This window comes from Dicentrarchus labrax, unplaced genomic scaffold (assembly GCF_905237075.1).
Source record: "Dicentrarchus labrax unplaced genomic scaffold, dlabrax2021, whole genome shotgun sequence".
Taxonomy (NCBI): domain Eukaryota; kingdom Metazoa; phylum Chordata; class Actinopteri; family Moronidae; genus Dicentrarchus; species Dicentrarchus labrax.
Genome location: NW_026136701.1, coordinates 3,621,446 through 3,682,393, shown reverse-complemented (window position 1 = coordinate 3,682,393; position 60,948 = coordinate 3,621,446). Strand labels below are relative to the sequence as shown.

At 39.9% G+C, this 60,948-nt stretch overlaps 1 protein-coding gene across 2 annotated transcripts; it reads right to left on the bottom strand.

The window, feature by feature from the left end:
- Positions 1–929: 929 nt before the first annotated feature.
- On the bottom strand, positions 930–50,910 carry tox (thymocyte selection-associated high mobility group box). Of its 2 annotated transcripts, XM_051396164.1 has the most exons (11): positions 50,261–50,910; positions 34,930–34,995; positions 30,065–30,175; positions 21,961–22,245; positions 13,885–14,130; positions 10,414–10,650; positions 8,726–8,806; positions 8,431–8,539; positions 7,937–8,370; positions 3,443–3,603; positions 930–2,458 (listed from the first exon to the last, which is right to left on the bottom strand). In XM_051396164.1, exons 1-11 carry the CDS (start codon positions 50,363–50,365, stop codon positions 2,422–2,424), a joined length of 1,872 nt encoding a protein of 623 aa, XP_051252124.1. In that variant the 5' UTR covers positions 50,366–50,910; the 3' UTR covers positions 930–2,421. The 2 variants fall into 2 exon arrangements, with proteins under 2 accessions (XP_051252124.1, XP_051252114.1); XM_051396154.1 differs by having other exon boundaries at positions 7,937–8,539.
- Positions 50,911–60,948: the final 10,038 nt, after the last annotated feature.

The window sequence follows — 60,948 nt, the reverse complement described above, 5'->3', positions numbered from 1 at the left end:
ACAGCTGTCTGGGTTTACATTTGGGATTGACCTTTCAGTAAAATAAATGCTTAGCTCTATGACTCAAATGTAATGCTATTAGCATGGACACAGCAATGTTTTCAGCTAAATGCTAACCGCTGCACGCTAACATGCAGATATTTTACAGGTATAAGTGTTAATCATCTTCTCCATCCTGCTTTAGCGAGTTAGCACTAACACAAAGTAAAGGTGGTTTGAAAGGACCAGTGTGTAAGATTTATTGATATCTAGCGGTGAAGTTGCTGAAGCAAATAAGTGAACACCGCTCAAGTATGAATTTATGACCTGGGAATGAGAATGTTTGGTTTGGTCTTATATTCAGTTGATACACTAAACACACACATATAGTATAAATACTATTTTCCATTTCTGATCCTCCTAAATGTTACACACTGGACCTTTAAGTGTATTTGGTCATAGTTTAAAAGTATTGGAATAATTTTGACCTGATGATGGCGCTAGATCACAAACGTTATAACAATTAACCACATGGAGCATATTAATGTCTACCAAATTGCAATGGTCACCAAAGTCAGTTGGATTAGAGTTCATAAATACTGGTCCAAAATCTGATAAATCCAAGTGTTTCAGTCTGGACCAACCAACAGACATCTCTAGTACAGCAACATAGCTCATGTGGCTAAGAACCACTTTAATGAAATTACTGTTAAAACTATTTTGTCTAGATCCGATCTGAGCTAACAGAGGTTAAAAATACATATTTTCCGAGACTTCAAAGACATCTGTTTTGCAATTAAAGCTTAGCTACTTTGCATAAATGCAAAGGCCAGGATACAAACACAAAGTGTGCAGTGTCGCAGGAGTGGTAAAGGTGTACATTATTATGTGCAGTTCATTAAAGCAACTGTCAAAAACTGTTCAGAAATAAACAGCATAAAGGAGGCAGGTTTTGGAGTAATGACTGCACATCAATGCAGCACTGACTTTATTCTCAAACACATTATTAGAATCTAAAAATAAGAAAATCTTCATGGTTGTTGTTGCCCAGAGTCCTTTCATCTGCCAAAAAACACATTAATACAAAGAGATACAGAGCGAGAGAGACGTGTCTCTCATCATCATCATCATTAACACTAAAACAAAACTTGATTTGATTAAAAAAAACAACATTAAAACACAGCCAACCCAGCAACAGTTATAGTTTCTTAAATAGCCTCTGTACACAGAGAAATAGAGATGACAAAAGAGACCATGCAACCCAATCAGCCACTCTGCCTTCTCATTAACACTTCACACGCTCACACACACGCACGCACAGTTTGGATCCAAATCAATATTATCAACAGACATATGCCAGGAGGAGGAGCTGTCATCGTACAAAGGAGTATTTTTGTTTCTTTTTTTTTTTCTCCAACAAAGAATTGTTTGACATTTCATTATTTCAAGGACTAAAATACATTGAATTTCTACCCTGCAGATCTGAGCCTCACTGCCAGAGAACAATGAAAGTTCTTTAATCGTACACAATTATTCACAGTCAGCGCCTGGTTAAAAAGGCAACACTGCTCCACCTCTTTTCTCTTATTTGTCTTTAGCTGAATAAAGCAGTGTGAATTCAGCCATTATCGCTGCGTTCAACACCGCTTCTGTTCAGAATCACAATACGTTTTCTGTCTCTGCAGACAGTGTGTGGGACTTCAGTCCACACTGCATCAAACTCAAGGCTTATATTCATATAATTAAAGAACCAGTGGGGAAACACAGTTTGTGTACTATTTGGTTATCAACCTTTTGTTTGTGTGCTGCATTCAACTGACTTTGGCCGTAGAGGGATACAGCAACTACAAGGTTAAAAAAAAAGTAATCAACAGCTCAAACCATTATGTTACAGCAATGTACACTTGCTCATCAGAGCCTTTTGGAACTGACGGTAAACACCATCTTTACAAAATGAGGAACTACATATGAACTTTTTAGGGCAGACAGGAAACTAGACAGAATATCCCTTCTTTCTGAGGGAGTTTGGAGTATATACACCTATCATCATGGTTTACATTGTAGGACCTGCTGCTATACACATTTTCAATTCAAATCATAGCAAGTCTCATGCTGCAAAGGATCAGTACAAAACAATACAGCCAATAGCAGATGTCAGACCAGCCAAGGGACATGCAGGAGCCCTGTTCTTAACACTGTCCTGTTGCCCCTTATTAGAGACATTAGTAATAGACAGAAATGTCCCATTATTCTACTGCTTGGGCTTTAGTTTGAAGTGCTGAACTCGAGTTTAATCAAATGAAAGGTGGTCTGTTGGTTGGGTTCTCAGGGGGGTTGAGGTTGGAGTAGGGTGGCCTGGGTCCATGTAGAGATGAGGCTAGAGGTTCCGTGGTGTGGCAGTAGAAGGGCTTGGTTGAAGTTTGGTGTCACTTTGTCCTGAGATTAGCTCAGATAGAGGTGTTTGTCTCTCTGAAGACCTCTGCAGGAGGACAGGAGAAACAAAAAGTGAGGCCACAGTCACCAGTGCAACAGTATCTGACATCTGTTGCGTTGTTTAAGCACATGGGGCTGATACTAAACATTATATATATATATATATATATATATATATATATATATATATATATATATATATATATATATATACGAGCTTTGGAACCCTAGTACAAACAACTATTATCTATGTAAAGATATAGTGGAGTTATGGTGTCACCCTCTGCCTGTGTTGCTATCGCAGCCTCACTGTGGTTTGTTTCCATAGCCAGTCTGCTCCGTGTGCAGCTGAGTACAGAAACTGTTTTTATCATCAACGTCTGTGAATTAAGGATTTATTTCAACCAAAGCAGAGCTGGTGATTGTTGGAACAGTGGGAAGACTAACAAAGACAGTTTCGGTGAGTTTTATTTTGTTTCTGTCCACTTTAGAATTAAGTTATGATGTTACAATGATATGCAAGGTAAATTTAGCATTTTTGTCTATGGAGTCTGGTGGTGAGTGATACCAATATTACGGGCTGTTTCTGGTCAAACAAAAGGTATATCTCTGTAGAGATCCTTAGACACTTAGAATAACAATCCGAGCACTTTTAGTGCACGTACTTTGATGGCCGCAAAGATTAACATTAGCTTATGTTGCAGCCGTTGCTGCCTTTTTCATCAATATATTCACATGTAACGGTCTATTAAGGGTTTATTTTGACCAAACCAGCCTTGGTGATTGTTCAAAACACTAGCAAAATCGGTTTTGGAAAGTTCTATCTTGTTTCTGTCCCATTGTTTTGGTCTGAAATGCTGATGCTCTAGTGCGACATCCAGTGGCAAGTCAACCTTTAACCACACCCAACAGTGAAGTCACAGTGTCCTGGAGTACACCTGTACATCACTGCAGTAAGATGAGAAGGAGGTCAGCAAAAACAAGACTTTCAAGGCGAGTTCCTCTTTAAGAACAGTCGCAGTCTACCTACCCGTTTCCATGGTAATCATTGCTCCAATCCAGAGAGGGATGGTGGTTCGGCGTGTGTCGACCCAGCTGGTGGTAGTCCATTGATGATGTCATCACTGCTCCACTATTAAGCATACCTCCTCCTATTGGCTGGTAGTCAGACTGGAGGGAGGGGGCGTAGCCCTGGAATAAAAAAATGTGGTTAATAAAGAGTGTGCATGTTGGCATTTTAAAAACAATGTCAAGTTAATTATTGACTTGTTTACCAACAGAGTCAACAGTCGGAGCTGCAGCAGTAGCTCAGTGATGCAATTTGCATCAAAAATCTTTTTAGTTTTAGACACTTTCAGAGGACATCATTTCATATTATTTCCCTTACAAATAAACTTCCATAATCCCCTAAGAAATCAGAGACAGAAAGATGCTCCTTATAACATCAGAACTTGCCTGAGAATAATCAGTTTTCAAGTTTTCTTAATTATCAAAGCGATCTCAGAAGGCTTTACGGTGTAGCCAGGGGATACCTCGAAACTGATATCAGGGCTAGACTACCACTGCAGTCCGATTAGCAATTACAATGATGAAAGAGACATTTTGGCTAATCTAAACTGATATCGGCGTATGAATGCAAATGCTAATAAAAAAGCTAAATATTCGTTAGATAACAGACGATGGATAACAAGATTGCATTTTGGTCAATGTGTTCCGCCTGCTCTCCACACTGACTGTAGCATGCAACCAAAGCCTGATCAAACATGTCGGTCAACACTACTCGGACTACAAATGGAAACCAGAATGCTTCTTTGTTCTTCATCCACAGATTAATTCAGAAGCACTCATACCTATTTCAGAATACTTTTAAATTTGCAAAATGTACACTGACTTTGAAAGGCCTTGTTTTAGTTTATAAGCTTTGTCTCAATGGAGTTCCTTTGTCCATGTTTTCAACATGGTCCAGGTCATATTTCTTGGCAAAGAAAGTAAAATCCTTTACATTCATCACTGTGTTATTGTGCAGGTTTGAATGTGAGATGCCAGCGCAGTAATGGTGGCTTGTTTACGTCCTCCTTCAACCTGAATGAGTCCATAGACTCAGCTAATGGTTTTAGCAAACCAACCTTTAGCACTTGTTGGTAAAATGGTTTCTGATTAACAGGGACGTGAATGAATGAACTCAAGTGAAAAGGAGACAGATCACTCACAGGTTCATCAGCAGTAATTACAGTTTAGAGTGCTGATTTTATCATCTGCCAGGAGGGACGAGTGAAGAGGAGATGAAAAGGTAGGAGGAGAGGAGAAAGCAGGGGAAGGAGGAGGAGGAGGAGGAGAAGGAAAAGGAGGCAAGCATGTCTCTAACCAGAAGATACTTGAGGGAGGAGAGAGAGATGGAAAGAGGGAAAATGAGCGAGTGCAGTGACAAAGTGCAGGAGTGTGTGTGTGTGTGTATGTGTGTGTGAGAGAGAGGCTGAAAGGGAAGTTAATCTGAGTGTTGTGAGTGAAAGAAGAGAAAGAGGAGGACAGCAGGTGGTTTGGTTCTCCCCCCTCTCCTCCCCCTCTCCTCCCCCTCTCCTCCTCTACCTCACCTATTCATCCATTGTTGAGCAAATTCTTCTCCTTCACTCCTTCACAAAGACCCCATCTGCCTCTTTTGTCTCTCTCTCTCTCCCCTCTCTTTCCCCCTCTCTCTTTCTCCCTTCCCCCATCATTTCTCACTCTTCTCGCTCAGAGAAAAAAAAAGTTTAGAGCTCTGTCACTGTGTCCTCTCTTCTTTCCTTCACTTTTTCTTTTTGTTTGCTCTCTTTTTTTTTGCTAAAAATATGCAAAATGAGGGAGAGAGAAAGGGGGATTATGGGAGTCTGGGATTTAAAAGTGCACTATAAAAAGGGGGATAAAATTGGAAGTGAGACTCAGTGGCAGTCCATCCCCCCCATTTTTTTACTTGTTGGAGGAGACACTCGCATCATGTCGCAGCTACTCGTCTTCCTCTTCCTTCTGTTTTGATAGAGACGATCAACAGAGCAACTGAGAGATGAAGAGGCAGAAGGGCTGACTGACTGATTGACTGACTGGATTACATTACAGAAGTCCGACCAAAATTCACTCAAAAACTGATTGAAAATGTTTTTTCCATAAGAACTAACTTGACTATTATAATTGTTGATTGTCTGTATGTTATCACATCTATTCATCTATTTCTACAAACAGGTCAACTAACAGCAAAGTTTAAGACAACTGGATAATGTTTGATTAATGCAATTAGGAGAGGCGGGATTTATTTCAAAACACATTTTTTCAATTCATTACAGGTCTCGTCTATTTAATACTGAGGTCCACAAGGAAATGCTGCTGCCCTCCCTCCGGCTCTAGCACCCATCTCATTTCTACTGTGTGTTTGTGTTGACATATTCATCTGTCTCCATCCAACTCTGTGCAGATTTTAAATCAGCTAGCTGACCTCCAGGAAATGGGAAGACTGTGTGTGTGTGTGTGTGTGTGTGTGTGTGTGTGTGTGTGTGTGTGTGTGTGTGTGTGTGTGTGTGTGTGTGTGTGTGTGTGTGTGTGTGTGTGTGTAGGAAATGGTTTGATGACCCATGAGGGGCACAAATTGAAGACTACTGAGGAAACAATAGCTGCGTCCCAATTCTAAAAACTAAAGACTTCACACTACAGGAGTGGCAAACAAAGTATACACACAAAAAGATGGTTGGTCTTTGAGTGGACACTATGAGACAGAGGAAATAGAGACACTATAGCAAACAATTAAAACAGAAAATAGGAATGAGATTGCTCAGCAACATCTTGGAAAGCAAAAGGAAGTTTTAAATCTTTAGAAAAACACGTTGTCTCTTTGTTTGATGTTTGACGGCACATTTCATCATGTTCTCTTAGTATACACAAGAATAAAGTATGTGGCCTTCTTGTATGCTAACTGCAAAAACACTGTTATAACACTGCACCAAACTCTTCAAAGTAGGGATGGGACGATATACAACATTATTGCATATCACGATAAAAATGCTCAATACATTTATTGTGGATAATTTCCATTATCTGAATAATCATCAATATCCTCACATGGTTTGACCAGCATACAGTCCTATATTGATGTTCTGATTTATTTTGAACAAGCGGACAAGGTATAGACTACATCGTTTCAGTCATTCCAAAATCCTAATCCTGTCACCATGGCTGAAGGCTCGGCTGGCCCGTTGTATAGCCACGAAAAAAGAGGTCTGGAAATAGTATTTCCAAAATAAAGAACAAGAAACCCATCTGTGATGCAATAAATATGTGTTTCTTAACAAAATGCAAGGTGATTCCAGTATAGTTTAGTGCCATTTTGAAAGTATGAAGCATATTTTCATGATTATCGTGATAATGTGTGTCGCAATTATTTTGGCCAAGATAACCATGACATGAAATTTTCATCCCATGCCTACTTCAAAGTGTAAAACAAAACCCTAAAGACTAATTGCGTTACTATTTAATTCCTCTTTTCTTTTTGTTTTTGACAAAATAATTATGTAAAATGATAAGATGATGTGATCTCATAATCACAGTTTATTTGTATTGAAAATCAATAAATAGTAGGGGTGTGAGAAAATACTAGTGCACTTGAGTATTGTGATATGCTGGATGTTACAGGGATTATGATAGATATATCCCACTGTTCTGGTTGCATAAAAAAACTTTTATTCAGATTTTATTCATGTGTATTCTTTATACTGACAGCTTTCCTAAAATAAAATATTGAATTGTAATCCCTGTATCCTGATACACATAAACCAGATTCTTGCCAATATGCAGCTATAATCAATAGTTACAATGAATTATTGCCAAGCCCTTCAGAGACAAACATGTCTGTCATGTAAAAACACAAAACACATAACACATTTTATTAAGTCATTTGCATCCCCTTCGTTTGGCATGAGTAAATCTTTTGAAATCAATCAGTTTCACCCGGGGGAGTAAACCCAGACACTCTTTAAAATAACCACAATATTTTTTATGATCCTGTATTTTATTGCTGCAGTCTGTGCTTTAAAGCATTAGTCTGCTTGGATAAATAGCAGCTTTGAATATTTACTTTCTCTGTGCTCTGCCTGAAAATTCCTTTTTGCTATTGGACTGAAAATGTCAGTAGAAAAATTAATAATGGTGGAAAATTCAATATGACACAGTTTGATGGTCTTGACAGTTTGCAGAGAATGGATGGCTTGACATACTCAAAACATTTCATGTCACTTCAACAACTATAGTGGTAAATATGAAGTTTTTTTTATTCCACATTTCATATTGTCCTCAAATCCCATGAAAAGACCCAAACCAACAATGAAATGATCCTCCTAACAAGTATTGTGTATTTCAAAGCCTGATATATCTTTTTCCTCTGTGCCATAGAACTCCACTGTCTGACTTACTGAAAACTATCAATTAACAAACAGACGGAGACCAATGCACAGTCCCAGTCAACCAATCGTTAAGTCAGAAGATGTACACTCAGGGTGTGACTCACCTGTGTGATGGCAGGTGAGTGCGTCATTCCCAGTGCATGTCCACTGAGCTGCTGGTGCTGATGGTGTGGACTGTGCAGCCCCCCCAGGTGGGCCTGGCTGTGGAGGGGGGGGCTGACCTGGAGAGGAGGAGTGGATGCCGCCGTCATGTTGCAGAGGGACAGAGCTCCCTGGTGCGGGACGCTTGGCCGCGGCACCGTCCCTCTGGAGGACAGAGCCTGGAGCTGGGGGTGGATCTGGGTGTGAGGAGGGGGCAGGTGCTGGCTAAGGCCGGGGCTCGAGGCATGGGAGGGGTGTGAGGGGTGGGGGTACGTCATGTACATGCCTGGGTGCTGATGGGGAGGGAGGGAGTGAGGGTGGGCGAGTGAGTTGGAGGAAGGGTGTTGGCCTGGGTGCTGGCCTGGGTGCTGGCCTGGGTGCTGGCCTGGGTGCTGGCCTGCGTGCTGGCCTGGGTGCTGGCCTGGGTGCTGGCCTGGGTGCTGGCCTGGGTGCTGGCCTGGGTGACCAGGGTAGACTGAAGGTTTGGGTGTAAACATTGAGGTAGAAGAGGAGGAAGACGTGGAGGAAGAGTGGGGCGGCTTCATTTCAGATGGATCATTGTAGCTCTGGAGAACAGGAAAAGGTAAAACAGAAAGTCAGTTTACAGGTTTCACACTAAACTGTTCACTCCTTTAAAGCATCAGTTAAATACGTGTGTGTGTGTGTGTGTGTGTGTGTGTGTGTGTGTGTGTGTGTGTGTGTGTGTGTGTGTGTGTGTGTGTGTGAGAGAGAGAGAGAGAGAGAGAGAGCACCTGTGAGACGAGGCTGGCCCTGTAGGCAGCCAGTTGTTTCAGATACTCCTTCTTAGCCGTCTCTGTCCTCTTCTTGTACAACTGAAACACAAACATTTTACTTCTCTTTACTACTGACTATCAACTTTTATTACTGTTTACAGTGTAGGAAAATACAATTGTTACAAATCCATTTAATCAGCAGTACCTAATTAGTAACCGTTTTTATTAAAGCTGAGAATTATCAACAAAGTGCTGTGAGACATGAGTCAGATTTTGGCTGCATTAAATCATACTCAGGTGTAACCATCACAGGGCTTTCCCTCAGCTGACACAGTTAACTAATAGCACATAACAACAATAATGAATTCCCAAGGCGGCTATTAAAAACTCTGAATGTGAACTTTGTTAAATTCAGTTGACATGCCACTTGTAGCAACTTTGTGAGCTCAGTAATGATTTGTGGTCTCAGTGGTATTGTTAGAGCTGATTTTTCCCTGCAAAACTGTTGATTCCTGTCAGACGATGGAGCTACTCACTGTCCCTCTCATGCTTCTGAGTTTTACTGACGAAGATAGGCATGATATTTCTATCCACTGGGCTTTCTTTTACCATCTGCCATTGCCAAAACTCAGAAACAAGATGAAGAGTCTACAGCCATGCTAGCTTCTCTGTGAGGCTGTACTAAGGCACAGGGAGCTTTGAGCTAAATGCTAAGCTCAGAATGCTGATGTGGCCTCAATGACAATGATAACATGCTGATGTTTAGCAGGTATAATGTTTACCATCTTAGTTTAGCTGGTTAGCATTAAGTGTTGAAATGTTCAGAAAATTGCAATATTTTGTTTTGTGATATTGTATAAATTCTCAAAAACACTGTATCGATACCTATACCAGGTGAGCTACCAGGGAGTCCCACAGACACTTCGCTGCTACACAAACAAATATATTTACCATTTTAATGTTTCCAGATGTTTGATATCAGGACGTTGACCTGAGAACTGACAAGTTGAATGTTGTCCAATTAAAACGGACCTACCGCGGTGACGTTTGTGGTGGAGCTGTTAGTTTAATAGTCGACTTGGAAGGCAACGTTTGACAATAAGCTACATCAACACAACAGTATGTGGAGTAAACGACAGCCCCAAAACCGGATAGTTCACTGTTGTTAAATTGCAATGTGAGCGGCAGCCAACGGGGTGCATTATGCGGCAGGATCATTTAAAAGGCAACGACTACATTGTCGCTGCCCCATTTCGAACCGTGGCGGCAGAAATTTAACAGCTGCGGGCCGCCGCTCCAAAATCAGCATACAGGAAACACTGTGCATATAACACCTTGCTTACAGTACTGCAATATATCGCAATATACTATATCGTAACCCTCTTTCGTGATGCATAGTGTATTGCCAAATTCTTGCAAATGCACAACCCTGGTGAGCATGCTAACATGAGATACTTTTAACTGGACACAAAGTACAGCTGAGGCTGATGGGAATACAATTACAGGTTAAGGAATTTAGTCACAAATCGCTAAAAAAGTAGCACAAAGTAAGAAAATTTGACGTAATGGTGCTGCTAGATGAATTCAATTCATGAGATCTCCAAAGCGATTCCAATTCTCATTGTGGGGGACATGAATACATATACCAAATTTCATTGCAATCCATCCAATATTTGCTGAGATATTTACAAAAATGGAGGATGTACCTGTTTCTGTTCCTCTCCCAGACCGTCCCACATGGAGGCCACGATCTTTGACACTTCCCCGAAGGTAGCATTGGGGTTCTGGGCTTTGATGTTGGCTTGGGTGTCCCTGAAGAACAAGGCATAGGCAGACACTGGCTTCACTGGCTCATTAGGGTCCTTTCGCTTCTTCTTCTTTGGTGTTTTGGGTTTCTTGGAGATATCCACTGTTGCTGGCCTCTTCTCTCCTCCACTGCCCAGCTGAGAGGAGAAGAAGGAGGTTGAGTAGGACACAGTGAGGCAAATGGAAGGATGGACAGGGGGATGGAGGGACTTTATTTCAGTAGCAAAAATTGAGCAAAAACTAAAACAGTGGTATGAAAACAGCATATTTGGCAGTGTGAATTTTGTGTAGTAAATTGACTTCATCATGTCAAATCAAATGTCAAATATTACTGTTAACCTGGTATCTTAACAATTCACACCTCACACCTCTGTCTCTTACATGACATTTGACTTCAACCGTTCTGTCAAGCTATAAATCAACCACAGGGAACAAATATGGGAAACTCCCCACCAGTCAGTAGAACAGTTAGAGCCTCTCAGATGAGTGCTTAAGAATCATCAAGACTACACGCGCACACACACGCACCTTAATAATTTCACAGGATGTTTTCCTGAACGAACCATGTCATTTGGCACTAATTACTAATAAAATAGAGACAGGGTTCAACTGGTGCACCTAATTAGCAGTTAATAAATTCCAATTAAATGCTGGCTTTTAGTCAGTGCACAGCAGTTTAGCTGACCAAGCAGAAATGTGAAATTTGTTAAGAGACAAGCATATGGATCAATAAATATGAAGAATAAAGTTTCCAATAACAATAAATGATAAATACATAGCCCCTAAAAGTTGAGATAAGCCTACCAGAGGTAGAACAAAGCACACACACGTTTTTCATAACTTTACCATGTGTAGTTTTTGAAATGGATGGTTGTACAAAATGATTTTGCTGCAAACTAACAAACTACGCCCCTTACTTCAAGGACACGCCTCCCAACATTACCTTCAAAAGTGATAGAAAATAACTTTGTAACACAAAGAGAGCTAGAACATTGAAAATTGATGTATTGAGCCAAGAGAGATTATTTGATTCCATATTATCCATATCCATAACGTCGCAAAAGGGTATGACTACTCCCATATACCGCTTTGGGTAACATAACTACAAACAATTTTGTCTGCAAAACGCAACAAACATCAACAAACTTTGTTTTCTTCAATGACTGCAACAAAGCCATCTTATAATGCACATGTAGCTGGTATGATTGTGTTTACAGGCACACAACTTCTGCATGTCACCCCCATGTCATTTCCCTATAGTGGCCACCCTAAAGACGTTGGAATGGTTCTGCAATGAAGATTTTTTTTTTTTACCTTCCAAATTGTTGCCACCCGGTTTCAGCAACAAAAGCCGGGAGACTGTTCAGAGACTGACTGAGTCTGCAGCCTTTCCCCACAGGACTCCAAAGCACTGTTCTTTTTGTGACGGCTTCCAGATTGGTACACTGATCCCCTTTCTAGTTCTTCTTCTGACCATACACAATGAGTGTGTGATGTCTGGCTACAAGCAACAAATCCTCAAGATTTGTTGTTAAGTGACTTAGGCCTATCAGCTCCTCCAAGTGCTTCTGGCGTTTTGTGAAAGCAATTGTTTTTCCTATTTGGCGAAAACTGCTCGTCATATTACAGCCCGCAAGTGCATGGCAAGCAGCAAGGCACAAGGCTTTCCACTTGCCTCTCTGTCTGTATGGACTTTGTGTATTCGGATGAAAACTAAGACAAACATGCTTCGACTTGCATAATACAAGAGCAACACAAGTGTCATCACACTCATTGCTATCGGGTGAAGAAAATATAAGTTGTGTTGGCTTCGTTTTTACAGGAGGTACTTGATAAGCAGTATCAACAAGGCTGGGCTTTCCGCTTTGTTTGCAATTACACAACCAGCTCAGGTACACGTAGACTCACTGAGGAACAGACGATCATCTCAGCCAGAGGTTTTGAAGATACAGAAGAAACCAAAATCATCCAAAAGGATGCTGTGGAGAACCTAGCTGATGAGATGGGGGATCAAGAAGAGGCTGAAACCAAGAGAGTGCTACATGGCATCCATTTCACCAAGACATCATCATCATCACATGCTTGTATTGTGCAAGTTGCTGCATGTTTGGCCTAATGCACAAATGCCACACAGGCAAAGAGGTCTGTGCCAATCAAGTGAGTCACTGAACCAGTGATGTATGAAAAGGCAGAAGAAGTGCAAGATCTAACACATCTCTACTGCAAGGACAAACAATGCAGTCAACAAAAGAAACATCCTTGTTTTGTTTTTTTTTGTTCAAGAGGCAGAAATACAACATCCAGAATGCAATCTGATGCTAAAATTTTTATACAACCAACCATTTGAAAAACTAGACATATTAAAGTTATGAAAAAACTTTGTCTCCATTTTCCCTGCATTGCTCCTAATAGGAAACTTTAAAAAGGAAATAGTAGATCTTTAAAACAAAGAGTTAATTAAATGTATTTCAATATGTAATTAATGGTAACACAATATTTTCTGAGCTTGTATTTGTATATCTTAAATACATAAAGTAGATTATGTCATTTTATTCTCGAAACACATTTTTATAGCCAGGTTTAAATTGTAGAAAAAAGCTGTCCAACTAAGTGCATATCATATTATATAAAATAATATGTTCATTCATTTCATTTTATAATTTATATTATATAAGATTTACATCATTGTGTTCTTAAATGTTGCTCTTTGTTCATTTGTAAAAATTGCCTATGTTTGAAAGGTGCTATTCAAATAAACCTGCCTTGCTGAATGAGAATTTCCCTGTAATTAATAAAAGCTATAAGTGGGTACAGCTAATATTAAATGTTGTATTACTTCGCAAAAGCAGCCAATATTTACATGTGTACAACTGTATTATAAAAGTGAAAGCATGGTCTATTTTGTAGCAAGCATTAGCTGTATACTCGCTTATAATATTTCCTATCCACATCTCATTCTTCTATGCATAACCAATGAGAATAATGAAGTTGGTAAATATTATTCAGCAGTACAGTAATGGTTTCATTTCTGCAGAATATGAACAGTCAGTTTGGTGCAGAGTGCTTGTTTCAGTGTGAGACACCTAACAGTGAGGGAGCTGATTTCCATCTAGTTGATATGCAGGGAGAATGGGTCTATTATGACACATAACATTAACATAACAACTCTCCACTGTCTGCACATACACACCAATCACACAGGTATACACACACAAACACACAGCAAAACACAAATGGTTGCTACAGCCCATCGAGATATGACTCAGTGACTCATAGATAGAAACATGAGATACTGTGTGTGTGTGTGTGTGTGTGTGTGTGTGTGTGTGTGTGTGTGTGTGTGTGTGTGTGTGTTTTCATTTTTTTTTTACCTTGAGTCCATCATCATTGTCGTCCTCATGTGCTGAACTGGAGGGAGATGGTGTGGCAGATTTACTTCCAGGAGGTGAGGGAGAATTATGGGTAACAGAGTTCCCACTTAGCCCCAGCTGGGATTGGTTGATGGTGGACAACTGACTCGGCTGGCTCATGCCTGATTGGCTCCTGGGTCCAAGCGCTGCTTCGATTGGCTGTTGGCTGCTGGTGAACCGGGAATCAGAGTTGACCATCTGCTGCATCTGTGCAAAGACAGGAAGTGATTGTGACTGTTAGCAAATAAAGGAGAATATCAGGTTTCATTGGGAGTTTGATGACTTGCAGTGCTGAGACTCTCATTTTGACAACCTTGTCTGATTCATTATTTAGCTTCATCGCTCTTTATCTTCTGCTTTCTGCTATTGTTATTAATGCCTTGGCTTTTGATAGCCATGACCAAACACTGTAAAGTCCTGCACCTATAGGATGTCAGCCGGGCTACCCGAGTGTAATTTTCAGCCTTTAAAAAGGCGTAAAATATTTACCTCCGTCTTTCTCAGTGTGGGTTGTTTTCTACATGATTTGGCAGGTGATTGGCTATTTTCCACCATGCTCTGATGAAGGCCACTAGGTCGAAACTTTAGCATGTTTGCTGACTTGGCCAGTACAAATTGGTGAAATTGAGATTAGTCAAGTTTGTCCTGCTCTATTGGAACAAATGCCAACTGCTGTTCATTGAACATTACACCTTGAAAATGATCTGCTGTATTATATTTCTGTACCTGGACATACTATATGTGCTTTAGTGGCATTGTAGCCACTGAAAAAATTAGAATTTGTATAGAAAAGAGCTTTGCAGCAGTACTTAAAGAGATAGACATTTATCTCAGGGGTTGGTAGAGGCAAAACAGAGCTAAAATGACATAGAAATATGAATGCTTACAGTAAGTTACTGGATGTGTAAACAGGCAACTGTTTGCTAACACATTCACCACAACAACTTTAAGGCGACTAGCCAGTGGACATAGGGGAGCATTTAGCATCTAAAGATCCAGATATTTCTTTTGGGAGTTGGTGCAGACTGTATTTTAGTCAGGTCGTTGGAAACACAACTAAAAAAATCATGTGTTTAAGCAACTGTTTGCCAACACGTGTGTTGTATTTACAGCTTTTTCCACTACCCCCAAATGGAAAACAGACAGCTCGTACTTTGCCCTCAAATCAGGTTTGTATCTTGGATTCCGTAATGGACTGAACAGAAGGTGTGCCGAGACACTATCTGAGCTACATAACATGTTCACGTAACAGACCTCGTTGGGCTCTGAAACAGAGTGTGCCTTGCTTGACAGGGTCTGTACAGTGTGCCGCAGTCCAGGATTCACTAATAATGAAATCTGATAGTAACCGTGGCAACAGGCAATACAGGTCAGAAAGAAGATGGGATCAGAAGTCACACTGATGTGTAAATACACCCATAGAGACTCTAAACTGCATTTGCTTTGCTCCGGAGAAGTGGTTACATAACTTTATCTTGAGGAGACGTGGTGTCCACAGGTGCAGACTGAATAGATACAAGCTCTGGTTTATTCCCTTGTGCATCCACGTCCTCGATAATTTGTCAGAAAGCTGATGTATTGCCAGATATTAAGTGACCAGACAGTCCAGTTTTACTGGCACACCTGTGTCATGAATGCATAATGTTTCATTGTGCATCTTTCAAAGCAAACGTTTCCCAAGAGACAGTGAGAGGCATCTTGAATAAATCTCATATAAAGTGGAAGAAAATGTCAACATGCTTGAGTCAATATATATACAATCAAATAAAGTGAAGGGCATCTTATATATAATAGTTAGTTAATGTTAACTAGGGCTGCACAGTTGATCGAAATCAAATATGGCCAAGTGCAATATCCAAATTGCAGAAGCTGCAGTTGTTCGAAGGTGAACAGCATTATAATGAAGTACAGTAGTGCTGCAGATTCCCTGGTCAACAAATCTGGTTATACAGATGTAAAAAAAACATATTTGTTTGGTACAGAGCCCAATAAATGTCACATCATCATGATTTAAATTTTTTTTTTTAAATTCAAAATAATCTCAATATGTTTCTAAAATATTGTGCAGTCCTAATCTTAACGCATTTTAATATCACATTAAAATGTATGTTCATATAACTGCAACTTCTCCGCCATGAAACTAGAAGCCTCAAAGCACTTATTTGACTTTAAAGTTTAAAGCAGTAGTAGTATAGTTTGCTGTGTGAGCCCACTGTGTCGTGTCTTTACTGGCATTGCCAAAATGTGTGCAGTCTTGTAATGAGTCAGTCAGTCATCAGTCTTATTTTGTCCATTTCTGAGGAAAACAAAAGTTATCATTGCTGACACCCTCAGCGCGGGACCTTTGACACCTATCATCACAACTATGAAGACGGGACTCGGGTTGATGATTTGTATTTAGAGTTTCCTCTTAGTAAGCATCGAATAATAGCGGATGTGGTCTGTTGCGCTGTGCCCCTCTTGGGAACACATTACCTGAACTTGGTTACCGGCAGCAGCCTCTGAATGCTGCTGTGGTATTCAGATGGAACACAGAGTGACATTTCTCTAACATAGGAATCGGCTTTCAGATTGGCGTACGTGCTGGGAGAAATGTTGAAAAATAGTAGCTGTGGTTTGGCATTGGTTGGGTTGGGACTTCAATAAATGTCATATTAATAAACAGTCAAAACATCTTGCTTTCATAATCCTCTACAAAGCTTTTACTCTTTGTCAAATGTATTTGAAGGCTCGCCTCATTTACACAAATAGTAAACTGTTTGAAGACCTGATGAAAATACATTGATTTAAATCAATGTACCTTTTTACTGAAAAACATTACATTTTTGGAAATATGTCTTTGCAGATTAAATTTAATGACTGAAAATTCTTATATATAATTCCATTATATGTGACATTATCATATTATTATATAAATAACTGTGTGTGTTATATGCTTACACTGCCTGGCTGAGGATGACAGATTGGTACTGGCTTAACAAAAATGCACCACAGGAAAATGCAGAGTAAGATATTTAAAGAATGGAAAGAAAGTATTTACATCACTAGCAGTGTCTGTTGACAGGAACAGAAGGGTCACAAGGTCACAAACTTAAAAACTAGATGCATTACTAATGGAAAAAATATTAATCGGATTTTCCTTTGGGGGGCGGGGTCAGAAAAGCATTTGTGATGGTGGCCTAAGAGAATAACAGAGGGGGAACCCCAGCTGAAATCAGTGCGAGTAATGACTGACTCATGCCACGATAAGGGAAAAAGCCCTGGCACAGCACATCTTCACATAGGTGTGGTTAATGACGGGATTTCAATATAAAAAGTGCAGTTTTTCACCTAATGCTGTTTTTCCACGCCGTGGTGCGACTTGACTCTAGTTGCTCTCTTTTTGGTTTTCCATTGTCTAAAGTTAGGGATAGTACCTGGTACTTCTTTCGGTATCACCTCAGTCGAGGTTCCAAGCGAGCTGAGCAGATACTTTATGGTGGAGTGAAAACAACATGTGGTGGTCAATTGATGGAGTGCAGATGTTCCTCTGTTTGGTTGCTGATGAAAGGACCTCAAAAGGAAAGGATATCCAACTTAGTTCCTGTTTATTTAGGTCACGTTAATGATGTCGCAGCAGTTTCACATGGCGTTGCTACAACAATCAACTAAGAATCCTGACTACATACTCGAGCCAAGCCGAGCCGTACAATGCAGTGGAAACACGGCATAAATGTAAAAAAAAAAACAAGAAAGCCAAAGACTACTGATAACTAGTAATTGTTTATTTATAAAATTAATAACATTTAGTAATTCAATACTGCAAGTATTAGTTCATATTAAATTAAGAATTTGTAAAGCAGAACACTAAAGACAAAATCAAGCTTTAAAACAGTAACATGAAACACATGAATATGCAGTATCTCTATGTACAGTATTATTATTTTCCTGTGATCAATTGGTTTTCATTTTTATCTCCCCATTGTTGATTGATTTTAATTTTAAACATTTGTATCTGCCCTGTGATTCCCAATTAGGCAAATATCGGCTGATACCGATGTTTGGTCAAAATAATGTGCATCCCTATTTCAAAAGTTGTTTGTTTTTTTAAATTGATTAAACAATATCACCACATTGTATGTAGTCACTGTTCTGGTGCTTTGGATCATATCACATGATCTTTATCGGAGGATGGAGTTTGCCCAGTTGTCAGGGAATTGTAGGTGTTACAATTTCCATTTGTATGTTTATATCTTTCCATAAAAATGATGCTGATAATAACTAGGATGCCAGTGAGGTTACTTGTGATTACTATCTCTTAGACTGCAAACTTTTATCCAGAGCAACAGTGCAAACACCAAAATATTCTATTTACTAAAGCAACAAATTCTCACATGTGGAGTCACCATATATTTATATAAATCGACTAATCATTGCAGCTTTTTTGTGGTTGACTGATCCAACAGATATTTGATTTTAGAATGAGAAATGAACACTGTGTCCAGAACTATTATGCAAGGGTGGGAAATATAGATAAAATCTGGTGTCACGTTGTATGAAATTCTATGCTGCAATATTGGTAAAATGAAATACCTGTAATATCAAGGTACTTCATCAAATTGACAAAAGTGCTATAAATCCAATATCTCCATGAAACTTGGTACGAAATGCATAGTAAAATGCTCAAATTTGTGATGTATTTGTGCTTGGATTTTCTATCACTGAATGTTACATTTTTGTAGGGTGGTGTTCTTTTCTTTGTTCATCCACATCACTGCTCATGCAAACTACTCAGACATGGTGGGTTTAGAGCAAATGTTTTGTGAAAATGACTATAGGTTGAATCACTTTTTGTGTTAGTCAGTACACAACAGACAAAAGAAAAGAGAGTCTGGATGTTACTGGATGTAAGTGTTAAAATAGATTATGACTTTGAACCAGATAGAACAAAATCACTAGTGGAAAAGCACCAAATTAAGTTCCCTACGCCAATAATTTTAGATGTTAACCTTCAATCAGACAGCAGCCAAAACTAAAAAAGAGCAGTCCTGATCTCAATATTAACTGAGTAGTCTTGCCTCCTCTAGGAATAATACACACACACACACATTGACTTGAATCTTCCCCCTACCCACCCCGATTAGGTTGAGCCAGACATGGTTGCCAGGCAACCATCATTCATGGACTGGCAGTAAATGAATGTTAGTATGAGAATATAAAAGCGAGGTAGAGAGAAGGAGAGAGAGAGAGAGAAAGAAAGAGAAAGAGAGAGAGAGAGAGAGAGAGAGAGAGAGAGAGAAAGAAAAGGTAGGGCTGAGAGATGGAAAATAAGACCCTTCAGGCCTCTAAAATAATTATCTTCAGTTAACAGACAAGTTGGTCACAATCAAAAGGAACAAAAATGAATTATGTAATTAAAAAGCAGTCTGTGTTATGGTGTTTTATAGTCATTCTAGTTCAACTACATTCAAGGTTGAGAGCTTATCATGAGGTTTTCAAACTGACACTTAATATTACAGCAGGTAGATTTAATATGGAGGAGACAGCAGACAGAAAGATCAAGAGTGGGAGGTGAGAAAGTTTCATTCTTAATAAAATGAGAAATCTTTATTACAGATACTGACACATATATACCTGTTACCCCACTGAATACTCAGTTTCTATGGCAGTTGAAGTAGCTCAGTCTGAGGTGAACCTTTCATTTCTTTAATGTATTACACAGTCAGCCACATCTGAATGTCACAGCTAAAAGCAAGACTTTCACTTTACTGTGAAATGAAGACTTAAAATATGAGGAAAATGTCACATCGACCAGCAGCCGCGATTCAAATAACACTGCCTCGGGCGATATCCTATTTCACTTAGTTAAACTGAATAAAATATAAAAGAATATAGTTAATAAACATCAGCTGGCAGTCAGATATTCAGACTTACTGAGATCAGTTTTCTCAGTTAAATATCTTTGAGCAGGACACTCTTAAATATGTCTTTTGAGTATCAACAAAATCCAAGGTGACAAGCAAAGTGGAGCAGCAGTTGGTCTGCTTGAATTTACCTCAGTTTTAATGACTTCACTGGTGAAAGGTTTTTGCAGTGATAAAAGTATACATCGCTTCATAGAAATCACTCCTACAACATCACGTACTAACTTATAGAATATTTCCAAATATTGCTTAACACAGTCTCTGGCAGCACTTTTGAACTACGAGGAAGGAGACGGCACAACAGAAGTGGATTATGCAGCAGCACTAGTTTAAGGGGTTTTTTATGCACATTTTGATACTCTGGAGTATCATCCTTGAGCTGATCTTTGACATTAGATGGTAGGGCTGTTGTGCCAGTTAAAGTGTGAAATAGGGTGTTATTGGAAAACAAGAAGTTTCCAAGGATAAATAAATATGGTAAATCCATGAAGGAGTGCTCCCTTTGGAGTGACACCAGAAAAACATACTGAACAATTTCTTTTCTGCTATGGCACTTGAGTCATTTCTCAAGCACTTTAATTTTATTCCTTAAATCTGCAGTCTGTAACCTGTCCTCTGCACTGCATCTGTATTTCTTGCCTTCTATTTTTTGCCTTTTTCAATTTATTTTACTCTTTATTTTAACAGTTCTAATGTATTTCTTTACTTTACATACTGTAAAGCACTTTGCTTCTGTATCTGAATGGTGATATACAGATGAACCTGCATTGCCTCCCGACTTGTTCTCACTGTTCCTCCTTTAATAAAAACACTTAAGTTAAGTTAACTTTAGAGAACATGAACCTATTATTCCCCTGTCAAAGTATAGTCTCATCAACTTTCTGAGCAAAGAGTTAAACATTTTGGGACTGGAAGAAGTTTAGAGTTTTTAATAAATTATAAAAAGACATAAATTAATGAAGGACAGATTTGCAAAGTAGAGCGAGAGGAATGGAAAATGTATTTCATTTTCAAAAGTTTTGTGCTTTTAAACTTTTGTTTTACATTCAAAATGGTTAAATTAAGATAAAAAATATTTATTTTTGCAGATATATCAATTTGTACTACAAGATTGTGAAGGAGTGGTGTTTTCTACTATGTAGAATCTTGAAGCTAAAACACAGCCTTAGTTTATCAACACAGGTGTCACTTATTATGTCAGACTGGACTTCTCCTAAGTAATGGGTGGGCATGTACAGACTCTGTTCGAGGCTGAAGACAACTTTCCTGTCTGCCATTATTTAAAAGTCCCCTTCACTCAGCAGTATACCAATACCATGGTGTGAAAATGGAAGGTTATCATACTGTGTACATTTGCTTATCTATGGTATAGAATTCCACTGTATCAGTGTTATGAAAAAATTTGGGGCATAATATTTTTGTGAAATTATAATAATTCAACCAAAAAGAGTAATTGTAACTGATGATAATAATAATAATTGTGTCATACTGTGAAACTGTCATATTTTCTGAGATGGTTATTGCAAAACTGTCACTGTTGTAACCCTAGTTCCCTCACTGAGTTGTTTGTAGGGATGTGTATTGTCGAGAGTCTGGCAATATGATACGTGTCACAATACAGGGGTTACGATTTAATATATTGCGATATTGTGAGCAAGACAATATATTGGGATTTTTTAGGAAATCTGCCCACAGTATGCAAACAATCTGAGCAAAAAGTCCCTGTAACATCCAACATCATAGCTCTCAGTTTACATTCACAACACTGCTGTATAGCAGTCGATCTGAACTAAATATTGCGATACATTTTTCTGTATTTTCTTCCTCCCCTCGATATTTGAGCTTTACTGTGCAGAATGATGTCTGTGCTGAAGGGGGAAAGTTTCAAATGGTATTAAAGGCCTGTCCCATATAGAAGCCTGTTCCAGTTAAAGGCAGGTTGAGTTCAGAGATTGAAGCAAATAAAAGCCTGGGCTATTAACTGAAGTTTTATGGTACTTCTGAAAATGTGTGTGTGGGTGTGCAGGGCATTGTGTAGTGGTTTAACAGACTAAAGGTCAGGTTTTCCAATGTTATGTCACTCATTACTAAAGCAAAAACGGCATTAATGTGTGATTTATTGGTGACCACTTACCACAGACAGAGTGCTGGTCATTGGGCCGCCATTCGGGCTGAATGTGCCGCCATCTTGGTTCAACATAGCAGTTCCATCTTGGTTACCAGACATGCGAGGGAGATCCATGCCCTGGAGCTGGTAGGGGTGGTGCGGAGCTGAGCTGGAGGGTGGGTCCAGAGGGTGGTATGGTCCAGAGGGGGAATCATGGGGGAGATGTGGGGGCAGCATGTGGTCTGGCAGGGTGGGGGGAGTGATGGGCGGGATGTTGAAGTCCTCGTCGCCCAAACCACCCACTGAGTATGACTAAAGAGAGACAGAGAGAAAATATAACTAAAGACACTCGTAAAACTATACTTTTTAAAGTCCATTAGAGTGTTTTTAATATTTTTCATCACACCGTTTGTTTTCTTACTGACTCCTCCCTAATGTGGGACAAAGTCAAGTTTGGGGAAACTGACATATCGCGATAGAGCTTGGCTGGATGGGCAATGTTGCCTTTAGTTGAGTGACAACTTGAAGAAAATCAATAAGAATTACATAGGGGACTATAAGAGACCCAAGTGTCATGAAACATTACTGTCAGAGATAATAGATGGAAGAGATGGAAAAAGTGCCCATCACCATTAGCCCAGAACACTGAATCCAGTCTGAGCTACATGTAGTCATTCTTCCTCAGCCAGAGCTCCTATCACAGACTAATTATCACTAATGATATTCCCAGCCTTGAACAAAAGCCTTGTGAGCAAATACTCACTCATTCAGCAACACAACAACACAGTCATTTATGTGTACAAGCCCTCCTTTGCCGGAGAGAATACACACAGGCGGTTCGCTGTGTGTAAAAATATATCAATGCTAATCTGACATGCAAAAAGAAAACCAGAAGCAGTTCCGTATATGATAATGAATTATTCTGAGAGCAGAGACAAATGAGAATGAGACATGAAGAAGGAAATGGAGTGAGAGAATCGTGAAAGAGAAGAGTGAGAGACATTAGGGTGAAAAGAGAGAAAGAGAGTGTGTGTGTGTGTGTGTGTGTGTGTGTGTGTGTGTGTGTGTGTGTGTGTGTGTGTGTGTGTGTGTGTGTGTGTGTGTGTTAGAGAAGCTCTCTCATACTAATCTGACAGAGGAGATCTTTTATAGAGACTGACAGCCTTTTCTGCTTGGCTAGCCACACCAGTCTCTCCCTCTCGTGCTCTTTTGCTCTTCATCTCTCACCGTCCTTCTCCTCCTACCACTCTTTCGTTCTTTTAATCTCATCCTCGATTTGTCTTTCATCTCTCTCTCTCTCTCCCTCCATCTCTATCCACTCTTTCGTTCTCTCTCATTCTTTTCTACTCTATCTCAAGCCCACATGCTGTGTTGAGTTATTATGAGTTCCATGACCTGCGAGCTGAGTGATAAGTAAGTTAGGGGTCGAGTTATGTGGCGTATATGCTCACTATGTAATTAACAGCTACTGTGGTAAACCACAGTTTGAGGTGATAGTTCCACTCATTTAAATTAAATTGTCGGAAACAGAAAAAATAAGTGTGCTATATGGAATATGGAAAATACAATTTTTTTTTTACAAAATACAAACAATTTAAGCCTAAAGAAACATCCTGTTATTTCCCTTTCCATCGCTAATTCACAAGGATCTCATTTTAAATCAGGAAAATATTAAATATTGTGCAGATACCTGATAAACTGATGTTTATCTCTATGAATCACAACCATAAAAATTTTTTGATCAACTTTTAAAAACATATTAAAGGGACAGTTCAGCCATTTAGTACTGCCCTCCCAAAAGTAAAAAAAAACCAAAAACTATGAACCCTACACTTCCCATAATGCAGCTCAATAGCATCTTCTGTATTCTCTGTGACTAGTACATTGACTTGACATGTAAAATCGGTGGCTTTGCCCTCTAATTACAGTTAAGGAGATCTACAATAGACCTAGTAAGACTGTATCTTAAGCCTCTAATTTAAGGATTGTATACTGCATTTTCACTGTAAGTATTTCTGCTACTAGAACCAGGTTCTTGCAACTTATTTATAGTGCTACACAGCTTCTACATACTCTAGTAAATTTCAATCGAGGATGCTTTTGATGTAAAGTTCTTTTCTCAGGCATGACCAGCTCCAGTCACTGTGGCCAGTGGAGTCAAATTCCAATCACAGACTGTATGATTAAAAAGGGACGTAGTCTCCATTACGTTAGTCATAGTTTTCTGAAGAGTTGTTGTGAAGCTCAGTGTGGCCGGCTCTGGTCATTGCCATCTTGGCAGTCCTGAATCCGCCGACTAATACACAAATTGGCAAAGAGGTGGCGCATGGGTGGAGCTGAGCCTGATTATTGTTAACGGCCACCTTTGATGGAACCCACCTGTCCCTCAAAGTGGCCATTCCCTTAGGTATGCATAACTTGAGCGTTAATATAATTTAAATGGTTGAGTAATATGAAAATGTATACCCTTACCCATGTCATGAGCAGGGAAATTAACTATAGAGAACTGTACCAGGCTATAAACATGTTTATTGCTGCTGCAAAGTTGGGCATTTTAATATGGGGCCTGATGGAGATAGATTTTAGTGGCCATTGGAGGAACTGCAGTTTTTGGCACTTCCTTTGCTTCATTTGTCAGCCCCAGAAGTTGCCGCTTCATTCCAATCAGTCCCAAATGGGTCTGAATCTTATAATCTTATAAGTTACTGAAAACATAACTATATAAAGCAATAGAATATTAGACTTCAACTATCAATTCAAATATATTTCTGAATTCCTCTCTTTTAAATGTTTAATATTCAAATGTTGCGCAATTTCAAAAATGTTTCCCCTATATATATATATATATATATATATATATATATATATATATATATATATATATATATATATATATATATATATTCAGATAGATAATTTCAGTCAGACTGAGTCCATCTCAGTATTCTACTACTAGATTCAAATTGCTGAAATTCAGTGAGCTCAATTCGGATCTAAAGGTCTGGGTTGGTCAGAGTCAGATCCTAAAATTCAATTCAAGATTATAGATGAGTTGCCTATGTTTATGCAGTGCTTCCAGCTATTGCCTGAGCACTGAAGGGTAATGAGTGTATGACTACATATCACATGGAGCCGTTTCTTGGCTTGCATTCCTGTTCAGTCACCCACCAAGTTCTCTAGTTCCGTTCTGCAATCAAGTAATTCCCTTTCTTTCTAGAGCCTTTCATCAAGTCAGCTACAGTTGAGAGAACACGTATTTGATACACTGCCGATTTTGCAGGTTTTATTGTTATTTTATTGTTATTTGATCACCTACCAGCCAGTAAGAATTCCGGCTCTCACAGACCTGTCAGTTTTTCTATAAGAAGCCTTCCTGTTATCCACTCATTACCTGTATTAACTGCACCTGTTTGAACTTGTTACCTGTATAAAAGACACCTGTCCACACACTCAATCAAACAAACAGACTCCAACCTCTCCACAATGGCCAAGACCACTGAGCTGTGTAAGGACATCAGGGACAAAATTGTAGACCTGTAGATTTGACCATCTGGATGATCCAGATGAGGAATGGGAGAAAGTCATGTGGTCTGATGAGACAAAAATAGAGCTTTTTGGTCTAAACTTCCCTCGCCGTGTTTGGAGGAAGAAGAAGGATGAGTAGAACCCCAAGAACACCATCCCAACCGTGAAGCATGGAGGTGGAAACATCATTCTTTGGGGATGCTTTTCTGCAAAGGGGACAGGACGACTGCACTATTGAGGGGAGAATGGATGGGGCCATGTATCGCAAGATCTTGGCCAACAACCTCCTTCCCTCAGTAAGAGCATTGAAGATGGGTCGTGGCTGGGTCTTCCAGCATGACAACGACCCGAAACACACAGCCAGGGCAACTAAGGAGTGGCTCCGTAAGAAGCATCTCAAGGTCCTGGAGTGGCCTAGCCAGTCTCCAGACCTGAACCCAATAGAAAATCTTTGGAGGGAGCTGAAAGTCCGTATTGCCCAGCGACAGCCCCGAAACCTGAAGGATCTGGAGAAGATCTGTATGGAGGAGTGGGCCAAAATCCCTGCTGCAGTGTGTGCAAACCTGGTCAAGAATTACAGGAAACGTCTGATCTCTAATTGCAAACAAAGGTTTCTGTACCAAATATTAAGTTCTGATTTTCTGATGTGTCAAATACTTATGTCATGCAATAAAATGCAAATTAATTAAAAAATACAATGTGATTTTCTGGATTTTTGTTTTAGATTCCGTCTCTCACAGTCGGCAGTGTATCAAACACTTGTTCTCCCCACTGTAGTTTCAAAAAGTTAAAGGGACATTGTGTAGTGTTTTAAGTATTTTATTAGCTAAAATCAATGTCTTCATTCATAAATGTGTCCTCATTGATGTAAAATTACCTCTGCCAATGATCTGACTTATCCTTGTAAGCAAAGAATTTCTTATCTGTATGTACATTGGACGAGCAAGTCCATGGAGGCTTCCATGTCGTTCCGCCATTTTGAAAAACTATAATCACCGAGAGGGACATAAAGCACTAGCCTACCTGTCTAGCTAACAACGCGTTTTCGTTCAGAGCCAGCGTCACGTGACTGAAACCAGCTATAACGGAGAAGGAGATCAGTGAGAGGCGCTTGTCACTGCCACGGCACATTTGAAAGTCTGCACTGCACTTTAGTTAATAATGGAGGATCATACTTATGCCGAGCCACAGGAGAAGGAATCCTTGTCACCAAAAAAGCCAAAAAGGGAATTAAAAAGGCAACGTGACTTGCAAATTCAAAAAACGAGGGTAAACATCGGGGTAGCTTTTCCCAGGTGGAAAGACTTTCAAAAGGGACGCTGAAGTTGCCTGCTTTCTCCTCGACAGGTAGGCTTCTTGGTACATAACGGCTACCGTAGTTGCAATACGCATGTGAAAACGCGAGGCACTAGAGAGCACTATTCGTTTGAATGCAAAATACAATTTCACCCCAAATGGGAGAAATTCCTACACAATGTCCCTTTAACCCTGAGGTGTTTGACCATTTTCTCCAACTACATGTAGGTCCAACATCTTACTTACTACACTGTGTTTATCAGGTCCTGAAAAACCAACAAGTAAGTTTCATGGTTTTACTCAGCTCACAGTGTCCTGTTGGAGCTCGGAGCTCTGCATAAATTACATTGCTTGTCTGTTGTCTGTCTGCCTCTCTCTCCCTCTCCCTCATCTACTCTATCATTTCTCCAAGTTCTGCATAAATTACTGCTCTCTCTCTCTCTCTCTCTCTCTCTCTCTCTCTCTCTCTCTCTCTGCTCCTCCATTCATGTCAGTACAATAGGCTGTTCCCTGTGCACTGGGAGCTTCTAGAAAGACTAATGTAGTCAGGATTAAGTCCTTTACAACTCCATGTTCATGACTGTTTCATATAATATGAAAAGGCACATCCACTGTATGTTGGCGTAAATAATGTGACGTGACCATCAACATCAGTTTCTATCTATGAGGGGTAGATAACTGATTTATGAAGGTATTTAATAGTTATTCAATTATTATTTTTATTAGATCAGAACTGTACTCATTTCATTTTCATCATGTGAATCCTAGCTGGTATGTCTATATGTTCTTGACACATTAATATATTTAATACCTGCATGTGCAATTTTATTTTTGGTATTTAACAAAGTAATTTGAGAATTATGGGCAAATTTCTCCACATGCTGTATGCTCTTCCACCAGGTTTTGTTATACTGTGTTACCGCACATTACTACATGATATCTACATACAGTAGATGTAGATCATGTACATATGCTATATATATATCATATCATGTGTGTGTGTATATATATATATATATATATATATATATATATATATATATATATATATATTACAGTATGTATGTATGCACACTTTGCACAGGCTGAATATATGACACATGTTTACATTATATCAATATTAATGTAGAATATCTATGTGTATACATGTATATCTGTTCAGTCATCATATTATATATACATATTATATTATTATAAATATTATTAATATTATGTTGTGTAAGTTATTATTATATACTGTTATTAACAATAACACTACCATCATGTCATCAGTACTATTACCACCATCTTGCAACTACAACTCTTTGCACCTTACCTACCTATTTATTGTTTTTTATCTTTTCCATCTAAGTATTTTATTCTATTGTTGTATTTTATTCTATTGTATTTTATTGTATTTTAATGTACCTGGGTGCTATGATGACCTAATTTCCCTACGGGGATTAATAAAGTCTATCTATCTATCTATCTATCTATCTATCTATCTATCTATCTATCTATCTATCTATCTATCTATCTATCTATCTATCTATCTATCTATCTATCTATCTATGTAGTCAACTGCTGCTGCAATAATGACACTCTTTGGTCCCTCTTCTAGGACAGACAGTTTAAATATACTGTAAATGCTGAGTAGCCTAAGAGGCAGACAGATACAAATTATTATAAAAGTGTCCACACAGAAGTTACAGCATGTGACGAATTACTGATTGACATCACTGTAATTCTATTTCCTCTGTGATCAAGTGTGTGTGTGTATTTGAGAGAAAGATAGACAGCAGTCAGCAAGCGTTTTTTATGTATGAAAGCACAGGAAAATTAAAAATATATAATTTTTTTTCAGCATAATCATATGAAAACTGTGTTTGTGTTTGTGTATGTATGTATGTATGTATGTATGTATGTATGTATGTATGTATGTATGTTGTGTGTGTGTGTGTGTGTGTGTGTGTGTGTGTGTGTGTGTGTGTGTGTGTGTGTGTGTGTGTGTGTGTGTGTGTGTGTGTGTGTGTGTGTGTGTGTGTGCGTGCGTGCGTGCGTATGTATATAGTGTGGGTGAGAGTTGGGAGATTCCCTTCAACCATTTTGATGGCCCCGTGCATCACCCACTCACACAGTTGATATTTAATCCACTGATATGTCGGAATTTTCCGAACTGTGTAAGACTGATCAATCTTCACTTGAGTGTGGTGAAAAGATAAATAATTTGAAATCCTGAAATAAAATGTCTGGGCTCCAGGTTCATGTTGGGCTTTTGTGTGTATGGTGTATGCAGTGCTTATATAGGATTATAGTGGCTTATTCTATTGTCAGCAGTACATAGAAAATAAAATAAATGTTAATGTCATTATGTTATTTTTTTCAATTACTGAACAGCATAGTAAGAACAGAATTTAAGGAAAAAAACAGACGTGCAAACAACTATACAACATACATATCAGCACCAGGTGGACGTGAACAGGAGACCCAATCTTAGGTGAAGCTCAAAGCTTCGTATATACGCACATATGTGCATTGTGATGCCTTGAACTAGTGGAATGTATTCATACGAGATATTCAGAGGTTTTCTGCTGTACTGTGTGCTATATATGCATGTGTTTGGTGGATATAATGATCGAGCAGCATAGTGCCTATTTCATGTGAATGATAACTGTGATCTTGGTTTGTGTTTTGTCACACAAACACCTAGTGTGAAACCACACCTGTAGCTCAACGGACGCTGATTGGTCTACACCACTGTGGTTTGGACCCAAGAACATAGACTGAAGCCTGGCACGATTGATTCTTGCATGATCTTGTGGTTTTGTGATCTCACGAGTTAAAAAATATTGAACTTGCATTACTAATTTTATTCTATTATTTCTCTTTTGGGTTCTGCATGCCTTGCCTTTCTTTCCTTTGGACAAATCCAGTGTTTTAAGGACTGCCCTCCTTACCTCTTCAAAGTAACTAGTAGCTATAAAAAAAATCTGCAGTTCTAACACTGATTGCAAGCAGGTGACACAAGTGGCAGAGTTGCAGAAGTTTTTACTTTCATTGTCTATAGATGGTGCACATCAGCTTGTTTACATCTGCAGGTCTGTACTGCTGCTACTGTTACTTTCCTTCCCTATAGCACAGATGGTGCAGGTCAGACTAGACCTGCAAATCCTGCAGTTAGACAATTTTTATGAAAACTAAACTGTTGGTGTATTTACTACAGTGTTGATGTGTAAGGTTTAATGTTATCTGAAAATTTTAAAAATTAGCAGAAAGACTGGAGTGGTGCCTCTGCAATGTTGTGTGTGTCTGTAAGTGTGTGTTTATTCACCCAAGGCAGACGGTGTGTGTCGGCCATGTGTGTGTCCCTCCTCCAGTGCTGCGAGGGTGGGTTGGGTGGCGTCATCTTGCTGAGAGGGTGAGGGGGCTGTGGCACACGAAACTGTGGGAAGAATCACAAAGACAAACAAAGGTTCAAATGGATGCAGTGGCTAGGAAAAGGTCAGAGGTCACATGAGAAGGTCATGAAGAGGAGCAAAGACAAAGCGGGGGGGGCACAGAGAAGGGGAGATTCTACACAAGCTCTAGCTCACACACAGACACACATACAAACTCCCACACGCAGGTCAAAATAATATTTTAATCTTTATGGTTGGGTTATATCCCTTTTACTTTCATACCGACTGCTACAACTGAATTGAGTTGACACAAAAAAAGAGAAAGAAAACTTGAGTCAATGAGCTATTTAGAGAAAAAGGAGAGAGGGGGAGAGAGAGATAGAGTCTGTAAATAAATTGCTAGTTTATTCCCTCCACAGCTAATCCCTGATAAGGAAAGGTTACACCGAGTGCTGTACAGCTGCAATGAAGGGAGAAAGACAAACACATAAAAACATCACACACAGATAACGCTGGCACAAACAGACCAGTTAGGCTGAGTAGTTCATGTTGTATTTTGGTATATTTCTTCAGGAAGGGGTGTGGTGATCACCAAGTTTTTTTTATCACCAGCACCATCCTGCACTTTCATTCATTTCTATACACCTGGTAGCCTCTCTGTGAAATCACAACCACCGAGCAGCTCCGTAAACTAATCATTTTGTCTATAATGATATAGATAATGATAAAGAAATGTTTGACAATTGTGCTTGAATAACGACTAAAACAATCAATGAACAAAATATTGGGACTTCGTTTTCTTTCGATCGACTAATGCATGCTGAGTAACGCTGCCTTTGTCTTTATGTCTGCATTTTGGAGGACGGGGCTGCTTGTTAAAATAAACCTTTACTGCAATTGTTAAAGGGCAAAACTGCTCAGGAGTTCCATGTTTACATTCAGAGTCAGCACCCATGTTGTGGCTGGTCTTTTGAACTGTGCAGTGTTGTATGAAGTTGGCTGTGCGTGTAGTGGGGCTGCAACTAAGGTATATTTACATTATTGATTAATCTGTCGATTATTTTCTTGACTAACTGATAACTTGTTTCGTCCATAATATATAAGAAAGCGGATGATCACTGTTTCCCGAAGCCAAGCCAAGATGACTTCCTCAAAGTTTTAGTTTTGTCCATGACCTACAGATATTAAGTTCAGTGACGAATAGGACTGAAGGAGCCAGAAACTATTCACATTTGAGAAGCTGAAATCAGTTCCTCCATTAGGAAAAAAAACCCCAATGACTTAACACATGAACACACAGTATGATGTGGCTGTGCGAAACCATGTTTTCAGGCTTTTAAACACATGCAATACATGTGTTGTTTCACTGGGTCTCCTTCACAAAGTATAGCAGCTCCCTGTTTTAGCTTCAACTCAGCAACATCACACTGCTGCTCCATTAACAACTCAAAAAGGACATGGACTGGGTCAGACTGGACTCAAATTGGTCACATTCATCACAACAACATCTGACTTTGCAATGGTACTTCAATAATAAAGCCATAAATTCTTATTCCACACACCACTCCCCATCTTCTTATGGCACAACACTATGAATAAAACATCAAATCATAGATTCCTATAGCGCACAATATTCTCTATAGCGTACTCTATGAATAATGCATCTCTAGTGAAGTTTCTTATTAATGTGGGCTTTGCTTGGTTGTGAGGTAATTCTGTGCTTACAAACGCATGTTACTCTCTAGAGGCTTCACTGTGCCTCTGGAGACTACACAGTGAATGCTGTTACACCCACAGCCTCATAAAAACACTGTTTGCTGCATAGTGCTGTTCCAGGGCTGTTGCTTAGTAATCTAAAAACAGCTGATCTTTAATGCATTGGTCATTGCTCTCAGGTGACGTAACAGGACAGCTGTACATACACCATCAGCTACCCTGAAACCTGATTTTATGCAATTAACGCAATGTTCTCTGGTGGAAATTTCCATCCATCTATCCGTTCACTATACTTCTTATCCTGTATGAAGTTTCTCAGGGCCTTAATCAACACTAATTTGAATTTGAATTATTTTCTTAATTAATGAATAAATCATTTTGTCTATACAATGTAAAAAAAAAAAAAAAAAAAAAAAAAAAAAGCTGAAAGTCCCTTCTTCATATTGCTTGTTTTATCCAACCAACAGCCCAAAAAAAATGTCTTCCTCCCCGTTACTGATTCAGATACCTGAACTTTGTGTACTGGCCAATACAGAGTACAGATGCAATACATATGTGTGTAAAAATATGGCAAAGTAGCAGTCCTTAAATGGGACCCTGTACCCAGCAGTGCCCTGTTTTGGGGACAATAAATTACATGATATTGGATTGGTGCAACTTTCTGCTGATGGACTGACCAATTAATAATAATTAATTCATAGGTATGTTTTCATTAGTGTGTAAGTACCTGAAAATAAGAATTGTTGTATTTTCGTTATCTGAGAATGAGCTGTTTTTCTCTGCAGACACAGCGATTTGCCTCCAATTGATTGATTCAATTGATTGATTGATTGATTGATTTATTATCGTACACAGGAAAAGAAACAAAAATCCAAAAGGATAACATGTTAAAGTGAAAACACTTATTTCTAACATGGTCCCAAGATGTTAGAAGACGATCTAAAAACAACATAGTCCTAAAAATCCACGAGCACATTTCACAAAACTGATGCAGTTTCAATGTATCAATCTGTTACCCTGTTTTTATAAAAAAAAAAAGTCCTAACCTGACTTCTATAAGCCACTCTCATATTTAAAGATTTAGACATGTAACGGAAGGTCGTTGCACAACATGGCACCAGTGTAAAAAAAAGGAGCTTCTGGGTACATTATTCACTCAAGGTGCTTTACATGAACACACACTGGCCCTGGTATTATAGTGATGCTGAGTATGGACCATTGTTATCTGAGAACACAAGTATTGAGGAGCATACCCATTGATAATATTGTCCCATGGAGGCCGCCATGTCTCTACAGCAGCCCAGAACAGACAAACCAAACACTGGCTGTAGATAGGGAGTTTCTGTAGTTTCTTACACACTTCACAGCCCGTTCTCATTCCCAGGTTGTCAAATACAGCTGCCAGCGGTGTTCAGTTAGTTGCATTCTGCAAGTTCACAGCTAGTTTAGTTTTATCTATTTGCAGCCCAACCCAGCTAGTACAACCTTTTACCATTAAACACATACACTACCCAATGTGTTAATTATCATCAGACCATGAAAGTATAAAGAACATCAGACAGTGAGTGGATATTTCCCCAACTGCTTAATGACGTAGTTAGACTATGGGAGGAGTAAAGAATACGTGTTCATCTTGGAGAGACGAATTTACACCTTTTCAACATCTGGATAAAATGCGGCTCTGATTTCAGTCTGTAAACTTAGTCTTTTTGAGATTGGATATCTACCCGATCCTCCCAAGACACATGGAGGGATTAAGTGTAAATGGGGTCAGAGAGTCAGATCACATTGATGAAGGGTTACTAGCATCATTTCTGACATCTGGCCAGTGCACAGTAAATGATTTGTCCTCAGAGGATAATACGTTGTCAACAGTGATCTGAAGGTTGTTCATCATTTTAAAAAGTTCTTTATGCCTTAATTAAAACTCTTTGAGATAGCATGTAAAAGCATATTTATTGATTCAAACTATATGTCTGCTATAATTTAAAGTCAATCAACAAAAACAAGAAAATAATTATATCATTTGGCCCTTGATTATTGCCATTTTTCAAGGGATTAAAGGTAATGAATGGTAAACTGATAGAAAGCATATTATTATTTTAATTACTAATTCTGTGCTAACATCCTAAATAAAGGAAGTACTTAAATCCTACTCAGTAGTTCTCTATTTGTATAAAAAAAAAAGAGAAAGCTTGGAGATGGGAAATCATTGAAATGCTTTATGTGCCTCAGGTTGAGTGCATGTAAGTGATATTGATTTGTGGAACAGGATGGGAGGAAAAGCTGGTTTGATGCATCTGGAAAAAACTGAGAACTGAAATAGCTAAAGGTGAGCTCAAAGACGTAGTGGGGCATGATGATCTTAAAGAAAGCATCAACAAGAATCTGCTGTAAAATATCATTAATGCACCACGCTGGAAAATCCTCTGAACATTTTTCATCCACTCCATGGATACCTTGCAGTGTGCAGTGTAGCTACAGAACTGTTGTTTAAGAAGGGCTCTTCATCAGCGCTTTCCTAAATACAAATCGGTCTGAGTGGCATTCCTGAATGTCAAGTACAATAAAGTCTCACCGCCTCCTGCAGTAATTAATAGCTAAATCAGGTATTGGGAAACCATTCCCTCCAAATGGAAAGTCCCTATCTATAGCCAGTGTTTGGTTTGTCCCAGCTGGCCTGCTGTAGAAACATGGCAGTCCAACATGGTGGACTCCATAGAAGGCGACCCACTTGTGTAGATGAAAACATCTCATTCTAAGGTAACGAAAACAGAATGACTCTTATTTTGAGCTGATCATACACTAATGAAAACATAGCTATGAATATTGTATTCCATTTCTGCCAATAAATCATCCTAAATATTACACACTGAACCTTTAAACATTAGTAATTACACTTTTGAGTGTTCTGATCAAATCATGCAGTTTTGTTGGGGGAGATAATAAATGTAATACATTTAATCTAATAAAAAAAAAAATTAAAAGGAAGGAAATGACAGAGGAACAACTTCATAGAGGAACTCACTCTATGTTTCGCACACAAAAACACACACTCTTTCTCTCTCACACACAAACTAACCTGATTGGTTGAGGCAAAGTCATGGCCTGCGTCTGGCATACCCAGGAACATGGTGTCCCCATCCAGCTGGAGAGAACAAAAAGCAAGAGCAACAATGTCAACAAACTATAATCAAGAACAGCAAACAGAGAGCAGCCAGCAAGGAGACAAAGAGTGGAGATGGAGGTAGCAGATTACTGGGTGGCAGCCAGTATGAACGACTGGTCCACTATCTGCACGCAATCTCCTTCAGACACTGAAAATCCTGCTTGTGGCCTGAGTGAGCACTGGACCCAGTTTTCCAGTGACGATCAGTCTCATAAACTGTATCACTGTCCATCACATAGAGGCTGAGATGAGGTTATTTTACAGTAGCCAAATGTTTGACAATTTACGGTATTTATAGAAGCTCAGATGTCAGGATCCTCTATTGATCAGGTGTTGCAGTGTTCCATTTCCAGTGTTGCAAGCATATCACACAGGGTCTCCACACTTAGAAATCACTGGACTTGGAATATAGTTTATAAAAAGTCGCATACATTATAGTAATTGCTCTGACTCAACAAAGACTCTGAATCTGGCTCTATGATGATGGCTCCTGTTACCTTTCTCTCCACCCACCAGCCCAAGCCCAGATAAATCCCCAAGGTTCTTAAAAGTAGCGATCAATATATCATCTAATATAGAGAGAGACATTAATTATACATATACCAATGTGTATTAGTATACAAAATTTATACACTCCTATTAATAAGTATACTTGTATGCCAAAATAATGTAATTCAAACATTCGAAATGAGAAAGAGTAGATGACAAATATATGTATGAAGGGAGCCAGATATATACAGGAATAAATAAATGGCAGTAACATTCAGTGTGCTTGACATCCATCAGCATATACCTCATTTCCTGTTCAATCATACTGCTTCCTTATACACCCACAGCACAAACCGTATACAATTTAAAGTACATTATATAGTATACAATGGATCCTATTAGTATGCAGTGTGGACTTTTACTTCCTTATTTCCCTCTTATCTCCCCTACACTTCCTTGTGTGGGGCCCCTTCTCTCCTCCTTCCTCCATTAGCTTTTATTTGTCCTACACCACAGACAGCAGTGAAGAACAAAGCTCTGAATGTCACTGTGCGTGTCATAGGTGACCACTAGACAGCTGCTCATATCACATATTCACTTCAAGGGACAAGAAGCAGCTAGTGTTGTCTCCTTCTGATATATTGAAGGTTACTTTTTGTCCATGGTTGCATTATATACAGTCAGGAAAACATTCATTGTTAAGTAGTTGTTTTAAGTTTTGGTTTTTAAATTAGACTCGACTTAAAGACCTGCTTCTGAAAGCTGCTGACTCTAAGGTCATTTCATTAGTCTTAGTCCACCTTGTTGTTAATATTACTTATATTTTACTTTTCATAGATATTTGTCAAAAAGTGGAGTAAAACGCAAAAGCAATGTGTTTCTCAGGTTTTATATGCATGTGAAGACAAACTTGCAAGATTTAAACCACTGTGAAATGATCTTATTATTACTCATTTTATCTGGCAAAGGGTCAACAAACTACAAGTCTTGAAAAAGATAGGAAAAGTCCTCAAATTTTTAGCTGTAACCACTAAATGATGTTTGATTAATATTTAGCAAATATTCATTGCTATCAAAATGATTGACTCATCCGTTACTCTATTAACTGTTACAGCAGTATTCAAATTAAAGGAAGGAATAAGGGCACTGCTATTGGTAGCATCAGTCTAAAAACTCAGCTGCAGTAAGCAGTGTGCAAGTTAACACTTTATTTGGATAGTCCGCACAGATTTACATAAGCAGAGCTTATTAAGTAAGGTTCAGCAATTCAACTTTTTCACACATACATTTTTTTTTTTGATATTACACTACTGTGTGGTAAAGGTTTAGTCGGTTTGGGCACAAAAACATGACTGAATAGTCAGGTATATTCGATAGAAAATCTGTTGAACATCTACAGATAAAGCAAAAGAGCTGAAATGTTACATATACTTTATAAACTACCTGTAGGCGGACAATCCTAATAAAGTGTTACCCTGGTCAAAGTCTACGTACAACCCACACCTGGAATAAAAAACAACAAATATATTTGAATCCATAAACTATATTCAAATCATTCATGGTAACATGGCTACACAATCATTGCCTTGGTTGACAAACACACACACAAACACAGAAGAACGTTTGAACAGGTGGGTAGAAGCAAAGCACTGTCCCATGTATGCGCACACACACACACACACACACACACACACACACAGACAGACAGGTGGACAGACAGGTGTAACTGCCCTATCCATTTGCCAGCTGTTGGGTATTATGCAAATGAGGTATAGGTTTACAGAGTCAACAGAAAGCCAAAACTGTTGTGATGGACGCAACCCACAGACAGACAGACGGACGGACAGACTTTTTACTATCATTCACAGTTATCTTTTAAAGCTTTAAAAGAACAGTTCATATATCAAATAAGAGTGGAATGGTGAGGGTCTCGTTTGTCTGTCTGTCTGATCTTCATTCTTGCTCTATGGGAGCAAACAAAGTTTATCAGACAAAACAGACGAGGGGAAGTGATCTCACTGTCAAATCAGCTGCTTCCATTTACCTTTGACAGGACCTCATATACCACGTGAACCGCACACACAGATTTTACACATGCAGCCATGGAAAAAACTATTGGCTAACATTCAAACATCATACCTTCCACCTCATGTGCAGAATGCAGCTATTTTAGCAGGTTTTCCTGCCCTTGCTCCTATGTAACATCCTTCCCAGCAGCACAACCTCCACCTGCCCCTACCCTTATCTAAACCACTTTAACCTACTTAAGTCTATGGTCTAACCTGATGGATTAAGTCTAATTCTAAGGTTTTATGCTTTGCAGCAATAGAGAGCTGCAGGGATGACGTCTTTCTGTAGGCCAACCCAGAAGTTAGCATCACCCTGGTTCCTTTGACAAAAGGCCAATGGCATTTGAATAGTGAAGCTATAAACATGACCTCACCATTACAACCTCTAAACTTTCCTCTATAAGTCATCTCTGTAGTCTAATTTCTGTAACCACTTGTTAGCGACCACCTTTTTTAGACATATAAAAAGCTTCAAATTTACATATTTTACATTGTAGAACAACATCTCTTAAGCTTGTGTTAACCACAGACCTTATTTCAGGCAACAAAAAACTGGACCTGCTGAAATGCTAACTCAGTTTTGGAGTTTTAGACTCTCTACGACTCTATCTCTACTATATGACTGCAAATAACAAAAAACCCAAAGTCTGCACACAAACAACCATCTGATTTGACACTGATACATGTTGGCATATACACTCACAAGTGTCACCTTAAATGGAATCAGGCCACAAAATAGAGTCATTTTGTAGATGGTAAGCTAAGTGGCTAATGTGTTCCTGCTATCCATAGGACATATACAGCTCTCAGCTACAGTAAGCACTATGAGAAGAGAAGAGATAAGAGGGAGAGAAAAAAAAAAGCCTTAAAGATGAAATAGTGATGATTTCTTTTTAGCAGGCGCTCAGTGTAAGAGGCAGAGTGGCACCTTTTACACTCTTCATCAGTCCTGGGAGGGACAAACAGGCAGGCAGGCAGGCAGGCAGGCAGGCGGGCAGGCAGACGGGCTCTAAAGCGCTCGGTATACTCGCCATTCCCAACCTGTCGCGCAACAATGTGACGTAGATCTCGCTGGCGCGCCAGGATTTTGGCCCGGTTGCGCCCAGTCGCGCCAGTTCGCGCACCACTCTTTTTTTTTCAGCTTAGCGTGCCAAAGCGGAAACAGGAAGATGGACGATCTGTACGATCCTTCAATGAAGGAACACAGAGATGCCCAGAGGTGCCAGAATGTTGGAAAAGAGGAGGCCATATGCCGGAAAATTTGGAAGAAGTTTCTTCTTCTAGTACCTAGAAATAGCAACGTCAGTAGCCTTTCCTCAGTAGCGACACCTCTGTTCAGGAGAAGACTGCAACTAGTGTCGCGACCACCACGCACAAGTATAAATAGTTACGGCGCTCCTGTGACGTCACATTGTCGCGCGACAGGTCGGGAACGGCGAGTATACCGAGCGCTTTAGGGGGGGAACTCAGTGGCTGCTTCATTAATGCCTGCTCAACACTGATGTGTTGAAATGAAACTGAAACGATGCAGTTGCAACTAAAACTGTCTTAAATGTTTGTAGTTTCTTCATGCTGAGAGCATCACCTAGAACACAGACACAAAACTGTGTTTAGGCTTCTGTGCCCATATGTGCCAAAATTGAGCTGATTAGTATTCCTTTTTAAATCTTTCTACTTAAGTAAAAATGAAGGGAACATTACATTTTTCCAAGCGGCAGCAAGAGCCAAAAAAAAGGGATAGAATGTAATTAAATCTATTTTATGAACTACACTAAAACGTTCTATTTTATTTCACTACTTTTGCTAATGACTCTAGTGTTATTTTTCTAGATGTGTTACAAACAAGCAGATTTTCCTCTAGGTGTGCTGGCTTACTCATAGATAACAACATCTGCTGGCAAAAAGTTGCTTCAGTTTTAATGTACTGTGCAACAGACTCACCACTGGTTTGTTTGTGTAGCCAATGAGGTGAGTCAGAGCTGGTTTGCCATACAGCAAATGGTTCACTGTCCCTTTACGTGTAGTTGTCCATGGCAGAATTTTTTGACGACGCCACTTAAAAAGGAAGTTTTTCCTTGCCACTGTTGCCAAGTGTAACCAAGGTTAGGGTTAGGGTCAAAATAAGTATAACACAAAAAGCAGTTCAGTATCTTAAACACACAAAGGTCACAGCTTTCTGTACTAAATTTACCCACACACAAATACTATCATAAACAAATGATCATAAATCATTGTTCAATTCTCTGCTGTAATTTTGATGTGTGCAATGCGATGGCCTCTAGCGCAATGCATGCCTGTTTCACATCCTGTGATCTTCTCTGGGTGGCATTTGTGTAGCATTTCTTTGTAATATTTACTATTTTAAAACAGTGTAAACACAGCCCCTTTAAAATGGTAACATGCTATAACACCCAAAAAACACAACTGTCATACTTCAAATCAAAAAGGTATAAGAATATCTAAGTCAGAGCCAGTGCGTGGACATATTGTACGTTTAAATTCATTTTGAAAGTAAATCAGGTTTCAGTAGATCACAGCTGAGGCAGCACCTCTGCCTCATTCTGAACCAGGAAAAACCCAGTCATTGTTATACTGTTGCAGGTCATTTAAAGTGAGGAAGTGTTGTTTTCAGTTTAAATGTATTGGTAAAAGTTCCAAAGTAGAGAAATTACATTTTTTTTACATTTATGTTTTATGGTATGACTATTAAGATCTGTAATGATTCATTGATTGACATAAAATTAATCATCTCAGTCATTTTTCAAGCAAAAATGCCCAAAATGATCCGGTTTCAGCTTCTCAAATGTGAAAATCTGCTGATTTACTTTGTCATATAAGCCAGCCAACTGAATATTTTTAGGTTTGGACTGAAGAAATCCCTTATGGGCTTGGAGAAATTGTAAACTTAACGATTAATCAGAATAATGATGAAGAATGAAATTTGAAAGCTAGAGTATTGCCTGTCAAATAAGTACTTTTACAGTATGTGTCTTCTGCGTGTGTGTGTGTGTGTGTGTGTGTGTGTGTGTGTGTGTGTGTGTGTGTGTGTGTGTGTGTGTGTGTGTAAAACCTTACAGTGAGAACTAAAAAGGATAGCAAGGTTTGTAGTCAAACCAAATTACCCTCTCTCTTTCTCTCTCTCTCCCCCCTTCATGCCTCTGCCTCTCTCATCTCTGCTGCTCCTGAATGTGTGTGTGTGTGTGTGTGTGTGTGTGTGTGTGTGTGTGTGTGTGTGTGTGTGTGTGTGTGTGTGTGTTTGTGCGGGTAAAGCAAAGGTTTGAATAACAAGCAGCCAGCTAAGTGGGTCAGGGTCGGAGGAAGGGGGGAGAAAGGGGGAGAGAGACTATTAGGATGACAGACAAGGACAAAGGAAAAGAGAGAAATACAGTGTATCGAGGAAAAAGGGAGCAGAGTGAGGTTGGGAGAAATAAGATGTACAGTATAGTTGATAAGGAGCTGGAGAAAACAGTAAAGGGAGTTTAAGGGAGAAAGAGTGATATGGAGTGAGGTAAGGGGGTAAAAAGACTCCATTTCCTTCAGACCTAAATTTCAGCTAATATCCTGTTGAACTAAATTGGAAGTATTCATTCAGGCTTTTAAAAACATTACTAAAAAAAGTAAAGTAAATCACCTAGAATTCAATCTTAAAATCTTATTAAGTGAAAACAAATCTGCCACTGAGGTGAGATTCAAAAGAAGTGTGAAAAAAAGGGAAATATGTCACTGTCAGGATTTTCTTACTGAAAACGAATAGATTTTAAAGGGTAAAATGATGAATTGGATTCAACTTTCACTCAAACAGAATATAGATATATATTTAAGATATTTGTCAGATAACTAACAATCCAAATAAATATACTGTAATAGAAGTTCTGTGTTCGGTAACCATGCCAGCAGTATGTTTGCAGTGTTGGCTTTAACTTCCTCTTCAAATAAAGCCATAGATGGAAACATGACGTCTGCTTGGGCTGTGAGGCTATCTTTGTGTAAATGTGTCAAAAAAGATGCAGTTAAATAACTGGAGAGCCTTTTTATCACTTGTAGGTTCGGGGCGGCGTGTGAAACTATTTGGCTGGACTGGACTGAATGGATTTCGGTTGACTCTTAAACTGCATCGGGTGACATCTATCAACTCACAAGTCTCTACAGTGAGAGACGGACGGAGAAAGAGAGAAGAAGACTAATGGGTGATTTGGTGTGTGTGTGTGTGTGTAAGAGAGCGAGGGATTCACACAGCTGTGGTAGTTCAGCTCAGCAATTGTTTATCTGTCTTATCTCGGTTTCCATGACAGCAATATAAACCAAGTTTTATTGGCTAAACTCTATTCACCGTGACGATAAATGGAGATCGTGTGCACAGGGTATCACTTTGGTGTGTATTTCTTACATGTGGGTTGAGGGAAATTCTACATTTTCTGCTGTTTAATCACCATTTTTATGGTAAATATTTCCCCATTATGCTTCCAGTAAAGACAGACAGCGTTTTAATGGTAAGCTTTTGTGCACTATGACTGACTGAATGATAAAATATGAATGAATCACCACATATAAAGCAGGTGGATAAAAGGATTTGCTTTTTATTTTGTGTGAATTTGTTTTAGACAAAGTGCTACACTGACGTCTATTGATTTATTTCACCTTTGTTACTAAACACCTACAACAACATCAACATGCGTTCTAATTTAATAACTACTCATCCAGTCAGACAACAGGCAGGTCCAAGAAGGCAGTACAGTCAAATAAAGTACCATTAGCGGTTCAGAAGATGGAAGCTTCAGTCATGTATTAACAAAGTTAAGGGCTATAGTTTCAGTCCATCAGGCCTAACCAGGAAAAAAAATCTCAAGCTTAATTTAGCTTTCAGCTCAAACCTCGCACAAACTTTCTCACTGCTTAGGTGATTGGACGGAAGATGCAAGGACCACACACACCACCAGATCTGCAAAAGTTTTAGCAGTTTCTAACTTAATGTCAAAAACAAGATCACGTGATAATCCCACCTAGCACCTTGTTTATTGATGGAAGCCAGCCAGCCCTCAAACTACGCGCCTGTGTCAGAAAACAGTGGTTTAGACCAGTCAGCGGGAACTACTGGCAGCAATGGCTGTGGCTGTGCTTCAGTGCTTGGTGTGTCACGATTCGTGAGAAAAGTCACTGATCGAAAACAACAGTGGCTGCTAGAGAGGTTAGCGTAGGTGCTGCTAGCATCCGTTCTATCTCCCAGTCTTCAGCAAGAGTTTGGTTACATTATATGGTTTGTTGATCTGAGTGGTTGAAAGAGTGAGGGACTGTGATAGACAGATGGGTCATCCAATCACCTGCAAGTGTCTGCTGTTTTTGAAACAATTACAACTTCCTAGATGTTTCTGTGTAACAAACCATCTGGTGCAGTATGTGCTACCCTGATGACACGTCATTGGCAGCTGTCTTAATATTTGAAGTGTCCCCTAATCCGACTACTGACACTGATAATTTTGTCATAAGCAAGTCTGTGCAACTGAGAAAGTTTGCTGAATCCAATTTGGATCACTTGCATGAGCAAGTCTCATGGAAAAAGTCAGAAAGGGATAGGATAGGAATACTAAAATGCATGAGGCTGATTGTCTTTCCTAGTAAATCAGACAATTCCCACTGAATGCACTGAACAGAAGTAGCAGATAAATCACAGGTTAGCAGAAAACTTTGTAGTCAAAGATAGTTTATGATGGCACGAGGACACAGGGTCAAAACAGACATGAGTTTACACATTTCAAATGGGCTTTTTATTTTAATCTACCACAGTAATTAGCACTACACCACCACAGTTATCACTGTATGATCGCGAACAAAAGCGAGAAAAATGGACGGCAACAACTCCTGAATAATTCCTCAGGAACGGATCCAATCTCTTCCACCACAAGTTAATTGATCCAAGTCATTGTCACTAACACACAACACACACACACACACACACACACACACACACACACACAGAGAACAATGCAGCAATGATTGCAGCATGCGATTTGATTGCAATATGTTTGTTTTGGAAATGAAATCCTGATAATTAGTCTCTTCTGGCAGTGCTCTATCTCCGCCCATCTGTTCCACTTGGCATCCCTCCACCAACCAGGAGTCCCTAACCGCTCCGTCCCCATGATTCAACCAACTGAAACGCTTTCAGACACAGACACACAGGCAACAGTGCTGAAAGTCCCAATCATCAGCGATCTTGAATGGAGGAGAGGGTGGGGGGGGGTTTGGGGGTGGGCGTCTGGCGAGGTGTTCAGTAGCGGGAATGACAGCCAACATGGACAGACGGACAGACAGATTGACTGGTTGTGTTCTGATAGATAATTAGATGAGATGCCGACACTTTGGCTGGGTAGAAAACTGTAGGAGAGGACAATGGGAGTAAGTGATACAGAAAAGAAATGCTGGGGAACGGGCCAAAGGATAAGATAAGATAACTATAAATTAACTGTATATCATTTTAAATAGCTATGACTGCATTACCAAAATACTGCTGATATATCACAAGAAGCATTCAAGCAGCCGAGCCCAGTGTAGATACATGAAAGGACATTTTAAACAAATCCATTCTAATTAAATGTTGTAATCCTGACAGACAGAAATTGTTCTTTAAAAATGCCAGTACTGCCGTGAGGGACTGGCAGAGTGGATCATCCTGTTCATGCCGTGGCTACTTGCCAGTGATCATAATACATATAAAGCAAGTTCAGTCAGCCAATTCATGTGGAGCAGATTTATTATTACATGAACACAGAGTGTGCACCCTGCAGGTATACACTAAGCCCAGCATCCAGTGTGATTGTGTAGAGTGTGATCATAATAGACAGTCACCCAATGTGAATTAGAGCCTACAGGTGGATGCTGGGGTGGAGGCGGGGTTTATGACATGCTATATAAGCAGCAGCACAATGGGCAAAGGAATGGGCAGAAGCTTCAATAGTAGGGATACACTTGAGTATCGCAATATTAGATTTTGTGACACTGTATAGATTCTCAAAAACACTTTAGGTTTTTAACGAATAGTTTACATGCAAAAATTTGTGCCACTTGTTCAGTTTGTATTGTGTTTAAAGCCCCGACCAATAGATAGTGCTGCTGTAGTTTATCTTCAGCCATTTGACTATTCCTCTCCAATGTAACTACGTAAACTGAGACAGGAAGAAGTAAAGCACATATTGCTAGCATAAATACAAAGAACACAGGCCCAGTCATAGGGTGCACAGCTTGTGTTAGCAAACCTAGCTGACTAGTAACGTTACCACCAATGGCTGAATCTGGAAGGATTAAGACCCGCTACCGTGTACAGAGCTGAAGTGTGTATCCATATGGTGGCTCTTCTTTATTCTAGTGCTGCACAAATACTCAAAATTGTAAAACTGCAAAAAAAAAAAAGGTCAAATGTGTGATAAAACAGCCTCATAATGAAATACTGTAGTTCTGAAGAGACGGTGTGGCCTACAAATCTTGTTCTCCAGATGTTAGAAACCCATGTTCGTTTGGCACAGACCCCAAAAATATTCACATCATCATGATCTTAATATCTTTTTTTGTGAAATAGGACCAGTCCCACACTAATTGTGTCGCATTATCTGTCAAAATAATCGCAATATGATGTTTTTACCATAATGTAGAGCCCAACAGTTTTCCTAAAATCAAATGTTAAAAGATGGCAAAATATCATAATATATTGAATTGTAACCCCTGTGTCATGATATGTATCGTAATGCCAGTCAGTGGTTGCAAGCTAGCGAGTAACTTGGCTGTTAGCTGTGGCACCCTATTACTTTACCCAATGGTTAATGTGACTTTGGGCAGGGCAGACATTTTGACTCGTCATAGTGGGAAAAGCATGTTACTAATAACATTAACAACAGCTCTGTCGCATTGAGTCATGACAGTGAGCCAGCATGAACAATACCGGGACCCTGAAACTGAAGCAGCTAAAGGGAATTCAGCCATCATTCATTTCATTATTTATTATTTACACCTGTGATTTTCTGGCAAACCATCTTCAGTGACAAAAGTGTTCAATAATCTTCCCCTGGCAAAGACGACTGAACTTCCTGTCCCACCACTGCATTACATTTTCTTTGTCAGTTTTTCTTCAAATAACTATGGAGCTTGCAGGCAAATATTGCATCAATTTGCATAAAGTTACAGTTTCCCCACTTTCAACCCCTCCCTTTTTTTTCTTCTTCTTGCTAAGCAGGTCCACAACACCTGCCGTCCTACAACACTAGCGTCTCCTGGAAAATGATCAGTGCGGAACTTTGTGTCGCACTGTGTTCACTTTCACAGCTGAAACCAGCAACCTCTCAGCGATAACAATGATTTAAAACTATGATACTACACCCGAGCACATATCTGAGAGTAGTTTAAACAGCCTACGTGCTGAACTCAAACAATGATTTGAGAACAGTTCCTGATGTCAGATGATGGCTGTGCGACTCTTTCTGATCTCGACCAAAAGTTTAGTCCTGGAACACCTAGGATCTCAGTCTCATTCACTATTACAGTTCTTACACTTTTGATGACTTTCCTCATTCTGTCCCCTGTTTGCTATTAGTCTGGTTTCTCTTATTTCAATCATTCTGTGCTTCTCAAATCTCATCCCATCCCCTGACTACTGTGTTATTGTTTTGCCGCTCTCCTTCAATCTATATTTTCCTGTTCTTTGCTAGGGCCTGCTTCTCTCCTCCATGTTCTCTCTTCCTCTCTATTTGCTTTAGAAATACCTCACCCAGCTTTCACAATCATCATGTTTACATTAGGCCCTCTCTCTCTCTGTCCCTCTTCCACCCTTCCTTTCCTCGACTAAATTCCCCGATTCACCCCATCTCTGTCCCTCTTGCTTTCTCGTTTTCTTTCTTTCACAAGTTTCATTCAGTAGTTATGTTACTAAACTGTTCCAGCACAAATCCTAGTGAAGTTTCATACACATGTAATGAGGTGCTAAAGTCACCTCATTATGATATTGCGATGATACGATTAATCAACTTCTGTATCAAATTAATTTGTCCCTTTCACATCTGTGGAGACTCACTATCAGCACTGCCAATCAGAGCTGAGCGTGGCTTGCTTCACTTCTGTTCATCCTGCCAGCCCTCGATGTAACTGAACCGTAGACATGCATCACAGCAGTGACACTGAGCTGGCCGCTGGACACAGAGTCTCACACTTTTTTATATTTAGTTGCTTTTGTTAGCAGTGGTTAGTTAAAAAAAAAAAAAGATGAGACAGAGGAAGGAAATCTGTGCTGCTGTAAGCACTGTAGCAATGAAAATATGCACCGCCATCTGCCCTTTACTGTACAGTCCAGTTAATGTCAATCAAGACTTGTTATAAAGGTAACAAGTCAAAGGATGCAATGGAGCCTTTTAAGATTACATAAGTCCTCAGATCACTGAGACACTCATTGGGTCACTGTGTTTACCACCACCATCAGACTATTACTTCATACTGTTTTCACTGGGTTGAGTTTCTGAGACAGAACTTCCTGAGATTTCATTCAAATGCTTTTTCAGTTGGACTGGCAGACCTTGACAGCAACCATGGCCATATCCCTCACTAAATTACAGAGCATCTGATTAGTTGAACATATTGGTTAGGTTCAGCTAAGAGACTCCCAGAAAAAGAGGAAGAGGTTTAAAAACAAGGTTAATTAATGTTATAGCCTTTTATAGAGGATGGGCAAAAAACCTCTGAGAGTAAGGCCAAATGTTTCTGTTAAGCACAGATCTGAGCTGTCATACAGCATGTGGCACAAGTGAGCTTCTGCGTAGGAATATAGAAGTTCTACAGTTAGTGCTAAAGAAAAAGGCTGACAGCAAAGTGGTGAAAGTAGACCTTTTTTTAGCTGGGTCTTTTTAATATGACTAAAACAGGGTTTTGTCCACAGCAGTGCATTGCTCTGATTCTGTACTGGTACTCCTGTCTGCTTCTCCAAACTGGGGCGTGCTGACCACCGTCTACTGTAGGTTATACACTGACCTTGGAGAAATACCTCATACAACCTCACTTCAAAATATCCGAACTATCCCTTTAACATAAGCCTAGCCATCATAGTTCATAATCATAAGAACAACATGGAGTGAAATATTGCCTTCTCAAAAGGTAACAGTGCAGAGAATTTCTCTATTTAATTAAACTGGAGAATGTAGACCACCACTGGCATCTAAATCTATACATTAACACCCCCCCCACCCCCACCCTCCCTTATATATGCGCACACACACACACACACACACACCCTCTCTGCTCTATTCCTCTTCATTTCTCTCATTTTGTTTCTTCTGTGCTTCCTACTTCCTGTCTCTCTCCCCCTTTCCTATGCTGTGCCTCTCTCTCTCCCCTTTTTACATACCCTCTCTCTCTTTCTCTGTTCCCCCACACAGTAATATGATCTCTTCTATCAGGCCGACAGAGCCGTGAATCAAAAGACACACAGAGAGAAATATAGTACAAACCTTAGTGGCCCCACCCCCACTTCTCTCTCTCTCTCTCTCTCTCTCTCTCTCTCATCTACAACATCCCTACCCCCAACAACTCTCTCTCTCTCTCTCTCTCTTTTTTTTCAGTCCCTACCCCCAACCACATCTCTCTCTCTCTCTCTCTCTCTCTCTGAAACAAATGCACTCACTGAACACAGCAGTGCAATAACACTGTATGATTCTGCATGCAGGGGCATTTCTACACATTATGCTAGATTCTGAGCTTAAAAGCAGCAGGCTGGCAATACCGCACAGTGACTTCAGTCATTCAACATGACACACAATAGTGAGGGTTAAATAAAACACAGCAAACCGCTACAATCTAGCTCATAAAGGCATTAATGTGATATTCTGTTAATGCCCAATCAGCACTTATTGAGGTCAGAGGTCACAGTCAGGTGCAGAGGTGGGAGAATTACATGCTGCACCACAATTCCAAACTACATATTGAACATACGCAGTATAATAATTGTCATAGTGTACAGTTTTTGCTGTTACTTTGTTTACTATACAAGTAAGCAACATCTGTGCTCAGTCAAACAAAGATCTTTCTGGAGCGATCTCTCCTAAATTCATTTTAGTTGTCAGCTGTAGCTAGCATCTCCATTGTCTCTATACATTGCGTCGCTGAAGAACATGGAGATAGAGTTGCAGATAGTGTCCATTAACAGCACCATAAAAACACACTAAAATTTCCAAAAACATGCTTAAAATTAGTACGCAGCATTGAACTTGGACGCAGCTAAAGTCAGTACAGTGGTGACACACAATGGTGGATGCCCGCTGCAGATGGTGAGAAGAACACAGCTTTTCTGGTTAAAGCAAAGTTTCTGTAACCACAACACCACACTGTTGCCGAGGGGCTCGACAGAGGCAAAACCAGCCTGTCAGCGATGTGGTGAGGGAACATTTAATGAGTGTGAGCAGGCAGGGTAGGAACCGGCCTGTGAATAATGTGATCAATCATTAAGTTGTGCACCAGCCAGTCAGTGAACGCAGTATATTCTGATATTACTCAGTCCACTAAGTCCATGACAGAGACACGCTAAGAATGAAAACCAGCCAGTAAAAGTGATGTGAGAGAGTCAGTCACTTTGGTGTAAAGGATATTGCGTGATGCTATTTCCCTGCTTCTTATGCAGCCCTGTTGTGCGGGGAAGAGAGAATATTTTGATTACTTCCCTTTAAATGCTTTAGCAACACGAACATGTCATGTCAATAAAGCTAATTAAAATGTAACAACAATAAACAGAAGACTCCATACTGCAGCTTGCCACAGTTTGACAAAAAAAAACCACTGAAACTATTGTTAGCTATTTAAAAAAGGTATTTTTAGCATTGTTTTTTTCAATGAATAGAAATGTATTTTTGCTTATCTATAAAAAAACAAACATTAAATGACAAAATTAATGTATTCTATTTTAAGACTGAAGAGAGGTTAATAATCTGTCGCTAACTTTAATAGCTGCACTCATCAGCAGCACCTAGTTAAATAATTAAGCAATTCATCACTGTCAAATGAGCATGGCCTCGATGTGTCTCTACCCAAACACCCTATTCTGAAAAAAACAGCCCTTTGCACAAATAGATAGATAGATTGTCCTATGTTGATTAAGATTGTGTCTTAGAGCAAGACACTGGATCCCTACCAGCTCCAGTTGTGAATCTGACCCTGACCTTCGACCTTGCTCTGGAGGGAGAAAGACAACAGAGCTTCCCAGACACCAATTAACTTAAGTATGACAAAACCAAAATGAGAGGCAGTGCTTTGAACTCCAGTAAATATACAATATTTTATGCATATCAAACGGTAACAATGTGTATCCTTGTCACCATTACTTGCCATGAATTTCATTCTAACCACAAGTATTCTATTCAAACTTAATTACCTTTCAATTAGCAGGGAAGTTTTAATTAAAGGTGTCAGTACACCACTGACAACAAACTAAAATTACAGCCTGTGTATCATCCAGAGAGCGGATGTGATCGAAAGAAATGATTAACACTGGAATGTAGTTTCCTTCGATGGCTGCGTTAATTAACTGGAGCCCAATAACGCAATTAATTACCACTTAATTGGCAGGGCAAGGTATACGAGTACACACAGAGAGGAGATAGCTAAAGTATTCAACATACAACACCACAAACGTGGCGTTCGTCTCGTCTACTTATTTCCTTGCTTACCTTGTTGGTCCCAAAGGCCGAGTCAGGGTAGGAGAGCTGCCCCAGCCTGGTGTGGTCTGACGCGGCCAGAGGCTGAGGAGGAGGCGGGTAAACTGTTACATCCATGGCTGAAAATACATCCACTTCTCCGTCTGTCCTCTTCGACTTTCTTTCTTCTCTTATCTCGGTGTGTGTCAAAACCACTGAGGTAGCCTTTTACAAAGTTGAAAGGTTTTGTTTTTTCTGGTGAGTCCCTGAGTGACCAAACAGAGGAACGACCACGGTCCAATGAGACAGGCTTGTTTCAGAGAATAAAATGCAGGTTTCAAGCTGAGAAATACGCCTAAAGCAAGCGTATGGAATCAGTGAAGTTTAGGTTGGGGTTCTCCTCTCCACACCGGCTCTCAAGCTCCAATAACTGCTGCTGTGAGCAGCAAACTTCCCGGTAAACCAACTTCTTTTTACCTGACGTTGAAAAAAAAAACCGTAACTTTTTTTGCGTTGTTTTTCCTCCGTTTAACGTCGTGTGTGTCCCGTGGCGGTGCGTGGTTCGGACAGGGGATGTTGCTGGACCCTGTCTGTCCCTGGTTGGGACTCTGTGTTTTAATGCTCCTCCGACGCTACTGCTGCTGCTGCCGCGCGTGTGCTCGGTGCTGCTGTGGTACCTCGCGGACCACTCATACAAAGAGCTCCAGCGTCAAGCTAGCAACAGTTAGCCGCAACGAACCCGGAAGTGCACTTTCTCACAAAATAAAAGCACAGATTCTGTCAGGAGAAAAACAAGAGCACGGGAAGGACAAAGCAAACACAACTTATTCACACCGTCTACGAATCATTACATTAACTACAACGAGACGCTTTAGTGGCGCGTTGCTTGAAAAAAATGCACACGCAAACATTTTAGTTTGAGAGTAACATTAAGCATTACTCTCAGTTTCCTTCCACCTTGACAAAGAGGATGAGCGGGCGGCAGTGTGCTCCATCTAGAGGGGGAGAGAGTGTCAAAAGGTCCAGCCAGCTGTTTCTGCAGCCTAAATAAAGATTGCTTGTCAGAGTGGATGTATGTTTCAGTTAAAAGGATTAATTAATGCTTTCAGACAACACAACAGTAAACATTCAAAAGGAAAAAAATAGTTATTTTATACTGATGTGTCTGCTGTCCTATGTACCTACCTGCGCAGAACCCACTCCCTAAAGCCTCAATAAGCCTCAAACCCCAGGTGCTTTGTGTGTCAGTTGGTAATTTGATAACTTTCTTTCAATTTCCTCCACCAAAATAAAATATCAGCAAAACAATGTAAAGGACCAGTGTGTAAGATTTAGTGGCATCTAGCAAGTTGCACATTGCAAGTAACTGAACACCGCTGGCGTCTGTTGTTGTCAACCTGGGAATGAGAACAGACTGTTGTGTAGGGGAAACTATGGTGGCCACAAAACTCACAAAAAATCCTCCTAAATGTTATACACTGGACCTTTAATTTATATTGTGCCCACATAGTGCATTCACTTAAAGCTAGGGTAGGTGATGTTTTTCAGAAACATCTTTTCTTATATTTGTTGACATCTTGTTTACATCCTGACAGCAATCAATAAATCAGGCTGCCGTGCTTCTGTAATCTACCTGTCTACCTACCTACTACCTGCGGTCTGTGTTCTCATGAAAATGTGTGAAAAGTGGCTTTGGAGGGAGGTCTGAAGGGAGGGGGTGGGATTTCTTTGGTTGGATGCTTAAAAAAATCTAGCTGTGTCTTGTTAGTTTTTCCAATGCTACCTAACCCTAGCTTTAAATAAAGTTGTGTTCAAGCAAATTACCACAAACAACGTGGTAAAATTATTGCAGTGAATCTACAGGGACATGATGTAGTCATTGTATTTGGAGGTAACATACTGTACAGTATACACAGACAGCTGGAGGTGGGGGTGTTATTTGGGTCCAACAGCAAATTTCCCCCCAGCACTGCCTAACAGGTTAATCCAGCTGAGTCTCATACTGTCTGGTGTTTCAGTTTTACATCTTACCATCTTTTCAATTCCTGCACATCTACAGAAGCATCTGCTCAGTTTTCTTTCACCAGCAGTCTTGGGTCTCCCCCTCCCCAAGGTTGTTGAGTCACATATTCCTGCCTGTCAACAGTTCTTCTTGCAATACAAGCTATCAATTGACTTCCAGCCCAACAGATCCATTAACCTCTCTTGGGGCACTAGAGCCATGATCAACAGTTTTCCAGCCGCTTCCAGCTTTCTTCGTGCAGCACCAAGCACTGCAGAGGCTGCTGAAGACCCATCTGTCCATCAAGCTGAAGATCCACACTGTTGTGTCCTTTCTTGGATACGTCCTCGCTTGCACCAACAATGAGATCAACAAGAACGAGCTGTGTGTGTTTGAGAAATGGACCCAGCCAACGACATTCGGCTGTCATGAATACAGGCCTCGCAAAGACCACCTAATGCTTTCCAACTCCAACTAACAACTGATGTAGCTGAGTTATGATAAATGTGTGGTTTGGGCAGCCCATAACACTCACTGTCCACCACTCTCTTCGGTCTTACACCATTAGGATGTCATTATTTTAATGCCAGATTGGGTTCCAACAGCTGCTGTTCCCTCAACAAGAGGCTCATCTGGGATCTAGTAAAGACGTAATTAAGGCTTATGTTCCTTGTTGTTCACCATGTCTCCTGTCGAGGGAAAGCTGTAAGATGAGACATTTTAAGGTATCTATGTGCATTTACTGTGAGTTTGAAGTATCCAGTCTTGGAACCTGTTGGCTATTGTCTGAAGACAATTTAGCCTCTGGGGGCACTGGCCAATGTTACAGAGACTTCCTTTTGATACATAACAATGATGAGAAAGACAAAATTCAGCCAATCTCTATAAACAGATAACAAACAAAAAAAACTAAATCATTGTCAGACGATAATCGATGGGTTCCGAAATAGCATTTCAGCCAATGTGTTCCGCCTCTTTTGCTCTCCACACTGACCTTTTACCTGCATGGAACCAAAGCCCACTCAAATGCTTCTGAGGCAATCAGAAGCATTTTGAAATCTTGGTCCCTTGCCTACAGATTCTGCATTCATTTGCAGATATCCGTTCATGGAGATTACTATGTAGTTACTAGAAGACTAGTATAAGGTGCTCAAACACCTGCCAACACGACCTCTGTTGCTTACAATGCTCGCTCCATCCTTCTCATCTGATAGAAGGACAACATATGCACTCTGTTCTCCACATCCTGGGCTCTCTCTGTGCAGACCTGTATTCAGTAATTGGGGGACTTAAAAGGATTACCAGCCACAACAGCATCCCTCTGTGCCCGCAGTGGACATTCTTGTTCAAGACTTTATCGGGGAGTTCTGACAACTCTTTGTGTTTTGCACTTAAGCTCCCAATATGCTTCATGAGAACTGTTTGTCGGAGGGTTGAGTAGCTTCAGAAACCCCAGACAAACTTTTCCAGGGTCGGATTAAAGGGGGCGTCCGACAATTTCCGTAACTTTCCGACCTACGCTATGCTGTGATTGTCCAGCTGTGCGGGCTGAGCTTTTCATGTCAACAACCAAATTCAACACTATGAATGCCTTCCAGGATATTTAAGCAATATTGCATGTACCTCCTTCCTATGACAGCCGGCCTTCCAGTGTGTGCCTTTAGAAGAGGTTGGACACAACTTGTAGTACGAACTAGTTCCTTTGAGCACAACCCAGCCCTTAGCGTCAGTAATGCCTTCAAGAGGAATTTCACAAATAATGACATAGATTCATGTTGTTAATACATGATTTTTCCAGTTGGATTTGAAAATTTGGTTCAGCCAAATTCTTTTGCCCCTCCTGAAATAACAACGATAAAATAGGCAACACTCCCAGGTGTTTAACATATGTTGCCCCAACCCCCAGGGTTCTAGCAGAACTTGAGGGTGTAGTTACCCTCTAACTTTATGTGATGACATCCTGGGTGGAATGGATTGTAGTTTCTTACATTTAATCTACAAAGTTTGTATTTATTTCACTCAAACCACTGTTGCTGCTTCTGTTGATGTAAAATGTAAAAGTTCTTGAATATTGTTCGTAGAATAAATTAATGTGCTTGCATTTTAAACAGCAAACACCTTCAGGCTATAGGTTAAACCAGTATTGTTTGGTACCTTTTTGACCTTCCAGTGTCATCCTACAGTTAAGTTTGATTTGTGTATCTTGCTCATTTAAAATCTAAAACGTTATGTTACAGACTTTAATTCAGTTTCTGAAAAAGAATAAATAGTTGTATAATTCAAGTCATTTAAATCATTAACAGGAGCAACCATGAATGATCTAATGTGAGGGGAGATATAGTAGATGGAACAATAACACAGATTGTGTGTGTTTGTGAAACTAAAGTAGAATGATGATCTTTAATGACAGAACAACATATTTCCATTATCAAGAGATAAATACATGTACACAGATGTACAAAAACAAAGAGATTCTCTCCAACCCACTCACACACACACACACACACACACACACACACACATATGCACACGCACACGCACACGCACACACACACACACACACACACACACACACACACACATGCATGCATGCATGTACACATCACTAATTCACACACATACAGTACACTTAAACAGATGGTCACACATCCATCAAATATAAAAATCCACTTACACACATAAAGTACCTGCAGACAATTATACTCTATACTCTCTATAGTAACACATCTGCACATATATGCATATCTATACAGTCCACACACACATACATTGGGGATACACACACATACTGCAGAGTTTATACACATACAAAGAGGTATCATAAAATGCGCTTTCTGTTTCTCATGCATTCTCAAACACTCTCTCTCACTCTCTCTCCTTTTTCTCACACAGACACACACACCACAAACCAGCCCACACATGCTTAGTGAACATACATATAGTGTGTGATCTGCCCATCCCCCACATACACACATACATATATGCACCCCTCCCCTCTGAAAAAGGCATAATTCACTTCCACATTCTCCTCCCCCACACACAGCTCCTATCTATAAAACTACACACACAGTATACGCACTAAACCACACACATATGCACTAAACCAATCCCACCAAAAACACACGTATACACTGAAACAGACACACACACACACACACACACACACACACACACACACACACACACACACACACACACAGATATACATAGATGCATGCACAAAACTGCAAACATATACACACCATGCCTGTGCTGCACCATACTGGTATGTCAACATATATATACGTATACATAAAACACATGCACAAGCAAACCAACTCACACACACTCTCTCTCTACCTTACACAGTTCTCAGATTTCCATGCATGAGCTTTCCAACATATCTGATGGGTTGAAATAGTAATGTACTGTAGCATTTGAATGATGTGTGTCTTTTCATGTAGGGGGATTACATTATAGATTCATAGCACAGCAATCCACTCCTGGGTAAAAACACCCAGCCCTTTAGATATTATAGCTTTCCGCAGCGAGGGAGACGAAGATGCAAAAAAATCACGAGTATATCAGCAAAAAGGAGTTTATTAGATAGAAAGAGCCGAAATATTAAAAAATAAGAGCAAAGAGCAACATTTCATGTTAAATAGAGTTTCTGAGATACTCTATTTCTATGCTTAAGCTCTGAGACAGCTCAGTGTCTAAGTAAGTCTGATACTGTAGTATTTCTACATTACTTTCTTAGTATTTATCTTGAATGACTACATATTTTTTATGCCTGCACCGTTCGTAAATATTCTATACTTTTATACACATTTCTCCAAAATTCAGCCTGATAGATGTGGTATACTGCATGAAGTTGTAATGACAGTAGAGCAGCCTGTTATGTTGGTTGGCCACACTTGCAGCAGAACAGAACAATAGTTTTATGCCATATATGGTGAGAGAAATAACATTGCCTTGAGTTTATGACCACCAGAAGGGTCATAACAGTGAGATATAATGTCCCCAATCCAATCTACACCACATGCTATATCGAGCACAGCTCTGTTCTGCTGCTACACTGCGCACAGAAATTCTCCAGTAATTTACAGATTTACAGCACTGGATATTAAAGCAACAGAAGCCTAATGTGATGACTGAACCTGCTGGCAATTCAGCAGTTTAGAAACTGAACGATGTGGTCACATATGGTCCTGACCAACACACATTTTCCAATGGACCTTGCTCTACATTCACTCAGCTGTCATTACAGAAAGAACGTGCAAAATCTGGCTCTCAGCCTTGACTGCAGAAGAAAATTATAGTTCAGCTCTGGAAACCTGCCCATGATTTATCACCAAAACATTGGTTATGATGTCTATTGGATATTTTATATATGGGACTGTCATCAGCAAGGACCAGCACCACTCAGCCATGTACTCTCAAACTATGGACAGATTAACTCCAGTGAGTGGAACCTTCAACCTTTAACTCCAGTTAAAGACCCTGTACTCCAGTGACTGGGGCACTGAGATTACTGAACTGCACTTGTACATTTAGAGCTGTATTTAATTATTAGACAGTGAGGTGGGGAGGGAAGGCAAAAAATTTAAATATATACGGTCTATATATTTCTTGGCTCATCAGCCAACAGCTGATAAAAAGAAGAAATACCAGCCATAGTCATGAATATGCATTTTTAGACAGCTGCTATTTACTGTACTAGTGCAGTGCCCGTAGGAAGTATGTATTGCTATAGAAAAGTGGGAGGTTAAGTAGCTTTTTCATGGATGGCCAAATGAGGTTGTGTTTGAAGGTGTAGCAGCTAGCTACAGACGAACATCCACAGATTCCGATTCCAGTTTGTTTTCCTCGCGTATCCGGATCCCCTCAGACCGGAACAGACTCGGTCCAGACTCGTTCAGTCTCAATAATCCACAACAGTCGGTTTAGATGCACAGAACGGGACCGAACAGGTATAGATCATGGTGCTATCCATTTGTCCCGTAAACCCCCCGCCCGAGTTGGAAAGTGTAAATCTTGCAGCTATCTCGCGACATTTCACCGAGACTCACCCCCTTTTGGTCGTAATATCAACCGTCCCACTCGGGGCTCCTCACAGTACATCGAGCTAATGCCGCGTTTGTTTTGTCTTGTAATCGCGACTTGCAGCTCGAGAGCGACGTCACATCCGTGTTGGAAAACGAATAACCGCGGGTTTTTGCATTCTGTTTGGCACACAACACGACAAGCTTGGTTGCAATGGCAGTTTGGACGTTTCGTAACGTTTATAGTAATTATCTGGTTTACGGTGCACCCACCGCGGATTTCACATGTTCATTACAATATTACACTATCATATTTCACAGTTTGATATCTGAATATTCCGTTTTGATTAACGTTAACTTTAGGCTACTGCTCTGCTTTCTGCTCGAGACTCGGCACTGTTGTCATAGCAACATGGAGCGTCTCTAGCCAATTTCAGCTGCACAAGCTACAAAATAACTAATTAGGTGGTATTTAACACATAATAAGACTGTAGCGACATGCCTATAGGTAACAGTATACAGTGCTATGTGTACGACTTCTTCATTTGGTTCAAACAAAGACAAAGTGCTTAAAATAGTAGAAAACCACAATGTTTACTACGTGTGATGCTCGGAGTAGCCATCTTGGTAACTGAACTCGGGGTCCTCTGAGTTCAGACGACTTCAGGAGTCGTTTATATGTCCTCGGGAGCGTTCTATTTGCAACTTCCGGTTCGTAACTCAGGAAACCGACTCGGAGATCGAGTTCGGTGGACAAAACGAACATGGCATAAACAAGGGTGAACGTACGACTCGCAAAACAAAGATGGCTGCGCCCATATTTCATGGTGTTGAGATATATTTTCTTTGTATTTGTACTACGTTGGTCGTTTTAATGTCGATTTTAAATGCTCTAACACACTTGTTTACATTGCTGCTTTAGTCCGGTCACTAATTTATGCATTGCACGGTGTTGCTGTGCGTGCAATACAATGTCAAGTTTTGTTTTCGAGCTGGTTTGCTAAATAGGCTAATGTAGCTAACAATAACACTAGCCTGCACCTGCCTCTGGTGGCTACAGCCCTTATTGAAATTGAAATAGGCGAAAATGGCAAAATATTATTGAAATGTCAGACTTGCATGAAGGAATTACTTGAAATGTTAGTGTTTCTGTAGAGAAACATTATTATTTCACTTTGAGCTTGTTTAGATGAGCCACAAACAATAACAAGACAGATGCTGCACTGGTGGCATCCATGTTCTTTCCAACTCGTAATGCCCAAAGACAAATGGAACGCTATAAGTGGTACAAGCCAGGCAATTACGTCACGTTCTCGCATCAGAGCAACTCAGGCGGGGGATTTACAAGACAAATGGATAGCACCATCAGCGTGTTTCTTAAGGTGTGTCGTGGGGGTGGGCTCTGCAGTGATTGGCTATGGTGGCTATGGTTGACAATGCTAGCGGAATTCGTAAATCATTTATGAAATAATTTATTAACGGTATCTTTGTAGTCCAAACAAAGCCGACGTTGCACACCCTTAAACCACACAGCAGCCATGTTGAAACTCTCAGGTCAGTCTGATCCTGATCTGCAGAGATATTTAAGGCACACACACACACACACACACACACACACACACACACACACACACAGACAGACAGACAGACAGAGATTTCTTACTTTTATAGAGAGATATTAGTACATTTGTACAATATGTCCTGTGCAGTACAGTAAAGCATGAGTACAGTATGAGACATATGTTGTCCTACTCTAAATGCAAAAACATGGGTAGGGCTAGCAACTAAGCTAACAACCACATGTTGTAGCACATAGTTTCTCAAACAGAGTACGTGCATCCCTAGGGGTACTTTGAAGTGCTGCATGGGGCTGACATTTAAAAAACATCAGTAATGCATAATTCCGAAAATAATTATATGTTCAATGAAAATGTTTGACTGTAAGTTCAATAAACCACATTTTATATCCAATATTCCTATTTTCAATGCAATCGTTAACTGCTGTAAACTGTCAACTGCAGTGACAAAGATCCTCAGTGTTACTACATGATGACAAAAAATGGTTTGCGATCAGTGATTCAGTGATGGATTCTATACAATTGAAATTGCATTTATGTGTTTTACTTAATAAATCAGACACTAACGGTGCACCACTGACAGTATAATTAATGGACAAACCTTCCAGGTCTATGAAGTAAAGCCAATGCAGAAGTGTCTTAAACCTGCATTCTATGTTAAGGCCAGCAGGGGCACCTCCATTGGCTGCAATAACAAATCGATACCATGCACTCTAATTGAAAATGAGCCGATTTCTCACTTGATTTATTATCTCAGTAAACAGTTTCCTAACGAGTGTTTGATCGCAATCTCTAGTTTCAGTCTTCTTCCATACAGCATGATGTTCATTTAGTAAATTATGGTCACCACTACAGTAAAATAGACGATAAAGCAGGGTATTCTTTAGGGCGTGGCTACCTTGTCATACCGTGTGACAAGTCATTCTTAGTGAGTCCGTCCAGCACACCACACAAAACTCAGATCAAAATGTCAAACTCAAATATGAATCAAGATTCTGTTACTGCATTGTCTATATTTTAGATTAGATTAGATTCAACTTTATTGTCATTGCACAAAGTACAAGTACTAAGACAACAAAATGCAGTTAAGCATCTAACTAAGCTCAAAATTGTTTTCAGAAACATATTTTAGTGCACTGTTTATCCGTAATACAAGCTTGTGTGTGACCTGGCGAGCTGCTATTGTTTCCTGCAACGGACAGGGGCTTCAGAACAGTACTCCACAAACGAATAGGTGACCTCACGACCTCACTTAAGACAAAATAATACTCATACGGACACAGTCACACACCTTTTTCCTAAGAATGATTTTGGGGTTCAATCTCTTGCTGAAGGACCCTTTACACAGGAGGAGCTGGGGATGGACCCACCAACTCTGCAAGTAGTGATTCGGGGCAGGGGCAAAAAAAGTAAAGCCAGCATGCAGTGAGGTGTGACACATTTACGGTGAAACAGTTCCAAAACTCTTCTCCTGCATGTAGGGCAGTCTATATGGCACTGCATCTCATTTTCTCTGCTGGAAGAGAGGGCACTTTATCATGTTTTAGGTTGGTCACAGTGATACAGAGCACAGTACACAGAGACTCCTTTGCAATGAACGTTGAGTACACTTACATCTCAAGTGTCACTGATGTATGTACCCCCTGCCTGCCCCTCAGTGTTTCTCATACTGTAGCTGTCACAGCTCCACTGAATTTAAATTATTCATATGTTTCTATAAAATAAAGCCTCAGAGACCTTCAAGTCCATACGTTAAATGATTGAAGCTTTTGTTTCGACTGTCCCCTGTAAATCATAGAAGATGAGGTTCTGTCTGGAGCTGCCTGGCTCAGATCAGCAGGTTTGAGCTGGGGCCAGAGCCCCTGTGGACTCATCTAACAAACCTTTCATTTAAGCCTACTGACCGCAAATAAAAGTCCTCATTGGTAATAAAAAAAGACATCCTTGCATGGTAATTTGTAAAACAGAGAAACACTGTTAGAGTTGGATGTACACTGCCAGCCAGTCTTACAATATACAGTTATTGTATAATATAAAAGAACTAAAAACACTCAAATCCTCAAACTGGGGTCTTGGCACCATTGGAGGACCTTGAGGGTGGTTCCTCCCCCATATTTA

Coding starts and splice junctions, on each gene's coding strand:
- tox (XM_051396154.1), bottom strand. CDS start 50,365: ATGGATGTAACAGTTTACCCGCCTCCTCCTCAGCCTCTGGCCGCGTCA. Junction 14,131..21,960: donor TGACCAGCACTCTGTCTGTG/GTAAGTGGTCAC, acceptor GTCTTTGCACAG/ATGCAGCAGATGGTCAACTC. Junction 2,459..3,442: donor AATGATTACCATGGAAACGG/GTAGGTAGACTG, acceptor GTCCTCCTGCAG/AGGTCTTCAGAGAGACAAAC.